The sequence below is a fragment of the Platichthys flesus genome, chromosome 8, assembly GCF_949316205.1.
Source record: "Platichthys flesus chromosome 8, fPlaFle2.1, whole genome shotgun sequence".
In the NCBI taxonomy this organism is placed as follows: domain Eukaryota; kingdom Metazoa; phylum Chordata; class Actinopteri; order Pleuronectiformes; family Pleuronectidae; genus Platichthys; species Platichthys flesus.
This window is the reverse complement of record NC_084952.1, coordinates 7,986,097-8,058,185: the sequence shown is the minus strand read 5'-3', so window position 1 is coordinate 8,058,185 and position 72,089 is coordinate 7,986,097. Positions and strand designations below refer to the sequence as shown.

Sequence of the window (72,089 nt, the reverse complement as noted above, 5' to 3'; positions counted from 1 at the left end):
ATCCAATTACTTATATACTGATATATTAACTGAGTTAAACTAGGTTCAGGTTTGGGGTAAAGAAAGAACACAGGGATGATTTTAGCTTCAATATTAGAATTGATATTTCTAACTGAAGCTTCCTGCTGCCTTAGACATAACAGAGTGATCCCATTATCTTCCACACAATGAGGTACACAACTTATTAATGAAACACTGGTATCAGATCAGTTCTCTGTATTGGCCGATATCCAATCCCAGGAATCAGTATCAAGACTCAAATTGGATCAGTGCAAGAAACACACTTTATTTTTTAGAGAGTACAACTGAATGTTTACAGGGCGAATTTAATGGATATAAAACTGGCCCTTTGCAGGGTTTGCTTTTCTTATATCCCATAAAACCCATCAGTCGAGTCAGAAAATGACAGCAGAAGAAGAGGCACTGCTGCTCTTTACCATATGAAATATCACCTTTTCTTAAATTCAGATTCATACAGTCAGCGCCCGGGTCTTTGTGAGTTTTACCTCCTGTGCTGCCATTCAGAGTTCACTCCCACAGTGCATTGATCCTGAATTACACCTTGGAAAAACGCCAGTGCCCAGGGAGCAAAAAGGAAAACTGTTGAGTAGTGATTCCAGAGATGCCCCCCCTCCTTAAAGAACTGCTGACATCATCTGCATCTCTCGACTTATATGGCTCTCATAAATCCGAATACATGGTTGGGCAAAATACATGAATGAGGAGAAACAACTCAGATGGAATACAAATAGCTTGGCTTTACAAGCAAATCGTGAAGCGGTTTTCAGGGAAGCAGAACACTTGAGTGGTGGATATCTTTCTTGCTATCTCTTCTCTTTCTCTCTCTCTTTGTCTCTATCCATGGCTGCAGCGTGAGGCTAGCTATGGGGAAATTACCCATGAACAACTGTTGACACAAAGGGAATTATTTTTTTGCCCTTGCTCCACTCTACGGGCAGTGGATTATGAAATCCTGTGATCCATCCTCAGTCCCCAGGCCTCTGTAAACATTAGCCGACACATGGGGGAAAGGAATCCCCATAGCCTCAGGGCCAGATTGCCTCCTGCCAAAAGAAGCAGTACTACCCCAGTACATTGTAAGAGAGATAATAAAGACAGTAGGTGCCAGACGGAACAATTATCTTAAATATTCAGGTACGAAGGACCTTGGCATGCCATGAGGTTGTATGGAATAAATGAACAGAAGGAATATCTGGCTACAATTGAAATAGACAGAGAGATGTGTAACCTATAGATATGTCTGTAACCCTGTATGTATATAGAACCTTAGGATGACACTGACAGCCTTCAGTCATGCTAATGCCACAGCTTGCTCATGGCCATGAATATTGGAGAGGCTGCATTGTTAACGAGTTGTTCTATGCTAATGAGGTTGCCCACACTGAAAAGGACGTCATCGATTGTTTGTTCAGATGACAAATACTGACAGGGACCTATTGTTTACATTTATATTAAGACTTTTGTCTTATTGACTTAGCATAACATTGTAGTGGCATAGCAAAATGTATTTTGCTAGCATTTTTGGCGTGAACACAGAGTTTTTGACTTAAACATCAGCGTTGGTTTCTTTTAATCATTATGGGATTTTTTTCAATGTAACTGTCCCTGCCCACATACGTTCATGCATCCTATGCATTTGCATGGCTGAGCAATACATCCACTAGAGGACAGAGTTTCTGATGGTGGAAGACGTTTCTCCTCCGTTGTTGAAATTTCCTCCTTGTTTCCTTTGGTTGTCTCACTTGAACTATAGGCTAAATGCCCCCGTGATTTACAGTGGTACTGCCCAATTTCATCTGTTCCATATCTGTAAAGCTTTCAGAGAATGTGCATAAATAAGGTCAAAATAAACACAGAGTATAGTCGACAGAAGGCCTGGTTCATTTCTTTGTACATATCTAAAGTTTAGCATAGATGAGCCATAAGGGTCTTAAGGTCTTGTTGCTGATTTGGTCCATACCTGAGTGCGAGGTCTGTTCACACCTGCCCAGAACAAACTGCACTAAGGGGGGAAAAAACAAAAAATCCAATTCAACTGCACCAAAATGTGCAGGTGTGAAAACTGGTTTACTTTTACTGTGACCCAGATTCTTAACCCAAATTATATTTTCTTCCTCTGAATAAACCAGGTGGGGTTTATGTCTAAATGTAGGGTAATCAATAAAACCTAAAAAACATAGCACCTAGCATACTGTTAAAATATACAGGAAAATCTCTGTACCATACAGCAGCTGAGGGACCAAGACAGTGTCAATACCAGGTCTCACAATGTTAATACATTACTTCACTTATCCACATTGTCAATATTATTGCAAATAATTTGATAATTTCCTGTTATCGTTACGCTTCACTCACAGCTAAAGATGGTGACATTTGCTGTCATTTCTCTCCCTGTACACCCCTGATCTTAGCTGGAGGAGAGAAGTGGCAGAGTTTACTTTTAAAAATAGCTTAATGTTGTTGCTTAATGCAGCTATGATAATTTATCCTAAGCTGAGACATTTTTTCCTGGGTGTGTGCAGCAACTGACACCATCTGCCCTGAACACTGTCAGGGAGGCTGAAGTCATGAAGCTGTGACTCACTTGACGTTCTACAGTAAAACTACAAGCAACCTGTCAGCTGTTTTCAAGAAATATATAAATATATTCCTGGTTAAAATGCACAAGATTAAAATGAACCATCTGCACCTTTAAAGATCCCATCGTTACTGCAGTGGAGCGTCAGCATGTGGCAGTTTGTCAAAACACCCGGAGGGAGGAGATCAGAAGGAGAACCAGACTCATCTCTCAGGTCCAGGTTCGGTTGCACTGGGCCAGAGTCAAGATTGCAATCTCTCATGTGATTTTTGAAATATTAAGGACCTCCCACTCTCCGGGAATCAGCTTGTGATGTTTAAGTACAATCTGCTTACCCCAGACCACTCAGCACCGGATTCACAATTAGTGTATACTAAACTGCATGATATGCCTTACGCCTTTCATGTGTTATTTCCTTAATCCCACGTTGCACAGAGGGATACGAGTCTCCCGGGAAAATCAATCCTCCGTTTTCTCTTACTCAGATATCTGCAAAGGGAACTGCCACCTTCTCGCAGCACCTTGCCGCACCTTAAACACCAAGGGCTTTGAAGACAGCTAATTTCCATACTAATTTCTTTCTTTGCTCCCTTCCCTCACCATAATTCCAGACCCGGCGCGAGGCGAGAAGACATGTGTCGCTTGATCTAATGGCGGAGGACTAATTGCATTCTGGGATACACGCCTGGAATTCCAAATGTTCAACACAAAAGCATGTTGTGCAGGCAGACCACATACAACATCGGGGCAATTAATAACCCTCCTTCAGGGGAGAGAATTTGGACTGTCCAGCCTCCCGGAGGACGGCACTGCTGCCTTTATTGATATCTGTGGCCAGATAGAGACAGGCCTGCCATCCCCAGGCAGTGTGACTCCACTGGGGCTCCACTGTGACTGGACTGTTATGAGGCCGGCTTAGCAGCCTGCTCCAATCATAGGAGCACAAACAAGCCCCTAACCACACTGAATGCTAAGCCAGATCAGTCTCGGGGGTGGTTTGTCAGGTTTTGCAGGGATAACATAGCATGAGATTATTTTTTCTCTCTCACTGTCTCTCTCTTGCGCTCTCCAGCAGTCTCTTTTCCTCTATTTCTATCTCTGTGTATGTTATTCTGAATTCACTTCTCTCTGAGGAGGAGAATGCCTTTTCGACACATGCTGACACGCATACGCACTCACAGCCATACATAGTGGCGTAGACACAAATACGCCTGTGTGCTTCCGCCCACACACACACTCTCACCTCCTATCTCTGCTCGACACCAGCGTTGAGCGTCTCCGCTTACACGGTTCAGATGTGGTTCAGCGGTGAAATTAAGACGAGGTGTTGACAAGCTAATGTGGAAATAACAAGAGCCACTAATTTGTGGCCCTATAGCCGACACCATCAAATGTTGCTGAGGCCTACTATTAAGGTGATGAAGTGTAACATTTTAAACAGGCACAATCATAGGGCAACGTCCTCATTACCATGAAGCCACTGGTGGCACAATGTGAGGAGACATGAACGAGACACCCCCTCGTGCTACTGCAGCTATCACACAGACAACATATGGGCGCCCGCAGGGGTGGCTGTGCTCCGCCGCCTGGGGTTTGCTAACAACACTGTCATGGTCAATGGAAAAGGAAAAAGGAAATGTCACTTTCTTAACGAAGCCAAATGTTTCACTAGCAGAAAGTCATCACTGGAGTCCAACGCTAAGTCTTAAATGAAAGTGAGCACAGCTGTTTGGCTAGGTGTGTTTGGGAGACAGTGTGCGTTTGTGTGTGTGTCTTTATTTGTTTTTTAGGACAGTTCCTAACACTGAACTTGTCAGGACCAGTTGATCTCATGTGGACCGAAGCCTGGTCCGGATGAGGCAAAACATCATTACTGACTCACCTGGTAAAGGTAGGGGTCAAATGTGTGTTGTTGTTAGGTCAAGGTTAGGGTTAGGCATGGATTGGTCATGGTTAAGGTTAGGGATAATGTTTTGGTTTGGCTGTCCACAATAAAAAGTCAATGCACAGTCCAAAAGAGGAAAGCTGCACAATCCTCTATGTATGTGTGTGTGTGTGTCTGTCTTTGAGGTCAGGGTTAGGCCTTCAGTTGTGATGGCTAAGGTTAGGACAAAGACCAATAGCTCACTAAGATAGAAGTACAAGGAATTGTGTGTGTGTGTGTGTGTGTGTTTGTGTGTGTGTCTGTATCCTCTGCGTACATAACCTTGTTCCCTCATTTTACAGTACACAGCCTAGTCAGCCTAGTCAGGATTTGGAGTATTACCACGGCTAAATCAGCCGCAGCAGATCAAAAAATAAATAAATAACTTGCACATTAGGTTAGATTACAGAGGGAATGAAAACACCCACAATATGTTTCCCTCCTCTTGACTTTACCAGGCTACGCATGCAAAGAACAACTCACACATTTAGTCAAAGCTGACACGTGTCACCGACTTTAAAATACCGCAACGCACAAGCAAGCATGCATTAACCCAGGTGCAAGGTGAGAGGAAGTTGTTTTTTGTTAACCGCTCCATTCTCGGGAGGGGGGGGGGTGGGGGTGAGAGAGGTACACAGTCGCACTAATTTGTCTTGACAAGAGAAACCACCGTAAATACCCCGGGGTGGGCGACCAGATAAGCGTCATGTTGTGGAGATGGTATCAGAGGGCAGCAATGTCCCACCCGGGCCCCATACAACACTTTCAGGTGTTTCATCCACCTTGTTGTGCCTATTAATCAGAGCTGACATTGAATAAACACAGCACACACAGAGCTAATTGACCGTGCGCCAGGTCTAACAGAAACTTGTGTGTCCACGGATCTTGTCTATTGTCTATTCACAGCCGTGGGTTTGTGGGGCTTTCTAACAGCCGGGCCTCCTAACAAAGACATCTGATTTTGTACACCGGAGTAATCAAATCAAAATGAAATCTCTGGCCTGGTTATGTGTCAGTGATTATACCCATTGGGCTTTCATGCTATGGGAAGGAATGTTAAATATCTTGATTTGAAGAATCAGGCTTTCAAAAAACCCGAAGCTCCAAAATCTATAATCAATAAAGTGCACTTGGTCCAAGCCGCCCTGACTCCAGTTGACTTAAGACTTCATAGCTTCAGGAAAACAACTGATTTCCCCATTCAGGGATGTTTTAGCGGAGGCTGCTCGGAGGTCGATCTTTTTCACGGGATGAAATGTGTTTGAAGGAGCACTTTGTTGATTTGGGAGAAATGGCAACTGTCCAGAATGATATGAGGCTCCCAACGATCCATAAAGCATGTCCCCTCTCTTTAAAATGTTGCCCCAGCACACAGGGGAGAGGGAATCAGTGAGGGGACTTTCTCAGTGCCCTGTAGGTTTTTAAAATATATGTTCATTCCATTAATAACATATAATGGCTTTGTGTAGTTTATTTTTTCTCCCTATGAATGAATGTTTTGCTCGGAAGAATTGTATTATCGGCCAGTTTGCTCAGCTACTTCATTTAATTTATAATTTACAGGAAAAAATAAGAAGAACAGTTGATTGGGAAATCTGTTTGGCCAATGTATCACTTACGTTGGACATTTTTATTCTACAGTAATATAAAAATGAGAAAATTACAGTAGCATTGTAAATAATATACAATAAAATAATCTGCTGCTTTTTAAACTGTAATTCCACTTTGAAAAGAGTACTTGAACAAATAGCCATTCAGAGTTGAAATTGTTGTTTATCATACAGACATTGGAAGAGGAGCGGTGAGAGCACGGTTGGCTCTCAACATGAGAGGACTGTACACAAAGACTGTTAATTGCCATCTAACAGCATAAATACCTAAACCAAACACAACAAGCTTCTCTTAAACGTGTTTCATTTCAGAAGCAAACGGGTCTTTGGGTTACTAATTATTAATTGTTTAAACGTCAACAAACTGCATATTAAATCAATGCAGCTTTTGATGATCAGGGGCCCCACCAACCACACAACTTCAAAGAGCCACAACAATTCTTTCATTCATTTGCATCTGTATGCATCAAGGACCCCATCCGCGCTAATACAGCGCCATCTGCATCCATTTCCTGCTCCTGTCAGGCAAAGCAAGGCCGAGGAAGGGGTTTCAATAAACCTGAGGGCAGCAGTCCAGGAAAACCTTTAACATTCACGAGAATACATCAAATCAAATCAAATATGGGAAAATCATAAGTAGCTCTCGTGCGTCATCAGCCCCCATGAGAACATTTAAAGTGTTGTTCCATGGTAACACTCCCGTGCATAATATAGCAAAGCACAGTGTCCGAATTACAAATACTGATTCACAGAGAAGTGACAGAGAGGGAAAGGAAAGGTATCGAGTTGGATTAACACTGACTGAGTGAAACAAAGCCAAACTGTACCAACTGAACTCACAGTTCCTCGATTCTACCACAATGGGGGTCCCAGGCCAGTGCTTGGGGGAAATTAGGATTCAAAACCGGATTGAATTAGAAGCCTCAGAGCAGCAACCACTAGAACAGCAGCTATAGTTGTCTCAGACCAGGAACAGAGCCTGATGTGTGGTTGAGTTGTACTTGTAGCGATGCTGGTATGAGCCCAGGGGCCTGTGTGAATCCTCAGATGGACGGTGAATTGATGCTAATTGATGCATCATGGACAGACATGGTGTGGAATGGAGTAGAGGGCGTATCGTCATTGACGAGAGGCCCATTGATTAAGCCTGTCAGTTCCCCTTCCTTTTTATGCCTCTGGCAAGGGTTACTCTAGACTAATCAATTTTTTGAGAAGCTGTATGGATGGGCACCATAATAATAACGTCATCATCAGCTCCAGCCAAAATAAGCGTGGCCATCTTGGCCATTCAGAATCAATGCGCCACCGTCTGTCTCTACTGTAACGTGCTCACCCCTGTAAGTCTGTCTGTGCCGGGGCCAAGTTCCACTGCCGGGCAAGACATGGGGGTGATAAAGCCAGCATCTGTCAGCAGAGCTTAGAAATTCCTTTCCAGGCAAGAAGCAAGGACCAACTACAAACATGGGCCATTCCTTGGCAGCAGAGGAAAAAAACTGACATGAAATGAAATCAGCCATTCTCTGTGTACTTTCAACTGCACCGGTTCAGGATTTCCACCACAAGTGCTTCGGATATTCTCAAAACCAGGGTGAGGTTTTGAAGTTCCCATGGACTTAAACACCAGAGCTCTGGCTTCTGGTTTCCGAGTTTGAGAATGAAAACTCTTCACAGCCTTCAAGCACACACAGCACAGAGCTTCATGCATGTCCAGGAACACAATTAGACGTCAATATCTTGAAAGTGAAAGAAAGATATCATATTAGATTTATCTTTAAAATATAAACGTTTGCTCATGACCTACGAATAATTACGTCTTGGTCCTTTAATCATTAGCGATTCACATTTTTCATCAACAACGAATGGAGGCTACTTAAATAATAATACAACTTGAATTACAGCCCCTGGGTTGTATGTCTCCACCGACCAGTCAGGTTGCAGGAAATACGGCTGCAATCTCCCCGTCTCTTCCTGAGTTATGAGATTAATTAAGATTAAAAAAGGGATTTTGCAGAACAGTATCATGTCCGGTGAATTTGACCTCGGACCTTTCAGATATAAAGTCGTCCACACATCATTAATTATTGAACTAGACATTTGTTTTAAAAAATATCTGTACATTCATTCTAGAGTTATGGCTACGAATATTTAAAATACGTTACAATGACCCTTGACCTTTGACCTTTCTCCAACGAGCTCATCCTTTAGAATGCTTGTGCCAAATGAGGGCGTCAGTCGGCTGGACAACCCCAAAACCTGTTGGCTCTGGCACAGAGGTGTAAAGAACTGATACAGACTCAGGAGACCTGTGATTCTGACAGCTCGATTTGAAGACATGCCTTCAAACACAAATTTTCAAATTGCACTTGATGAATAATGTGTTAATTTTCTTGAGGTAAATACCTAATTTCTGTGCCACCATCTTCATTGAGGGCGGCAAATGTACAAATGTGAAAACAGGAAACAGCCCACAACATGAAGTGTCGTCAGTCGGTTGAGGAATGACTTACAGTTTAATAACCGACGGCATAAACGTTACATTCTCATGATGAGTTTCCTTCTTTCTCTCGGCAAACCAAACGATGGCGTCGGAAACAAACACTGATGCCAAGCAGTCGACTCGCCGCCGCTCATGACATCAAAACATAAAGATTTTAACATAGTTGTAAAATCAATACAGGACACAGAGGAACGTCAACAGCAGGAAGTGTATCGAGTACACCGAGGTAGATTGTAGCTCATAAATGAAATATGCCACCACTCTCTGAGAGAAAGAAATACATTGTGGCTAAATTACTGCGCTATGGTTTATGATCAACCCCGCAGCTCCAGGCAATGCTGTTGCTGCTGCTGTTTTTTTTTTTTTCTCCACACTGCACTCAACTGCAGCGGCAAGAGCATCTGCAGCATTTCAACCCTCTTAGCCCTCATCATGAGCTGGAGCGCTGCAAAGTGGACCAAAACTTTTAGGCCAAAGGATGTTTAACCCAAACGCTGTCGGGTTAATGTTAGAAACCTAACACTTCCCTCTGGAAATAAACCAAACCACAATTTAAAACCGTACAAAATATATCTTAAGATAATAATAGAATACAAATAAGCTATATGTGAATTTATAGGAAGTAGTGTCTGTTTTAAACCTGCCTGTTTGGACTGTTTGTTTGGCCCTGGGTTGACTTTTCTCTTTGAAACTGTTAAGGTCACCTGCAGCAATTGAACCACAGCAAGTGAAGACCAGTCCACAGAACATGAGGCTGCGCCACCGCTGCTGCACAAAGAGCCTTTCTCACCCGTTCATTCAAAGTTCGGTGAACCCTGAGCTGGAGAGTTAGTTCACCTTCCCGATGTTGCGAATGCGCTGTTGTTGTGATCAACAGTGTCATCTATGTATTATCTATAGAGCGCTGATCGCATGTTTATTAAAAGTTAATTCAAATTCAATGTATCATATATCGAAACTGCACCAAATTCGAATTAACACTTTGTTGAGCCCTTGACAATAATCGGTTAAAGTTTTAAAGTCAGAAAGATGGGCCTTTTTTGAGATGTGCGTTCCACATCCAGACAGACAAGGTTTCTGGAATTAGTAGATAGGTTCTCAAACGGCAAGTTACAATAAAAGCACATTTTAATATCAGCAACTTACACTGTCAGCGGGTAGAAATTAAACCATAACACGACACAAGCATAATCTCAGGCTGATGAAAAAACACTGAAAACATACTTTGCACTATGTTGTACATACAGCCATCAGAAAGCCCTGAGGAAGATGGAGTCCCCAGCCATCGCCTACGGTTGTTTAACTCGATGACATTAAGAATTCATGAGCCCAAAGAATCTTCCGCCGCGCTCCTTGTGCAACGGCAACATGTCTTGAGAAGTGTTGAGGAAGAGCAAACATGTTGCTTTGTTGATACTCGCTTGTTTGTCAAAGACGTGATTGCGTTTTTTACGAGAGAGGAGAAAGTACTTTCATCACATCCAGGGCATTTACCAAAGACTCTGCAGAGGGAGTGCGGCTCCATCATTCTGCTCTGAAGCTGTGTTGTCAGACTGCGTGCTGAGTAATTCTTCACTATTAGGAGGAATTATTTATTTTGCTCTTGCATTTTGTTATATAGAAAAATAATAATTTTCACATATTCTGTTCGGTGTTTTAAATCTACTTAATGTCCTAAAATAAGCCAAGTGGAGCTGCAGCTATTGATCCTAGAGTGTTTATGAGACCAACACAGGTTTGTACTGAATGCAAACATAAATACAATGGGTTAAATGACTCAGCCATATTACACAACAATGACCTTACTCTCCTTTCCTACACACAGTTCAATCACTGCTTATTGATTAACAATGATTGGATATGGCTCACTAGTAATTCACCCCTTGGACAGCATATTAACTGTGGTCAAACTTGCCACTTCCACTGCGATATGAAGAGGAAATTGATTTGTCGGCGTGTTGCATTGTTATTCTAGCGTTCACGCCTGTTGTTTTGCCTTCTTTTCTTTTTTTTAGCTGGTGTGCAACAGTCTCCGGGTAAAATGGGGGAAAAGAAAAGTGGACAGGCCTGAATAACAGGATCGAGCGGCTGCGGACGCTAGGTGTCACCCTTGTGACTTTAAAAGCGGACTGGCCCTGGCGGCAGGATGCGGTGGTGTGTGTGCGCGCCCGTGAGACGCCGTGTGTGTGTATGTGTGTGTCTCTGTGTGTTTGTGTGTGTGTGTGTGTGTGTGTCTGGATCAGAAGAGTGAGATTAAAGTGAGGATTCAAGATGAGAGGCTCTAATACGCGCGGGGTTACTAGAGGAACTTCACTTCCTTTTCATCCCTCCTTTTATTTCCATTGGCACGAGGTCTGCTCCTACTCGTGTTGGCTGACATGTCACTGCGGTGGATTGTTCCCATCACAGGGGCCGCGTCGCTGTGAATTACACGTGGACCCGGGAGAAGGGACGCACTGAATAACATCTCCTAATTGATTTGTTTGTGGCGGTTTTTCCTCGTGAGGATCAGCGACGGCGCGGAGGTCACAGTCCACCCACCTCATCATGAACCCTTCACACACATGGACTCTGCCGCTGACAAACACACAGCACCTCGGTGCACTGACTGAAATTCAGATTATTAATGTTTCGTAGGATTAATTATTCCTCAACGCTCTACATTTATTGGCCGACGTCTGCCGGTGACGTGTTCATCCAGAAATGCTGATTGGCTGCGACCTTAAATAAACTGAAAGCAAGTATTAAACCTTCTGTAGTCGTGTAGTCGTTTTAAGGGATATGATATGAAATTGTTAAGATTTCTAAACCTTTCAGATTTTTATTTTTTTTTTATTTTCTTGACACCGAATAAAAACGTGGGCGATGATGTATTGATTTTTGCCAATGTGAAGATTTCCGCCCAGCATGCTGCTACACGGAAACCATAATGTAAGATGTTTGCAGTGTTGGGAATACTCTCACCAGGGGGCCTGACGCGGTCCAAGCTCACAACGCGCACATTAAAGGCCAGAGAGCCACGGTTTGCTCTGATGCAACAGAATGCGCACAGTTGCAACGGGCCCCATCGCTTTCCTTTAAGAGGAGGTGCTGTTCGGTTTGATGCTAACCGCTTTGGCACGGGGGCTCCACCAAACTGTGCCATGCCACTGAGGATGTAACGGCTCCATAGATATATGAGATAACACCGTGCAGGGTCCCCGGTGAGGAGATGTGTGTGCGTGACACTTGTTATATATAATTGGCCACCGCTGCAGAAGAGAAAACAAGGGGGACATAGGTGAAAAGTTATGCTTAGCATCTCTCCGCTCTGCGTCTGCGTCTGCGTCTGCTGGGGGAGAAATTAATCTACTCCCCCCTCTGCGGCACTGCTGGGAACCCTCTCAAACACACCCATGGGTGCCCTCCCCCAGACCATCTTTTCCTTCTTTACCTCTAACGATCATCAAACTGCAGAACCTCGTGTTTCAACTTGTAACGCAGTAATTGCCCGAGGAGTCGTCCATCTGCAGGGCGAACAGGTAGTTGGCCCGTGTGTCTCTCTGTGCTGCGCGTCGCCCCACCCACCAGCAGCTCCGGCCCTCCCGTGTAACCCCTGATTGGCTGCGGGGATTGCGGGTCCTGAGACTGAGCGCTCGCCTCGGAGCCGCGCGTCCTCCAGTGTGCACCAGTGCAGCGAGAGGAGCGCTCGTCGGAGTCAACTACACAGGCAGCGAGTGGAGATTTCGCTTTTTCACCCAGGCTGGATACAGGCTCCTTCCCCTCCGCTGCAGCCCATCGCGAGAGCCCATCGTTTTGTATATACACGGAGGCTCCTGCATCCTTTTCCTCCCGCTGGCTTTTGGCAACATTTCCATTGGATTTTTTTTTTTGTGTGTGTGTGCGTGTTGCACGGACTAATTACCAGGATGTGTCCTGTCTTTTCCAAGTGAGATACGAGGAGATTACTTAGTAAGTAAAAGCCTCAAGAATAAATCTGCTGGAAATAAAAAAGGTAATCGGGACTTCAGTGATTTCCACCAGATACTCCCGCAGCGGCAGACCTCTCCTTTTACGCAGAGATATCCGGACTTGAGCTGTTTAATAATTGTCTGACTGCAGAGCCTTTTAGATTTTTTTTTTTGTTCTCCTCTTACATCCGATGAGCCGCTTGAAAGCCTATAGCTGCCGTCCGAGGAGGAGATCTCCCCACTGCCTGTGAACATTACGCACAGAGCAAGATGTTCATCCAGAATGCGACTTAAATATATGCTGGCACGAAGGCGGAGAATTTAACACGGACTTTTCAACCTCATCATCTGCAGGGGAGATTTTGTATTTTTGTTGTGTGTGTGTGGACTTGCAGGAATTTTTTCATCTTTGCGTCCATGCTGTTAGATTTAATTCCCCCTCATTTTCAGGCCACTTGAAAATGGACAGTTTGCCACGCGAGTCGTGCGTAAGAGCAGTTTGCCGCTTGATAAGAGTTGCACGGATTTACACGGTGAAATCAGTGTTGTGAGAGGATTCAGCATGTTCTCACACATCCGTCGTCCCCAATGTTTCGCCCGCTGCAGTAGACCGGAGGATGTGCTCCGCCTGAGAAGAGTAAAATAAGCTGAGGCACTTGTTAGAATTACAGCTTCCACATCATGATTTAATTGGCGCACACGAGAGCCATTCGTCGCCCAAACACTTCTGAGGTCGTTTCAATGAGATGATTCATTCGGAACATTTTTTGCTGTTTTCTCTGACGAGCATTCTTTGTGCGTAATTATCAAGATTTTTTTTGATTTTTTTTTTTTTTATTAGACAGAGAGAAAAGAAAGATCAACAGGTACAATGCAAACCAAGGAGATGGATTTAATTCAATCAATCGCCGTGTTCGTTTTACTTTGGGTCGGGGCCGAGGCGGTCATCAACCTGAAGTATGGAATAAACGAGGAGATGAAGCCCGGCTCAGTGATTGGAAACGTGACAAAGGACGCGCTAAAGCAAGGATTTCAGATTGCACCGCAGCCCCCGTACTTGAGGGTTATTTCCAATTCAGAGCCGCGATGGGTGGAACTGAGTCCGGCCGGAATCCTTACAACCCAAATGAAAATAGACCGGGACGTAGTTTGTCGACAGAACCCAAAGTGTGTCATTTCCCTAGAAGTGATGTCAAACTCCATGGAGATCTGTGTCATCAAAGTTGAAATTGAGGATTTGAACGACAACGCGCCCAGATTCCCGACGAGCCACATTGACATTGAGATTTCTGAGAATGCCTCCCCTGGTACGAGGTTTCCCCTAGAGGGGGCAAGTGATCCGGACTCGGGGATCTTCGGCGTGCAATCATATTCCATCACCCCGAATGAGCTGTTCGGACTGGAAATAAAGACCAGAGGGGACGGGTCCAAAATAGCTGAGCTTGTCGTGCAGAAATCATTAGACAGGGAGACACAGGCACACTACCAGTATGAAATCAGCGCGGAAGATGGAGGAGACCCTCCTAAGATAGGCGCGGTCCAGTTAAACATCAAGGTAATTGATTCTAATGACAACAACCCTGTTTTTGACGAGTCCGTGTACACTGTTAATGTGATGGAGAACTCCCCCATCAACACTTTAGTCATAGACTTGAACGCGACGGATCCTGACGAGGGCCCTAATGGAGAGATCGTGTACACCTTCAACAGTTATGTCACAGAGAAGACGAGGGACGCGTTTAAAATTGACCCCAGAACGGGGATCATCACTGTCAACGGCATTTTGGATTACGAGGCGACGCAGATATACGAGATTGACATTCAGGCCAAAGATCTAGGTCCCAACTCCATCCCAGCTCACTGCAAAGTCACAGTGAACGTGATGGATACCAACGATAACCCGCCTGTCATCAATTTGCTCTCACTGAACACCGAGATGGTGGAAGTTAGCGAGAACGCACAGCGTGGATATGTCATCGCGCTGGTGAGGGTGTCAGATAAGGATTCTGGGGCAAACGGGAAAGTGCAGTGCAGGCTTCAGGGCAACGTTCCGTTCCGACTGCAAGAATATGAAAGCTTCTCCACGATACTGGTGGATGGCCGACTGGACAGGGAACAAAAGGACACATACAACCTGACCATCCAGGCCGAGGACAGTGGCACCCCTCCTCTACGCGCCACGAAATCCCTGGTAGTCAAAGTCACGGATGAAAATGACAACCCTCCCCACTTCCTCAAGCCTCACTATCAGGAAATGGTGATGGAAAACAACCTCCCTGGTTCATGTCTGCTCGCAGTATCAGCAGAAGACCCGGACCTGGGGATGAACGGCACAGTTTCATACTCCATAGTCCCTGGTGAGATTAAGCACATGGATGTAAACACATATGTCAGCATAAACCCATCAGGCCGCATTTACTCCATGAGATCCTTCGACCATGAGTACACCAGGACTTTTGATTTCAAAGTTTTGGCCAGGGACAATGGCAACCCCTCTTTGTCAAGCAACGCCACGGTGCGTATTGTGGTGCTGGATGTCAACGACAACACACCCGTGATGACAAACCCCCCTCTGGTTAACGGCACAGCGGAGGTCTCCATCCCCAGAAACGCCGGGGTGGGCTACATGGTCACCCAGGTGAAAGCCGACGACTACGACGAGGGGGAGAACGGGCGGCTGACCTACACCATCTCGGAGGGCGACCGGGCTTTCTTCGAGATCGACCAGGTGAACGGGGAGGTGCGCTCCACCAAGATGTTCGGGGAAAACGCCAAGTCCAACTACGAGATCACGGTGGTGGCCAGGGACCACGGCAAGCCCTCCCTCTCCGCCTCGGCCTACATCGTGGTGTACCTCTCGCCAGACCTGAACGCACAGGAGCCTATTGGACCGGTCAACCTGTCCCTCATCTTCATCATCGCTCTGGGCTCCATCGCTGCCATCCTGTTTGTCACCATGATATTCGTGGCGGTGAAGTGCAAGCGGGATAACAAGGAGATCCGGACGTACAACTGCAGGTACTGACCGACTCTTTTGTGTGTGTGTGTTTGTGTGTGTCTGTGTGTGTGAGAGAGAGAGACAGAGAGAGAGAAACAGACCGTGGTGCTTGTGACCGTGATTGTGCGTAAAAACGGCGAGGTGTCAGTGCATTGCTTTTTGTCATGCAGCATGCAGAGGCCTGACTGTGAGGACTGCAGATTTTTTTTTTTACCGTCAGCTGAGAGTGAAACAGACCTTAATACCCCCCCCCCCCCATCTTCTTAAGATCAGACACGTTCTGCCGAGGCCCACTGTTCCGCGTTAGGCAAACGGGATTGATTGATTTAATCCTTCCATTGTAACCAATTGACTCATAAATATGACGGTTCAACTGTCATGTTCAATTTGCTGGTGTGCTGCCGGACAATTAACGTCCCACCGGTTCAATAGCAGTCCCAGACGTTTATTATTTAACGTCCACCATGGCTGATTGCCTGTTATCAGCTTTAATCTAGTGTGATCATGGACAATCATCCGGGATCATTCACATCTACCTCTGTCTTGGAACGATACGATTATAACAAGATGGGATAATATAGATAATTAAATAATTAATTGCATTTTTTTCGTTTTATAAAATCTGGTAAGGTCACATCATCGTCATTCACTATTTAGCCTTTTTTTTGCAGATTATTATAATCCCGGACCTTTGCACGTCTGTTTTGTTCATTAATCTGAACATCAGCCCTGGCTTTGATTTCCCTGTGCCACATCACCACTGTGAATTTACATATAGATTGGATTTGAGATTTAACCTGAAGCTATAATCATATTTTGCTCCAGACCTAATTTTGTTGATTTGAAGTTAAGTTGGGCCATTTTTCAACATTTAGTGGTGAAACACATATTCTAAAACTCCCCCAATATTACTCAGTATGAATAGAAGACTTACTAGGAGTAATTCACCAGTAATAATATTTGTTTTGAATAATCCCAGATTTTCACATTTTCTTAATAACAGAGCTTGGAAATGGAAATAAATTCTGCTCTGGGTTAAGAGGAACCGTCCCTTCAGATTGTAAACAGTGGGACCTTACATCTCTTCTCAGCCTATACCTACCACCCTATACGTCGTGTTATTGAAGCCTGATTTGATAGAATGGGGAACCAGTGTGCTCACATCTTCATCAAAACAGCCATTTTATCATATTTTTTTTTTTAAAGTCTTTTATACGTGTTTTTTTCTTGAGAAGAAACAGTGATAACAACAACAACAAATTCAAAATTCAAAACTGCTCTCAGAACTTTACTCTCCTAGTGTGAGCCGCTCTGCCTGCTGGGTGCTTTAATCAGCACTGCTGTGTTCAGCTTCTCAGTCACCACCTCGAATACGAGGAGCAGTTATCTCCAATTTATTGCTTGTCCTCTGTCAATCTGTCTGACTCTGAAGATTTCCCCCTCCCAATTTTCAATTTGGGCACAAAGTAGAGAGACAACGTGCTCAAATGATAAATGGAAAAGAAATTGAGTATTTTCCGCACTTGCAGCTGCCCATTTTCCTTCCTCTGAATCAAGGGGGAGCCGAATGGGGGCGGGAGCTGTTTTCAAGATGCAATCTAAAAGAAAAATGAAAAAGACAAACTACAATGGTGCTCCTTAGCCAGTGTGATTTTAGAAGCGACAGAGGATTAGAGCTGCGTTTTAGTGAGGCACAGAGGCCAGTGGGGGTTGGTGGAGCACAGAGCTTCCAGACAAGACAAGAGAGAAAACAGACACATTTCAGATATTGCAATTTCATGGGTAACTATAGTTTCCTTTTGAGCATTAGCAGGAAATAAGCCATATGCTGGAAGCCCTGGGGTTGAAAATGGACTCTTACAGAGTTTGAAGTATGCAGATCATTACCAACATCACAAATTATATAGAATATGTCTATTGAAGATTGTGGTTAGTCATCACTATAAAGCACATAGCATCTGTTGTCCTGTGGAAAACTGCAAGGCTGTGCGAATAATGGATATTTTCCCCAGTCTCAGGCTCCTTTGATAAAACGTGGCTCTGCTGCTCATTTGCTCTTATTAAAGTCAAAATACTCATATCAAGTTTGCAGCAGCCGCTGAGAACAGCTAAATGAATTTGAATCTGCAGCTCTCCTGCACCTCCTTTTGCAAGTAGGCCTGCTTGGTAATGAAAGAAAAAAATGGAATTAGTGTGGGCTGTGTGCTTTGAATATGATCGCATATACCGGTAGTGCTGCTGAGTACCAGTGTGTCCTTTTACTTTGCTTCTGTGGTTTTGGCATGTTTGCATTTTGCCTGCCTGTTCGTGTCGTGTCGTGTGTTGAGCATGCAAATGCAAACAAATAAGGGATGACGGCTCCATCGCAAGCTGAGAGTGGGGGAGTCACCTTAGTGTGCTGTTCCACCCCTGGACACGGGCAATGCGCCTCTGTCTGGCACCCATGGTTGAGCAGTGCCCTAGCTGGCATGGCGGGCAGGCATTTTGACCGTGTGGACAGGGGAGGGGAAGGCAGAGCACTGCTTTATTGAGTCTGTTCAGTTTCTTCTACTTGCGCAGGGTGGCAGAGTACTCATATGGCAGCCAGAAGAAGTCCAGCAAGAAGAAGAAGCTGAGCAAGAACGACATCCGCCTGGTGCCACGAGACGTCGAGGAGACAGACAAGATGAATGTGGTGAGTTGCTCGTCTCTCACCTCCTCGCTCAACTACTTCGACTACCACCAGCAGAGCCTGCCGCTGGGCTGCAGGCGCTCCGAGAGCACCTTCCTCAACGTGGAGAACCAGAACTCACGCAATGCAGCGCCCAACCATGGCTATCAGCACCCGTTCACTGGGCAGAGCCACCAACAGCCAGACCTCATCATCAACGGCATGCCACTGCCAGAGGTGAGATACACTCCCCTGTGCTCTGTTCTAAATCCTCGGCTGGGCAGCCCTCGGTGTTAGGGTTAGAACTAAAGGGAGGGGGGGGGGGGGGGGGGTGCTATGATTTATATGATTATAAGGTTTATGTGACTTAATGTGAGGTTTAATCAAAGACAAGAAATAACCATCTTTGTTAGGTTTCCTTTTCATTACTTCTGACTAATAGGTCTGCTTAATGGTGCTGAATCTCCAGCATGAGTTGTAAAGATGGTGCACGCCACCTTTCAACACATCGCAAGGTCTAGTGACATTTAGCATTCCATCACACCACAGATCATAGTGTCGCTGAGAGACGCCTGACTGTTACTGATTGAGAGCCGAGCGATTTCGAGTGGAGCTCGTGACGTTGTCAATCCGAGCAGAATCCTTCGAGGCGTTTCAGGGTGCAGAGACACTGAGGCCGACCTGCGAGTGAGGGCGCTTTGCCAAGCAGACATTTATTTGGAGGCCTGACAAAGTGGATTATTTGGCCTCTCCCTACTCCATGTGTTTACTTTCTTTATTGTGTGAGCTGAGCTATTGTAGAAGACAAGTCTGAGCACCTGCCAGGTGTATTGACCCAACTGATCTGCTCCACCACCACACGTCATCTCAGGTGCTGGCAGAAAAAAAGAATCATTGCTTTAATGCTTTATCTGTGTGTCGTCCATTTGGCTGCAGCGTTGCCGCATGGCTGCTCTGCACCGACACATTGAATTACCCTGACATACCATGCACGGCTCCAGCAGAGCAGTGAAGGTCTGACTCGAAAAAACTATTCAAGCTGACAGAGTGTATGCCGACAAGTTGATCTTTAGTTTATAGATTTTTGTGTGTATGAACTGGTCTATTGGATTCTTTGGGCAACCTTCCCCTCTCTCTCTCTCTCTCTCTCTTCGTGACCCACTTCTCCTCGATCCCAGGGGAGGGAGGGACATTTATGTTTGTGTGAGTGCAAGAGAAAAATGTGCATCGGTATTTGTGTGTGTGTGTGTGCGCGCGTGTGTTTATTTACGAATGTGTATCACGCTTGCTCCCATAGACGGCAGCAAATAAGCTCCCTGGACACACACACGCGGACACACGCACGCTTGTAATTGATGACTCCAATCTCCGCTTGACATTCAGTGAGGAGCGGGTGGGGGTGCGGGGTTGGGAGCGGGGTCTTAAAACAAGGAACACAAGATGGATATTGATGTATTGACTGGATGATCCAGAGAGATCCAGGCACCGGTGGATCCTGAGGGGTCAATGAGGCCTACTTACAGGCATGCTGATTTACTGGGCCTGTCGGAGCTGGTTCCGACTGAGCGTGTGGGTAAGTAACGCAGGTGGAAAGAATGAGAAATGTTGTCGGGGGGCTGTCTGGTGGTGTTGTCCGGCCGGTGGAAGGAAGAGGTAGGGGATTCAGCCGGTGAATGCAGTGAACCTTTATGCTGTGATTGCATTTGCTGGTAGGTAGAGCTATGCGGGTCGCCACCACCCTTTTCCTCTGCCAAGGAAAAATAAAATGTGGGTCTGGCTCCAGAATGAAATCAAGCACCTTTGTAAAAAAGCCAGAGCAGCATCCTGTCTCTGTGGCTTAACCATCCAATAAAAGCACATTTGCCGCAGGATTACGAGGGCCTTTATTTGTTTCAGCTCATGAAAAAGCGGAGAGGGAGACAAATCGGGTTGAAGATTGATTCTGATGATTCCATATGCAGAGCCAGGAGTTGTCTTGATGGAGCTGTGTGAGGGCAGATCGAGAGATAAGCAGGGAAGATGTGAGCGAGGGCGAGTGAGTCTCGGTGCCAGGTGTCTCAGCCCCGGCTACGTTTTCTCATTTTCTTAGAGGCACTTGATTGGTTTGATAGAGGCCGGGCCTGTTTAGCATGCAGCCTCCATCGCTCTCCGCCTTACACACGATGTTGACAAACATCTCTTTGACCCGGCCTTTGCATTTTTTCCCTGGACTGAGAAGAGAGCGTGTGAGCGAGAAAGTAAGTGAGTGAGAAGGCGAGGAAGTAAGTGAGAAGTAGCAGGAGCCACGGAACACCCTCCACCTTCTGCCCGCCGAGGGCTGTCATCGTGTGCTGTCCTCCCCATTGTGACATTTGCAAGAGAGACACGCTCTACAGTATATTCAAACGTTGCTCTTAACTGGCAAATGTTGTCAGTATAATTACAATACCATTTATAGCACAAACAAACAGCGGTGGAATGACTGATAATTGCTTTGTTACAATGAGCAAGCTTAGGCTTGAAACCACTTGACTCCACAAGTCCTCAACTCATATTCCATTGACTGGCTAGGACACACAAGTGGCTGCACTGTTGTGATTACTGAGGCAGCTTTGTCCCAAAAATTGTGTTTTCATCCTGAGGCCAACCTCGTAATTATCCATGATTCATTTATCCTCGGCGGAAGAGCTTTTTTTGTTTTTACACCAGGGCACGATGATGTCTCCCTGTTTATTTATTTTTCCAAATGTGCAGTTTAGAATTATCACCGCCATCAAAATGTGGACACAGGGTCAGATTCAGTGAGCCAATGGAGGGAAAGAGGATATGGGCTTGTGACCATTTTGTAATTTATGTTTATAATCGATGCGAGGTTCTCCTCCATTGTTAGTTTATGTGGGGCAGCGAGCTTCCTGCTTATGTACGAGCAGCTGGAGTCAAGCTTTTCCTGCTTCAGACAAAGCACCGTGGAACACACAAACACACACAGACACACACACACACACACACAGCAGACTCGGCCAAGATAACAGTGACAGGTCTCCCCGAAGGCCTCATACCTGCAATTGCATTGTGTGTATTGTATTCTCCCTTGTGAGAACGTGCACCCGTATATACCTCCCCCCCCCCCACGAACATCGCTGTCCATTGTTTTGGGACGCATCAGCTGTGAGATGTTTGTTAGACCTGCCCGTGGTAGCACTAATATGAACACTCACAGGAGAATAGAGCTGTCTTCCACAGCTTAATTATCGTGAATCACTTGGTGGGGGAAACAATTATACAGTAAAGGAATGGCCTTTGGCTAGAATGTGTTTTTGAATTTGTAATGTGCACTTAGGCTTCTCACACCTGTGATTCCAGATAATGAGCAGAGCAGAAAAAAAGAACTTACCTACTGTATTGATTAGGCTCATTCGGGCAGATTGCATATTTTGTCCTTTTTACGCTGCGGTGAATGAATCAGAAAAAGGTGATAAATGAGTCAGAAACAAGGTGATGAAGGAGTTAGGATAAAAAAGAGGTAGAGGACTTTGCACTGCACGCTGGAGAACGTTCAGCGTTCAGTATGCAGCGAGGAGTGCGCTTGACAAGTGCAGTTAATTGATAATTGATGCAGTCGGATTCTCTCTGCACTGCCTCCTTGAAGATACTGCGGCTACACAAGTCCCTGTGATACCGAGTCCAAGTGCGCGCCACGGGGTCGGGCTCAGACGCACGTATTTGTGTTTGTTTGTTCGGCTCTCGCAGCCAATCAAAGCGTCTTGGATGAGAAAATGAACAAATCAAGCCACGCGCGTGAGGAGGCATCTGGGTGCACCGGCCTCGCTGCTCCTCCCTGTTAGAGAAGAAGATGTTTTGATGTGGATGTAGGAGAGAGACACAACAGGGAGTGGCTGCAAGTCCCTCGCTATCACTTCACATCAGGGCAATATGCATGGGAGCATCCAGACGTGTCATATTGAGCATGCAAAGTACATGTCATGCTGTCAGCGCACACTGCACATCGGTTGAAATTGCACACACATGCACTCATGAATACACAAATGCAGCCACAATACTTACTATGGAGTGTCACATTTATTTGATGCATGGGCTGTGACATTATCATTTACATCGTTATGACCGACTCAGGAATCTCACAGCAGCGGGAATGAGCGACACAATCTCACACATTCGATAATCAACTCGGTTGTGATCCTGCATTCAAAGTGCTTTGTTAATGTTGTTGTGATATTATCATCATCATCATCATTCCCTGGTGTTTAAGACACGGAGAGTGCTATAAATGCTTCTAATAATATTTCCTTAATAGCATCTGTCATTTAAGTGCTCTGGCGCTAATGAAAAAGTTTGGAGCAGTGCAGACCGGTCTTACAGTAGATTGAATAAATTATATTTCACCAGACGTTCGCAGCTGCTCAACTTTCTGTTGGCACGGAGTTTCTGTGGGGATCCAGCTTTTATTTTTCAGTCCCTCTTCACAGACAGACTGTATCTGGACGAATCATTTAGCTTGTGTGTGTTTGTTGACTTGAACGGACTGGGAGTGACAGAAAGAACGTCAGCTGCTGGTGGGAAGTGTAACTGGGAGAGGACAACGGGCAAAGCAGTGAAGCGCAGAGTGGAAGTGAAACTGTCTCGGTGCCGAATGCTCGCCCCACTGCAGCTGGAGACTCTGTTCCTCACTCGATATTCATTTTTACGCTATGCTCAGTTTTCAATGAAGTTTAGAAAGTGAATAGAAATAAATAATAATCACATTTATAGTTTATAATGATAATATGGACTTAAGAAGTAAGTAATCGAAAGTCAAATTTCTCTGTTATTTTAACTTGAACGTTTTTTGAGCCAGTCCCTTATAACAACAAGGGAAGAAACTCTTTTCACAGATTGATAACAAAATCTTATTCTATTTTCATATAATAAAAAATATAGCCAACCCAATATCTTGTTAAAGGCCAAATAGAAAATATACAGGAGCTGCTTCACCACTGAACAGTTTGTCTTTGACTATTCATTTTGGGAAAGAAAGCAGAGCTATACAGATACTGTGGATTAATGGAAGGTATACATACCTGCTTGATCTGAACGCTCTCGTGTTTCTGAGTATTTTTATTTTCATGTGTTGAAAGAGGAGGCGTACGGAGCATTCTTTAAAGTCTCCTCCTCTCAGAGGATTTCAGAGGGAATTGTTTCATCTACAAAAGCTTCAGCTGCGCTCTGATTGAGTGGCAGACGAACCTGTTAATTATTTAGAGAGGTTATTTGTAAGGCAGCGGCTTCAGAAATACTCTGCTTTTCAAGTGTCACTGCTTATAAGGTGAAATAAAAAAATGTTCTCTGACAGAAATAAATTATCGGTAGGACAGTGATGTATTCAGCGCCCCTCTTATAACATTCCTCAGCCGGCTCCTCCCCATTTGTGTTTTACATGGGAAACTGGTGAAGCTGGGGGCTGATTTAGTGGCATTACTCAACAAGATGGTTTTCACTTCATGCACAACCCCGCGCTAGTTTTACACTCGGCTGGGTTTTTATAGCTTTGACCCCAACCCGCGACACGCCGGCACGTCATTCTCGATGTAGCCGAGGTACAATGAAATGACATAACAACCCCGGGCAGCCAGTCACCAGCATCCAGGCCTCCCGTCGGGATTAGAGCACCCAGCCAAAAGAGCTTAAGAGTCAAAACACATGAGTGACGCCGCCTGATGTACACATGTCAACCGTATGTGTCCATAACCACATGTGACTGGTGCGGAGCGAACAGGCTGAGGAGCGCCGTGGAGAAATGGCAAGGCCGAGAAAAAAACCCAGGAGAGACAGAGACGAGGGGAGAGAGGTCTATTTATAGAGTGCCAATGATTTTCCTCAACCTGTACCGCGGCTGCCTGAAATGTGTTATTTTTCTCTCTAAAAGGTGGTGTTAGGATGACGGAGAGATTTTATTGCAGGGGCCATATCAACCTCCGCGGAAAGCAATAATGTCTCCTCTATTGTTGGCGCAACTTCCCCCCAACGAAAAAGCAAATATTGTGATTATTTCAATGTAACGGCGAACATGGTAAAGTGCATTAGCAGAGGAGAGTGGTTTGAGTTTTGCACCGACTCTGTATTAAATCTCCACATTCCGGCCAGATGTTGTCAAATGGCTGAACTCGTCGAGGACATCTGCAAACAGACACTTAAGGCTGTTTACAACACAAGCACACAAAATACATTCAAATAAAAAAAGTACAAATCGCAAAGTGCTAATCGGCGTAATCGTTTTCATCTTTTGTGATGAATTTATTTGCTAAAAATTGGCAGCCCTGAAAAAAAAAGTACTTGAGAAGCTCTATCATGTGGAAAGAATTCACTTTCTTTTAAAACCTATTAAGCATCAAAGGAACATTTTTTCTTTTTTCATGGCGCCAGAAGTAGTCACATAATAGCATTAGTCGTCCCACAATTTATGTTAAATGTTTAATGGACAAGTACCTAAACGCAAAAAAGGGGGAATAATGGCATTGAACTTCTGGGTTGATGGGTCTAGTCGTAAACGAGCGAAGGCTAAATGGAGTGAAGGAAATGGAGGTAGAGATGATGTTCATCGCCGGAGAAGAGGACGTCATTATGAACCTTGTTACCCGGCGAGCGATGCGGCGTGGACGTACAGTAATTACCCGTTTAATTGAGTTTCCCACCGGGTTGTTCTTTTATTTCTCAAATCAAAACCCTCACACACAAATATGCCGCATTGTGTTTTGTTCCATGGAAATCCCTGGACCATCAAGTCCCAAAGAAATACAAAGTTGGAAATTAACCCGAATTTCATTTGCGGCCGTTCAAACGATTTCAGGCAAAAATTTGTGCATCAAATGCTTAATGTTCAGGGAAACAACCAAGAGTGAATATTAAAAAAATAACCCCGCTCTCATTAACACCTTTTGGTGAAAAATGCCTGTAGTTGCATTAATATAGAAGAAGAGAAAAGGTCAGTCCACATATTTAAAAGAAACACAAAACCCTGAGACTGCTAATGGACAAGAGCATGAAGCTGTGTGCAGTGGAAGCTCATGATAATCTTCAGTGTTTGTCGAGAGGCATGTGCCCACATCTGTCACTCTGACTCATTGAATAATGTGTGCTGACACGCAGTGTAATAAAGCCTTGATATATACACATATACAAAGATTTGTCTCTCCTCGCCGATAACGAGAACAAGGGACTCATAATCAGTCTTTGGGGAAATTAAATGTTCCCTGTCAGATCCGCTCTGGAAAAATAAAAAAATAACTTACGAAAGTATACATAGTGAGAAAAAAAAGTTATTTAAACTCTCCAGTAATGACAGCGATGATTTGAATGAGCCGAAAATGTATTTCATCCCAACGTGCAGAGAAGGAAAAAGTATTAATGACAATCCGTGGATGTCAGCGTCACCCTGTTTTCTGTATTTTCATTGGCTAATATATTTGGGCTAGTAGACATGTCGCCACATTGTTAAGAGAGTTCCCAGGGTTTCACTCCCGAGTGCTGATGCTGTGGTTTTTGAGTGACAGGGAAGTGGATGGGGGGGAGGGGCTCAGTGGAACCTAACAATACTCTCTGTGCATGGGAAACTTTTCCAAGCAGCCGGCTCTGACACCAGGGAAGAATGACCTTTCCAAGTGTCCTGTTTTTTTGTGTCTCAAGCAAAGCAGAAGCAGGAGGATGTTAGTTAGCATTTCCCCCATCAGATTAAATGTCAACTCCTGCATGCATAATTGTGGAGTGGAGAAAGAGGATGACTTGAAGTGAACCAATTTGCAGGGGGGTGTGGGGGGGGGGATAGAGGAATCCTGAGCTTAGTTAGTCACTGCATTGCAGATATTGTCACGGCCCTCTCGGTGTCATCTGCTTTACACTTCTCTGTTTTAATTGTGGTTATATTTGGACCTGTCGGGTTGGCACCTTACCTGGCTTAACAGTAATTGTAACATCAAGTGAAACTTAATTGAGCTGGACACAAAAGAATTCTCCCATTTTTAAAACTGTGGAGAAGGAGAATCTAAGGAAGGCAGAGCTGACTAAAGGGAGCAAACATCATTGTGTCACACACACAAGTGCTGCATTATGCCTCGGTGTTGTTTGCTCTGGCGGTGCCGGAGCCTTTGCCTGCTCCTCCCCTCCTTTCATTTCAGCAAATTCATTCAGTGCTTTTGTTTCAAAGACATAAACCTGGATTTGCATTGGGAAGCCCGTGTATGGGGTGTTTGATGAGCGCCGGGGCTGTTGGCAGGCGAGCCGCTATAGCAGCAGTATCGGCCGCCTCAGAGGCATGCAGCGGTCGGGGTGGAGGAGCAGCAGGGTAGCGTAATTGTGCATTGTTCATCCACAGAACAGAGGCAGAGCATGTAATGAGCTGTAGCATTTTCACCCAGCCGGCCTAATGGGCTATGACCGAGTGTAGGCCCCTCGGAGCCCTCACGTTCCCTCTGCCCTATGTGGCCGTCGTCGTGGGCCTCTTCCTTTTCTTTTCCCCCATTCCTCCCATTTTTCACTGGCCGATCAGCGTCAACCACTCTTTCACCCCTGCTTTCACCCTCCTTTATCTCTGCTCCCCTACCCATTGTGCCCCTGTCTGCGGAGATGGTGGGACCCCTAATGTGTTCAGTGTGTGGCTCCTTTTCTCATTCATGCCGTCTGTAAAGCTCCGAGCTTTCAGCCCGATTCAGGCTGACATAAATCAGAATAGCTCATTGACGGAGCACCGTGTGCTCTGTGATTACATTAAAAACCCCAAACACTGCATGCAAATAAAAGTTCGGCAAAGAGAATATGCTGATGTTAGGTGAAGAGGATTTGCTGTTAGAAGTCGGCTCATTTTTCTATCAAAGGCTGTTTTGCATTTTGATTATCTAGTTCTCCTGAAAGCAATCGCGGTGGCCCTGTTACGCTCAGGTTTGTTTTGCTGGGATTAGGGCTTTTCAGAAAGGTCCCAGGCATATTATTTACGTCCCATATCTGCTTTCTGGGGAGAGGCGGGGAACCATCTCTTCGCTGGAGTGATACCAGGTCATGTTGGGAAGACAAGAATGTGTTCCAGGAGACAGATTAGATATGTACTCTGCGCTGAATGTGGAGGAATAAAAATACAACTAATGATAATTGTTACGATTTCCATGTTAAGGGAGTTGATAACGGCTCCACCTGCCTCTTTGTGCTCCCTCATGGCATCAGAAAACAATATTCGGGGGTTCGGTCGGTGTCTGGCTGCGCCGCACAATGGGACATCAGATTTGACTTTCCCCTCACGTCCACTGTATGACATACCACAGCTCAGGCGGCCAAGTTAATGAATGAAAAGCACTTGGCCTCTGTCAGAATGCTCCGAGTGCAGCACTTTCTCCTGTAACCCCCCCTTAGTTCAAGATTACTCTCCTGTACCTGTTCTATGTCTGAGCGCTGTTCCCAGTCCAGTGTTGCGTGGGGGCTGTTGGGTGAGGAAGGCCCGCATGTCGAAGGCAGCTCATAATCTTTGTGCTTTAATAACAGGGGTTGAGTGCTCCGCTGGGGGGGGGGGGGGGGGGGGGGCACTACGGAGGGGCCTTATCTAGGTTTGGGTATTATAACGTAGGTTGTAAGGACTGCTAATGCATTGACATATATGCTCACACCTGGGAACAAGAATGCACTGCTGAGTTAAAAAAAAATTCCTTCCAAGCTTTTTTCTGTAAGCTATCAATAAAAGTCATAAAAAAGATCCAAGGAGAAAATGTGACATTTGGGAAATTAACCTAGTTGCTTTCCTGAGGAGTGTTAGATGAGATATTTTTTTCTGCCCTGTGATGTTTAGTACTTAACAAGAGCAAGGGGAAGCAGTGAGCGTCCCATCGTGATCTCTAACTGTTTTAAACTACGAGTGGAAACAGTCTAACCTGTGCAGAAATATTTTATTTGATTTCTTTATGAGAGTATCATAACTGTGATGTGTCCACTTGAGGATTACTTGGCTGGGAGCAGTGAGTTACTTAATTACTCACTTAATGAAACATGTTGCAAGAGGGTATGCTGATTCGTATTTTATTTTTTTGCCATTTGGACCGAACCACACCAAGCTTCCTCCAGACGATCCACTTTTATACTCAATATATCAATATCTCAGCCAAAAAAAGGAAACATGTGAAATTCCCAAAATGCCGACAATATTCTTAAAATTAAAGTTACAGAAACAGATGTTTTCCTTGATTAAATTATATTTTCCAGAGATCAAAAGAGAATCTGGTTTCCACTTTGCCTTTTTTTTTAATTATCAGATCAAAATGTCGTCCATCCTAAATGTTAATTTTGTGGCTGCCCCTGCCTTGTGCGTGCGTGTGATAGGACGGCAGACGGAATACCAAGAGTGATGGGGGGGGGGAGTGGTGTTCTGACTTTTCATTCGTTCACGACCCAGTAATGATCATTTTAGCCTCTAAGCCCCAGATTTGGCCTTGTTTTGCTGTGGGAAGCAGCAGCAGTGGGGACCGAGCAGCCCTGCCCCGGCTCAGAAGCTCGTCGGTGGCTAAGCTAGTTGGCAGCAAAAGTCAGCGACACAGCACGGAAAACATTTCGAGTGTGTTCAGAGGAGGTGAGCTGGGAGGTGACCGAGAAGAACCGGAAAATATGCAGTTTAGGTTTAGGTGGGATCAAACCGTGTTGTGCTCACGTGTAAACTGCATTTGTTTGCCTTGTGGCCTGTGAGGGAGAGCATCTTTTCTAATTATAGACCTCCATCGCTCGCTTTGTTAGCAGTGCTGGTAACAAGCCAGTCGCCAGCTTGCATGAGCAACTGCAGAAAGCTGACTTTTGGTTTAATTTGGAGGACTAGCTATAATCCAGACTAAGTCCCTGAAAGCTGAAGCCCCCTCCCTCCTCCCACCGCTGCTGGATTACGGGAGTGTCTTTAAAAGGATAAGGACCTGCTTATCACTGCTTCCCTCAACACTTGTTTGGGACGTCAGATGTGGGGGAGGACAGTTCATCGTCGCCCGACGTGGCCGGTGTGGGTATGAGTCATAGGGATTAGGGCATCTGACGACTGAGATCAATGATAATCACAATTTATGGTTTTTAAATCCTTGCAGGAATATGGATCTTAGCATATGCCTCTGCTCTCACCCCAGTGAATTTCACTATGAAGTCAAATCTGACTGGGGAAGCAGCTGATCAGACGTCCAACATCACATCCTGATGCAGTGCTTGTTTTTGGCTTTTTTTTAAACCTGATATTTTAACTGATTGCAGCCATTCAAGTTTTCCCAATTATCTTTTTTTTTTAATTAGTCTACTACCTCCCAACAGTCCCCTTATTAAACCACATTTAAATTTAGTAGATCCAAAGTTTTATTTGGATCTGCACCAAATTGCACACACTCATAAATATCAATTCTCTAATCAAGATCCATCAAATATTATTGAAAAATGTTGCCCATGCTTCCCTGACCCACTCCACATGCTTCCACCAGCTCTATATAATATACAAGGACAAATACTTAACCTCTTTAATAGAGGTAAGATAAGATAAGATATAACTACTGATCCAAAAACCAGGACAATTCAGTTGTTACAGCAACAGCCAGCTCAGAATGAGGTAAACAAGAGAATCAAAAATAAAAAAAGGCAATCAAATAACAATTAAAAATGTAATAAAAATAAGCTGAGCATGTACATTATATACTCCTTTCACTGAATTGGTTTATATATAAATGTTATAAAGTAAGTGCAGTGGCACAGGGTGATTGTAGTAGCAAGTAGAACATTGTTTGTAAATAAATATTAGGAAATCTTCTCTTAACCTACAACCCGAAGAAATAGGCTCTTCCACATAAACCACAATTTATCAACCTGATTTTTTACAGGTTTGTAAATATAACTTGTTGATTACCTATCAGCTGCTGGTATGTAGGTTACATTGGACTTATTTTACCTATAGCTAGAGCGAGGCTAGCTGCCAAGGTAACCGTGTCATTTCTTCCAGGCTCTGACACAAGTGGTTCAAACCAGTTATGTTCTGAAAAGTGAAAGTTGAAAAGTATTCATCTTAAGCTTTACGGAAAAAGTATATAAACTATGACCTGCCAAAGGCCAAGAAAATTTATAAAATGCTATAATATTTTTTTTTTTTATATATATGACATGGTTTATAGAAAAGGATTGTCCTACAAGTTTTAGGCTGTTTGTCAGTCGCTGCTAATGAAGTGTTGTTAGGAGTTGGTTGGGGTGGGGTGTCAGTGTTGCAAGAGGGAATAGGCACCAATCGAGCACACATAAGCATAAGTGTTGTTTCAGATGCTATATTTGAGCGTGAGGCTGCTGCTTATCTCACCGGGGGTGTGATAGTGGCGAGGTGAGGGAGCTGGTGAAGTCCTGGTGGATCCAGGCTGTGATCCCGAGGTCTCGGCTCAGGAGCAGCATGGGAGTTACAGAGAGAGCCGGGCCTCGAGGGGGGGGAGGAGGAGGAGGAGTTGCAGAAATAGAAGGACCTCGGTGTGACTGCTTGTTTACCTTGTTGTCAACATTTTTGACTCGGCTCATTAACCTGTGCACTTGGGTGGGGCAGCACTCCCTGTCTCTCTCTCTTTATCTCTCTCATGCCGTAAACACACAATTAATAACGATAACTGAGGGCCAAGAGTCAGCACATTGAACTGGAGCTAATGAACACGTGAATGAGACTGTGGTCTGGGCGACGATCACACCTCAGAAGCAGGGAATAGATTTCTGCTGAGGCCAGACAGATCCGCCCGGTAGCACTTTCCTCCAGTCTGATCCGTGGATATATTCATACTCTGCTCGCTGCAAGTCGGCTCGCTATTAAAATTGTTTTCTCATTTTCTATTATTGAGAGAGCATTGGTTGAAGTGAGGAGACAACCGTCTGCCCTCCGCCTCCGAGAGATGGGAGAGGGGAGGAGGCTCCATGTTCATCCCAGCTCCCCCCCTCCTCCTGTCCCTCCCCCATTATCCCCATTACCCATGCAGCCTGCATCCTCGCCAAATTGTTTTGCATGACCTTTGCTACAGTAGCTCTAATTATTACCATCACACAGGCCCTGTAAGGCACACAGCTAATTATGTGGGATTTATCTGAAGGGACATTGGTGCCATTCTTCATAGACATGTCTTGGCTACCATCAGTGCGGGTGATCTAAACCCAGAATAAGGGCAATTTGAGTAATACAGTTAGAGTAATTAGAGTCACAATAATTACATGCATAGTTGTTATAACAATGAGCAGCAGGCTGTTAGTAATAGGGATCCAAATGAACTTGCTGCATGTATGCAATGTCTAATGTAATTGAGAGGAACAGCATTGTCAAAAAAAGAGCAAGGGTGAGAAGTGCCGTGCAATATGCATAATGACGTTATTACAGAGCCAGATTGTTGCTGTTTCCCTTCCCATTGCTCTGAATCGATGTTTGACAGTGGTAGTTGAAAGATATATTTTCAAAGGCATTGTGGGATTACCCGTTAATGTAGGTACCAGGACCTCTAGTCATTGCATCTCATAAAGAGTTGTTACTAGAGGAAGCAATATTTTTCAAAGCTCCGACATGAATGAAGAGGGGCAGTTGGAGCTGTCTTTTGGCTGGCGGGCAACTCGTGTAATGAGCCTAAGAGGTTTCCAATTATTCCACTTGCGATCAAAAAGGAGACGGAGATTACTTCTCTTGCCTCTTTTTTCTTTGACATTTTACACAGTAACATCTTTTGATAGGGGCTGAGGGAGAGAGGAGAGGAGGAGAAAAAAGACTGCGAGCAGCTGATAGTCTTGAACAGGCTCCAGCAGAACAGTCGTCTCTGTCTAGCAGAGACAAAGCAGCGCTTTTGCTGCTCGCACATTTTTTCCCTTTATTTTTTGGGGATATGTGTTTATAATAAAACAACTTTTCCCGGAGCACGGTACATTTGCTTTCTTTCCTATGTCACCTGCACACATCAGAACGGAGGCTTTTATATGACCACAGGCCTACGGCCGACTCGATGGCTGATTGCAGCCATATTTTTTACACAGAGCGATTGTAAATTGTGAGCAGGCATGTTGGGTACTCACTCACTGCAGTTGTTTTCCTCCTCCGCTTAATAGTGTAAGTCATGTTCCACGGAATACAAAGGGTTGTATTTGATTGTGTACAGCTTTTTCTTCTCCTTTTCATTTATTAAATTCCCAGATTACAACTAAAAGCACATTGGATGCCTGGGGGTAACTAAAAGGATTTCTCCACCATAGGATATCAAACTACATCAGCTCACGAGGAATAAATGCTGAAAAAAACAAAAGAGAAATAATATTATGTACCACTGCACTGAGACAAAGACAACTCCTCCAATCTGCATCAGTGCAGATAAACATCCAGCCCTGAGATATGTTCTTGTAGATAAGAGCTTAGTGGGCAACACACATCTACACAAACAATCACAGACACAACAAGTGCACAGAGCAGAGCTCCGATAAGCACCGAAAATTGCGTTGTATGTTGTTTATGGTGGCAGAACAAAAGGATTGAAGGTCTTCACTTCAGGAAATCAAGCTGTGGAAAGGTGGATGCAGGGACTAAGATGCGTTTCAATCGGATAGATTGGACTTCATAATATAGACGTAATTAGGGGGAAATGAGCTCAGTGCTGGAGGGTGTGTGTACGTGTGTGTACGTGTGTGTACGAGTGTGTGTACCTGAGGTCTGAGAATACAGCGCCATGCCTTCCCCTGTGGATCCACTGCGGGGGGAAGGACGCAGAGTTCCTCCGTCTGCTGCTGTTTTCCATGACCCTGTATATCCCCCCGCGGTGAAAAACGATGTTTGCCCCCAAAGATGGCCCTAATACAAATTAAATTAAATGAAGGCAGTGTGGCTAATCCCTGTGTGTTTCAGCCGCTGAAGCCCCCCCCCCCCCCCTTACGAATGAGTGGGTCAAGCCCGCTGCATCTGGCCTCCTCTCCACTGGCTCCGCTCCCAAGCTGCTAGACTCCCAGTGCCTGATGGAGACGACAGCCGGCCCCTCTCCGACTTTCTGCCCTACTGCCACTGTACGTGTGTGTGTGTGTGTGTGTGTGTGTGTGTGTGTGTGTGTGTGTATGTGTGTGTGTGCATGAACATGTGGGCTTCACTGTAAATTTCAGTGGCTATTCGCGTTCTGACTCACACAGTCTTTAGTCCCTATGGCTTGTTTGTAGCTGGTTAATATATTTCAGATGTATTCTTGTCTTTGCTGAGGAGTAGATTTAACCAATGCTTAGTAAAAGCGTCGCACATTTTAACATCTCAGAGACACTGTGCTATAGAGCACAGTAACCGGAAACCAACGTTAGCATCGGAGGTTGTTTTGCTAACAGTCCCGACAGCTGCCTGGAAAGACCAAATTTGAAACGGTAACCCCATAGCCTGGTCACTGATAAGAGAAGCGGCCCTGTGACGTGAAACTAAAAGATCTTATCTGCCCATCTGTTTAATAAAAGGCCCACTCCCCTGATACGCAACCTGGCACCGAGCCCGATCGCTCACCCCTGCTCGGGGCCCCGGCTCCGTTTTGCCAAACAAAGTGTATCAACTTTGTTTTAGCAGCTGGTTGACACAGATATTGTGTTAAGGTGGATGTGGGTGAGACGGGCGGGTGGGTTTTTGATGAGGTGGAGTCTGAAGAACATGTTTGCACGTGTGTGTTTGTGTGTGTGTGGCAAGGGAATGCACATTTGTGTGTGTGTGTGTTGCGGATCTGAGCACCTGCACACATGCCCTTTGAAAAGCTCCATCACCCCTCCATCCAGCCAACACACCGAGTAAACACGGTTTGTTTGAGCGAGTGGCCCGGGGTAGTTGGATTAATGAGCGCTGATGAAGTTCCACTCGTATCTGGGTGCTGCCGCCCTATCTGCTGGAGTGGCTGTGATGTGGTAGTGTGTCTGGAGGCGGTGACTCATTCCCTTTACCCAGTGTCAGATTAAGGCATGTCAATAAACAGACCCACTCAATCCATCTCCGAGTGACTGCATCCGCTCACAGAGCCTCCCAGTCTGTAATGAACTGCTGCAAATCTCCATCCGGCTAAAATGTCTGGAAAGATGCCTTGTCACAGTCTGTGGGAGAAAAAAACAACGAGGGAGGGAGAAAGTGAGGGAGACAGAGAGACTCCGGCTGCACAGACGTGACTGGCAGCCACCTTTAAGCCGCTAAGAGAAAATGTACCGAGCCGTGCTCCACCATGATGTAGAGTGCAAACAAATCAGCTCTCCTCCTCACAGACTCGCACGTCTCCCGCCTCCTGCCGTCCAAGACACTGGGTTAAATACAATTTTTTTTTTTTTTTAAGTTTACTGATTTCAAAAAGTAATGCTGTTTATTCAGTCACTGCTCTCATGCAAGCGTTTAAAGGGGGAAATGTGTTTACATAATCTGCAGTGTTTCTGAATGTTTATTTTTAAGGCCCGGCCCAGGGGAGGTGGGAGAAACCTTTGGGAATTCTGTGTGCGCTAATTTAGCGTGCCCCTCTCCCCCCCCACACGGGCTAATATAGGGCACGAGCAAAGAGGGGAAATGCTATCTAGTAATTCTCTTAGAAAAATTAAATGGCTGCTCAAACCTTGTTTGTTTGTAATGCTTATTCCCAGAGGCCCCTCGACACCACCAAATCTTCCAGGATTAGTTACCCACAATGTTTTCTTGTCTGTCAAAAAACAAAAAGAGTCCCATCTACCTCTCTCATGTGGCGTCGCACACACAGATTTTTGGATGATAGGAGTGTGAAAACTTTTCGGTCTGACATCCAAATTAAAGAAAATCCCTCGAGACTCGCCCAAAGGGGAAGTTCCTGCTTCTCGGTTTGATTGGGCTCCACAGGCTTTAAGAAAACTAAGCCGATTTCTTTAAGGAAACAGCGAACGCAGTGAAGTCTCTTTCCTCCCTCCCCCCTTTTTTACTATGTAAAACCACAAATCCTAATCTCACCGAGGTTCTCAGGTTCTCTTTCTGACTTGCAGATAGAATCAGTCTGAAAACACACACAGGCCTGGACGCTGAACAGGTGTTAAACGAAACCCTACCCAGCCCTAATGGGCCGGGTGACGCTGGAGACCTTATTCATCCCGAGTGGACACTATAACTCCGTCTGAAAGGATTAAAAGCACCAGCCGTGTCTCTAAAGACAAAGACAAAACAAAAACACCGGGCCAGGAAGCCCCACAACCAGTGACAGTTTGAGACATGTTGGGCCTGAGCAGTGATTCCCTGGTTAGACAACAGCTCTGACTTAAGCCTCTTTAGCATCAGCCGACTCCGCTGGAATGCAGGCGTCTGCAGAGGGGGTCTATTATTTAAAATCTTTTCATCATGCTGAAAGGGAGGGAAATAGCTTTGACGTTGAGTAGCTCATGAATAATCAATGTTGTTTCTATCAATGTATGTATAATTAATCACATATCTACTAACTGGACTTCTGTGGAGCCTGTCGGCCTGAGTGACACGGAGACTTGTCTGGACGATTGTCTCCGTTTCAGAATAAAAGACAGCTGCATGATCTGCAGTTTCCTACGCGGGGGTGATTCAGGTGGAGCGATCCGTGGCTGTAGTACGTTGTCTGTGTTCCTCGGCTCCTCTGAGAGCAGGGGGGGGGGGGGGGGGGGATTGTTTTGGGTCAAGTGGACGAGTATTTGTTCGATTCCACACAGGAAGGCAAGAAAAAGGAGGAGGAAATGCAAGCAGGAAGTGGTGGTGTGTTTACGTATCAGCTTCATTGTCTTTCAAAGAAGCTGTTACTTAATTTGTTAGAACAATACTCAACACAAGGACACTCGTGACCTCATAATAGCTCTTAATTCACCCGGTTTATTTTTCTTGTCCGGCCACAGAGACGACAGAAACGCAGGAACCGCAGCGGCGCGTGGACGCTTTTAAAAGCCGTCTCTCCACAGAATCACTCACTTTCATAACATGATTGATTTCCAGATGGGCTACCGGGTTTGGGTTGAATTGATGGGTGATGAAGTGAAATGATGCAGAGAATGTGGCAGGTTATTTGTCACACATGTAGCCCTCTGTCACAATTGATTGTGTATAATTTGAGTTTGCAGGGGAGCCAGTTGATATTAAATGGTAACAAGTCTGTGTATTCATCACGGCGGGCCCCCTTTAGCAGGCAGAAATAGAAAATGTAATCTCATCCACAACCAGGGCTGTGCCTCAGGCACTCTTTCACCCTTTTTACCACTGATCCTCCCTTAGGGGCCGTGCCCTCTCTAAAGGAAGAGGGAAATCTATAATCTAGCAGATGGCAGAGCATCTATGGGAAATTCGATAATCGGGAAGAAGCTGGTGATGATGGTCGCTGAAGTAGAGGGCAGAGAAGTGGAGGTGGAGGAGGGTTATGGCAGCTCAGGGGCCGAAGAGTAGTTTTATTCCTCCTCACATGGTGAACAGAATATAAACCCACTCGGAGGGTGAGCTTTGGTGGTCTATGTCTTCGTCATGGGTGTCATACAGACTGAATGTGAGCTGCTGGGTGTCGACCCGGAGGCGCGGTGGTCGGGCGCCAGCACAGCCGTGCAAGTCGGGGATTGTTGGAGCAGTGCCTTTGTAGGGAAGCAGAAAGAGAGAGTCTGTGTGTGCAAGAATGTAAATGTGCAAGAGGCTCAGAGTGAAGCACTTCTTTTCATAGACACAGTGGATAGGATGAGAAAGTCGCCGCTTCACACACACACACACACACTCATATACTCCTCTGCATCCTCACTGCAAAATCACATGGGAGTTGGGGAGTACGTGGATGTATAAACAGCCATTATCATCCTTCGTCTGTTTAAAAAAAACAAAACATCTCTATTCTTTTCACAACCATACCTTCCCTTTTCATTTTTTAATTGTGTTGATTTGTCCTGTAAACCCACTGCATCCCCCCCCCCCCCCCCCCCCCTTTCAACAATGGGATATCAATAACAAGGCACATTATGTGTAACATTTCCTTCCGGGACCGAGGGGAGTCCATGAGGAAGCTGCTTAACAATAAACTGAGGCACAACCCTCCGACTGCACAAACACAGAACCGGGCAGCAAAATTCGATCCGACAGTTTTAATTGATTCCGTCTCGTCTGTTGCTCTGTACGGTCAAACTTTGCGTTTTCACTGTGGCAGTAAGAGCATTTTGTGTCCACAACAATCACGGGTGGATGTTTTCTGTCAGTTAAATTGATGACTTTAAAGAGCTGCATCCATGACAGACATGAAACACTCACTTGTGTAATCGAGTTTTCATGATGATTCTAGATGCAGTCTTGTGCATCCCGCCCCACCCCCCTGCATGAGTGCATCTTATTTCTGGGCAATTAAGCTCATATTCAGTAGATAGAGTTTATGTAACGAATTTATGTTCATTTCGTTTTTTCATGTCAGTTTAAAATGACATCTTTTGAGGAAGAACAGACCAACTTTTGCATCCTTTTTCTAAATTGCATGTTATTAGTGCATGTGAATGCAACTGTCCATATTTCCCTAACTTGCATCCTTTTTAAAAATGTACTGTGCATTGTCAGCCACGATGATGCATACAGTGGGGCAGCTGTATGACATTTTTTTTCTCTCTCTCTTTCTCTCCTATCTGTGTGACATCTGCTGAACTTGTCGGGTGTTTACTGGTGTAACAACTGGTGTCTTCACTCCCCCCAACCCCTCCTCTCCTCTCTGCCGCTCCCCATGCCCCCACACAATGAATACACTTGCATCCAGACTACAGAACCAATTGTCACGCTGGGAGGAAGGCAAATCAAATCTTACGGCAGCAACTAGGCGAGGAGATTGCTTTTTCCTCTCAGTGGCAGAGAGGCGAGCCCGTCGTCCCCGCGCCTCAGGTTTTACTGAAGAGAAAGGAGCACAGGGTGAAAAGCGGAAAGCCACTGGGCTGCAGCAGCTGGACCGCAAGTCTCCCGCAGGTCAAGTCTCACCCATTTCCTCCCATCTTCGCCCTCTCTCTCGCCACTCTCCTTCCACTTCCCTCCCCACTCATCTCGACACTACCTATCAGTCACCAGGCGGCACCGGGGACTGCATTCCTCCCTCCAGGCCCCCAGATGAAACGGAACAATAATTATGGGGATAGAGTTGCGCCGGCCGCCAAACTGGGGCCACTCAGATCACAACAACACATTGTCCAACCTGATTAAGTAGCCATTTGTGGCATCTTCGCTGTAGTTAAGCAGTCCTCGTCATCTTGCCTGAAACTTGACCTCCCGCAAGATATATTGACATGTCCTCCAATTTGAGGTCAATCCGAAATGTGGGGGAAGACATTACATTTCTTTACAGGAAGCCTGCATACGCTAATGCATCCCATTCTTCAACAGAATAGGCGGTGTTGACTGAATAGTCGGTGCCTCAGGTTATGCCCCGAAGTGTTGGAGTATTTGTTTTATCCCACTGACAATTCCGGAATCTACCAAATATGGTTATCTCCACTGAATCCGTGGATCAATGAAAAGCTGCCGTGTTGAATATGAGCTGGAGGGGAAGAGACGGGTCTGCAGAAACACTGAATGGTGGAATATTAGACTCCTTTGAACGAACCGGCTACACACTTAAGAGGGTTCCATGTGAAACTCCTGAGAGAGAATTGCATTATGGAAAGTTCAGTGCCATTTCAGGACTGGAACAGCTTGAAAGCAGGTTCCTACTGCCGTCCTCTTCTGGCCATGCTCACACGGAATCTACCATCCAAACCAATTACAGGCGGCAGCCAGAGTGACATTCACAAGAAATGTTCTATCTTGTCTTTTAAATGAAGTTTTCCCCTTGTTACTCATGCCTTGCATTTTCATTAGGCTCTCACCGGATGCGTAGCCACTGTAGAAGATGAGGCAGTTGAATTCATGTTCTCTGGAACCAAAGTGGAGCACAGGTGGAACATATAGTATTTGTATTACAGTACATGATGCACTATTCATGCAGACAGACTTATAGATAGAGGGCAGGTGGGCGGGCAGACAAATGGATAGATACAAAATAGATTATTTCATAAAATCACAGATTTCTTTCTGAAATAAGGAATATAAAATAAGAGTGAAATAATGTATGTTCTATATTAATATCTAAATAATAAATTCCATATTTTTAATTCATGATTAAACTGAGTGTCAGTGGGTTGCCGCTGCCTTTACCTTTGATATTTAATGGAGTCAAGCTGAACAGGAACAAAAGGAGTCAGGGGTAATACAAGAGAACAAACATGTGCTCCAAATTAAGGGCTAATAATAAAATGTTAATTAAATCCTTTTTTATAAATGATCTTCTCTGTAGTAATGAGTGAAAGTTTAATTAGGGGTAAATGATAAAAAAAAAGGAGATGGAATAATGCTAACCTTCGGCACAAAGACATTGCATCATAATTCAGCAAAACCCCAATCAGAGGCCTGGCCTTGCATTGTTGCATATCATTACATAATCGTCCTGCGAAAACATAATTAAGAGTAAATGAGGTGAGATGGAGAAAAGCAGCTTCTGCACTTTGCAGAATATTGAAAGATAAATGCACCTCTGACAGACACGATGTTCCCTGCAACAGAGGAGACAAGAACGGCGTCAGCAGCAGTCAGATAATAATGCTGCACAGCGTATATGTTGTCTTAGGAGCCAAGAGATAATGGCATCAATACCAAGAATCCAGACAAACAAGGACATGCATTTAGTAGCATTAACAAGCTTTTACATTTTTCATAGACTGCAAACAGGTCAGGGGCGCTATTTGCCAAAGGTAAACACCAGACACTGGCAGCTGTAATACGCCAGCATGATTCTTATTTATTTATGTATTTATTTCAGCAGCGATCCAAGACGACCGGGACTAATGTTTGACATTTCTACCGCGGCTGCATCCACGCTGTTTAGGCTCTTTGGCTATGCGGAAAAAGTTCAAAATATTCAACCCAGTTAAAGTCCAATAAGGACGGGGAGCGCACAGTCGCGCCGTGAGTTCTAATCCCGCTCTGTTTGTGTGACGGTGCTGTGCGGGACCACCGCTCCCCTGAATATGGAGCCCACTTGATAATCAGCCACTGCTCTCTTTTGTGCCTGCATTAACCTTTCTTATCTCGGTGGTGACTTTTCCCACATTGTTTGGATGTCTGTACTGTAGACTTCCCTCGGAGGGTAAACCAGCGACTCGCGGCCGATATCAGGACTCACTATCTGCACCGTGGAATTCAAAGTGAAGGCTCTGCTTTCCTTCTGCCGAAAACACCTGCATCTTATCAAACTCTGTGGAAAGGGTCGTATCCTGTCTTTTCACAGGAGTGGGAGAGTCCTTTGAGAGGCCCTGATACCCTTTGGCCTTCTGACATCTTACCTAGTGCGACTTGATGCTTGGCAGATGCAGGAGGCGGCGACCTGCTCGGTGTACACTGCCTCCTCTGTCCGCGCGCTGTTACTCATCAGACATCCCCCCCCCCACCCCGCTAAATAAATGTTTTAAATAAATGAATGTAGGATGCCTTTGAACTGTGTTCTCTAATGTGGGTCAGAGATCTATCGTATGCATATTCCGAAAAAGCCTTTTCATCTGCAATTGCGGAGTTAAGATTCCCCCGGTACACACTCTTAATTTCATCTACTTCTCTCGCAGTTATTTATTTAATATTTCTACATGAATGTCTTCTCCAACATGGTCAAAGTGAAGAGTTCAGAGAAGAAAAAAAGGGAAACTTTTCTTCTCCCCCTGTCTGCAAGATGGTCTGGCCTCCCTAATGACGACATTTTGAAAGATGGTGGGCTGAGGTGGAGTGGGGGTGGGGGTGGGGGGGGGGGCAAGGGGTGTAGAGCGGGGCGGCTGAGGAGGAGGAGGAGAGAGGCTGCGCTCACTGCAGCACTCTCCACAGCTCTTAGCTCCCAGTCAGCCTCTCTGTGTGTGTGTGTGCTTTGAGAGAGAATAGGATACAGCTGTATTAAATCCGAGGCTGCTCACCGGGGCCTTTGTGTAAAATAACATTTCTACTGAAAGCCAATTACTGGTAACATTATTTTGCTTGCTTCCATTATTAAAAGTACCTCTCTCTCTCTCTCTCTCTCTCTCTGTTGCACCCCATCATCCCTCAACCACAACCCTCCCACCCCCATGCCACCCATTTACCCCCCCACCCCCAACCCCTGCATCGCTCTCTTACAGACGGAGAATTATTCCATTGACGCCAGTTACGTGAACAGCAGAGCCCACCTCATTAAAAGGTATGTCTTGATTAGGAATTGTTACCAGCACCTCGTTACCATTGTTATCTGTAATTGCTTTATCTAATGAGTGCACAGCTACCGTTGCAGCTAAGTGTCTTCCCGCGTGTTTTTTCATTCAGTGTAATTGCAATGGGGAGGATAAGATTTGGGGATAAATATTATTCTGCACAATACGTTTAGGAGACACTTGTTGAAAAGAGCCACAAACTCATACTTTCAGATTATGAGATTACACAGAGCGGTGGAATCTGCGAGCAGCGGTTACAGATAACCCTATTACACTCCTCATTGGCAACTTAATGATTCAATTCAATTCAATGCATTTCTCCACTGTTTGCCAAGACATTATGTCCTTTCTCTTCCTTGGGTGAGTAGTGAAGAACAAACATCTCCATTGTGCATTGTTATTCAGTCCACCTGGACAAAGATATGAGAACGGTTTGCAGGAATGCAGGACTGGGGGGGGGGGGGGGGGGGGGTCGGGATAGGGGGGTCATACAATAATACCCTGCAGCCGTGGAGGTTTTCGTCAGCAGGCTGTCTTCAAAAACTACAATTCTCCCATTTTACCCGCAGCCACGGAACATTCCTGGCTTCCTTTTGTTTGAGGCCATCCCGGTCTTTTGAAAAGCCATTATGGCAATTTCCCACCCAAAAGATTCCCTTGCATTAATGTAAACAAAGAGCATTCAAGTGTGGGCCTCCGCAGCCCACTACAAAGAAATCCCCTCAGGAGCCAGTAAGCCTATGGTCTGGGACAGGTGCAATTACAGTGATAACATCAGAGAGCCAGCATTACCTCCACTGCACTCCTCTCTCCCAGGCTGGGGACTGTGAGGCTGGGGCTGGGGGAATGCAGCCTCCTTGTCCTGTCCCTCTCCTCCTCCTCCTCAACCTTCCCTTTTTCTTTGCACACATTTGTTTCCCGCCTATTCTTCTCTTACCTCCCTCGCTCCCCTCTCACAAACGCATTCATATATTTTTTCCTCACGCAAGAACACATGCTCATATATTCACCCCTATTTAGTGTTGTTTGTAAAGCAGAATTTGTTCCAGTGTGATAGAAATCAAATGAAGGGAAATCATGCTGTTAGTGTGCAGCTGTTGATCGTGCACCACGCCACCCCACCCTCTTTATTGACTGTGAGCCCCAAACAAGACAGATGCTCAGTTTGTATGCTCCCAGCGTTTCCTGCATCCATCTTCCTTCCAGGAATTCCCGAATACTGCAGTATTTGTTTGATTCTAGTGAGTGAGTGAGGGCCTCCTGTTTGTTCAGTCCGACGTCCTTGAAGTCAGAGCATCCATCCAAAATGTCCCCGTCTGAAAGGGGCTGTAACTGCTGTGCTAGTATCTGTGAAGGTAAAAAAAAAGAGAAAAAAACTCCCTGTAATCCCCCAAAAAAGCCTCTCAACAGATTTAAACCTTCCTCTTATTTCATGGTTACCTCAAACGAGGCTGGAGTGGGGCTTTTTGATCTTTGCAAAGCACCACACGCTTTTGCAAAGATTTACCCTAAAATAAATTACCATTCATCTGTTTGGAATTCACGGAACTGACTCGCGTAAAAGGGCACGGAATTCAGAGGAAGGACGTAAAAAGGGGACGGACGTCGAGACGGACAGCTCGTCACAAACCATCAGAGACAAGGGGACGGAGGAGAGCATGTGAGACAAGGCGACGTGACAGTTAATCAACATCTTCCCTCTCCCCCCTCCTGGCCCCCATGTAGCACGTCGACATTCAAGGACCTGGAGGGGAACAGTCTGAAGGACAGCGGTCATGAGGAGAGCGACCAGACCGACAGTGAACACGATGTCCAGAGAGGACACTACGTGGACACCGCTGTCAATGACGTGCTGAACATGACTGTCCCCCCCAACGTTTGCCAGCTGCCAGACCAAGGTAAGAACCTCCGTACCTCAGTGTATGTGAGTCTGTCTGTTTGTGAGTGTGTGTTTGTGTTTGTGCGTGCACTGTGGGGGTTTAGAGTTTTGCAAAAAGCCTTTGGAGTATGTTTTTGCCAATTTCCAGATAAGACCAATGTGTATTTTTGTGTGCACTTGAGTCTGTTTCCAAGCCTCCAGAGCATCTTTAAAGGTGCATTATGCCCATCGCCGTCTTCAGAAGTGCACGTATGAATAACAACACACTTTCCCTTTTCATCTTTGATGTCCTACTAGAGCAGCAAATGTGAGGGATCTCTGACAGCAAAGGCTACCCTTTGATACAGGCTCAGGCAAATATTATTGACTGATAGCAGCCATGTCAGCTCGTGAAGCCGGGCCTGACTTCAGATCTGCTTGAATGGCAGCAATTAGGCTCACAAAGGTAGAAGGTGGAAATCTACATATTCCACGTGGCCTCATCCATTATTCAGAGGGATCATTTAGCAGGGAATTAATGTTGATGTTTCATTTCTGACTCACCGTTTAAAAAGACATCCACTCGGTTGGCAGAAGTCAGTGTGAGGGTCATGTTCATTCTTAACTACTGCCACTCAGACGCAGGGAGACAGTGGGTCAGTAAGAGGCAGAGCGGAGGACGCAGGATAGAGCTGTCTGGAGCAGAGCAGGATGTTACTATATGCACCTGAGGGTATTTACTGAGCTCAAAGGAAACACCGCATGCACAGGTGCAGCGGCTCAGCCGAGCACGAGAGCCAGCGTGTGGGAAAATTGCATTTTTTTTGAAAGGATGACTCACATTCATTTTAATCTGGGTGAGCAGGAAACACCGGACATTTTATTTTTAAAGCACACACTCTCGAGGACAGCACGTACAGATCCGACTCGCTGTGTCGGAACTATACGTTGTTTTTTTTTGGTTGTGCTCCAGTTTTGTAACTTGTGCCAAATTTAGTTTTTCCTTCCCTCAGTTCACATCCACTCTATTCGGCTTCCTTCCCTTTTCTACTAGCACTGCCCCAGTGAGCCAGTCTGCTCCTCCTCAGCACGTATAGACAATCCATTTTAATGAGCGAGAGAGATAACGAAAAGGAACCCTACTTTATGAAAATGCATAAAGGAATGAACATTATGTGATTTTTTTTTTTTCCCCACTAAATTATTTATCTATCTATTTTTATCAGTGGGCTGTGAAGTGTGTGGGTGCGGTTGAAGAATCAGTAATAGTCAAGTGTCGGCTCATCCTGGTCTCGGTTGTATTTAACTGAGCAAACGCTTCCCTTGGAGCAGGTTTGCTGTTTATGTTGTTGGAGCGAGAAGCAATAACATTAGACAACGTGCACTTCTCAGGATGGAGTCATGCATACTTCCTGCATGGCCGATAACAATTGGCCGATATGAGACTTCCACAAGCATGCGCATTGCAGATATCAAAACCTTATTTATGTTTACATTGTACGCATGAGAACAAATCGTATCGGTACATTTCTTCCTCCCCTATATTTGTATCGGTATTGTGACACAAACAAATCTCTATTTCCTGGGCTTTACCCAATACAGAGAGAAATACAGATATCACATGAGCTATTTTTTTCCTTTTACATGTAAAGAACGCTGCAGGTGTCTCTGGGTCAGACACGTTCACACTACCAGGGATAATCTCCATGGATTCAGGCAAGCGGTGGGATCGAGATAGAGCGCAGACTTTACATATAGATTCCGCTGCAGTGTGTTTGTTAACAGCACATCAACACCCGCGTCTGGCCTTTAATGGCTTCCTCTATGTGAATGGTTTCTCTTCTCAACCTGAGACATTTGTATTCTTCCTTCATTCTGTGCCTGTCGCGTGTTACCCACTCACTTACGGTGAATTCTCAGGACACGACCCCCCCCCCCCCCCCCCCCCCCCGTGTTCTCACATGGCAGGGAAACCCCTCTGGAACATGTGAGGAACTGACTGTGACATGTGCGTTCTCACACGTTACCCTTTCAGGAGCTAATCTGGAGTCCAGTGCACGTCTGAAAGCAGCCGTATATATATATGTATACAGGACCCTGGAGTATGGTGACACTTAGAATCAGGTTGCACTGGTTGTTTTCCCTCGGTGGCACCGGACGGTAATGAAGAGTGAATCTGCTGACTATCGGTTTGCCAGCCGTAATTACTTCACAAACTGCAAAAGTTCCTCTTACAAAAAGAAAGATGCACGCCGACAGGTCGTCTGGTTGTGAGATCTCATTATTGGAGACAATTAGAAATGATGTACATGGAGAATATTACAAGTGGGGAGAGCTCTCTCCGGCAGCTCCTTTTTTTCATTAGCACCACCGATGATTGTATCTGTTTCAGCAAAATGGATGCATGCCTCCTGAATGTGTAATGCGGCTCCACACTGCTGGTAAACACAACAAGAGGCTATTACACAGCGCTGCCCATTGTTTTGACCAGAACAGGAAGGATGATAACAAAGTATCTGTTCGGAATTACAATTAGACGGTTTGTTATTGGCTTTCCCTTTCTCTTCTTCTATTTTTCATATCGGGGTCAGCTGCACCGGCCACTCTCTCTCTCTCACTCCCGACTTCACAAAATGGCTTCGGCCGAAACCTTTCCTCCCGTTGTTTTGAAAGTCAGTCATCAGCAGTGGTCACACCAGAGAGTAATGAGGGTTTATAATTATTAAATGAATTGACCAAAGATCCTTACACGGGCAGAAATGTAATGACAGAGCTAAATGAAATCGGCCCTCTATTACCGTCTCAACGGTCTAATTACATGGTTAGAAGGCACGGTGGGCCGGCGGAGTCCGTCTCTCCTGCCGTAGGAGGATTTTTAACATCGTCAGATTTGCGTTCTGTGTCTCCTCAAGAGAACAGTAGCCTCCTCCTCATTTCCCTCAGTGGAAGCTGACTCGAGTGCAGCGGCAGAAATAGAACAGTTTCGGGGGTTGTGAGATATGAGAACCGCGGCGGTTGCGGTCATGCAACGGTGCGGCTCTTACTTTGAGCTCATCTGTCTTAATTGGAGGAAATGGACACTATCGGCTACTTGTGAGTGAACGGAGGCGATTGTCAGGAAACAAAGAGGCTTGTTCACTCAACCCCCCCGCTGCTCAGATGCCTTCTGGGACTCACTCCGGTGTACAGCGCGTCCCTCCTGCCAGAGACGGCAGAAAACAAGTTGAGAGACTGCAACTGCCAAAGGACGACGGCACACACGAGCCGAGTATGTATGTGTGTGTGTGTGTGTGTGTCATTAGTGTTCTGTCCGGTTGTGTTTATAAGTGCTGAGTACAAAGGGCAGCTGGAAGGGGGAAGGAGGAAGGAGGGAGGTTTATGCTCTCAGGCTTTTTACAGTGCAAATGTTTACAGTTCCCAGTGCCACGTACCAGTGTTGTTTGCCCTGGAGACGAGTCGTTACCTCCACACAAAGACCCCGCGTCCACGTCATCACTGTGGGCTTTCATGTGGGAATCCATTCAGCTGCTAACTCACCCGCCGCCGTCCTCTCTGTGTCAGTACAGGACTTTGATATTTGGCTGTCGTCCACTACGCTTATGCTTTCTTTTCCCCTTGACTGATGCGGTTTCAACAGCGCTATTCATTATTCCTGCACCAGCCACGACCAAGGTAACTTTCAGCGAAGTGTCCGTGAAGAGATTTCAGAGTTAAATCTGAGCGAAGGCCTCTTTGTTGAATCCCCTCCAAGAATCTAAAGAGCCGCGTGTGCTCTTTTTGAAAGCCTGACCTGAAACATCCTCACCCGGTGGATTAGATTAGGGATGTATCTGAAGAACAAATTACATTAAATCTCTTAAGATCTATAAAGGCCCATCTTTAACATGTAATGGCACCCTCGCACTGTAGCCGCCATAAGAATAAAGAACGGATGATATCGCCCATGACTATGTACTGAGAAGAAGAGCTGTATAAAAATGATTCCTCCTTTATCTTTATAGGCATGTCTGTGAAGTTAGGGGGATTTGTCTGAAATGTGCGACATGCTAGCTTTGGCTCCGTAGAACCATTAGTGTCAAGGGAGAAGCAAGGGAACAGACTCTGAGGGGGCTGGTGACAAAGAGAAGCTAAATCTATTTTTTTTTTTCCCCGACTTCCTTTGATTGTCATAGCTCACACTTTAATTCCTCCTGGATATGGATGAGCCGTGGCTTTTAAGGATTAAGATTCATGTCGTTGTTAAATCTCTCGGGTTATCTCTGCGGGAGGGAAAGGGAGAGCATGATGTGGTTGCACACTGTCCGATTTGTGGGTTTAGAGGTTTTGTGGTCTTGGGTTTGGAATGATTTCCCGGTCAATGTGTGAGTGTTCATCAGAAAAAAAACTGAATCTCGTTCTCCTGGCGTATTCCACTCGAAGGGATCCAAGACTGCTCAATTAGCCAGAGCAGGCCTCTTTTATTTCATATTCCTTGGCCTCCACCTCTGGAGAATATCTCTCATCTATCTCTTAGCTCCCTGTGGGCGTGTGCCTAAAGCTGGAGTCTAGGAATGGAAGCCCCCACTCTGGGCCGCACACTTCTCCATATTCCCTTCTTCCATCCGCAGATCCAGAGGGTTTCACTGCTCCTAATTGATTTCAGCCCCCCCCCCCCAATTTCGCTCTCTTTTTCTCTCTCTCTCTCTCCTTCCCTCTCCTCCTGTCTTTCTGTCTGTCTCTTCTGTTTCCATCCACTGACAACAAACATCTCCAACCCCCAGCTCCCAACTTTGTGCCAGTCAAGCAGTACCCTTCCCCTGTTGAATTAGAGAGAGAGAAAAGGCACCTCACACGCTCCTGCTGCAAAAACTTGCCCTAAATTCAACACGGGAACATTTCTAGTTTGCAGCTCTGTGATCTACTGAGGAAAATGCTGACAGGTGTCAGAATCAGGAAGGCAACAGGAACAGGGCTGTGCTGACAACACAAGAGGGGGAGTGTGTGCATGTGTGTGTGTGTGTGTGCATGTGTGTGTGAGGGAGACAGAGATGGAGAGATGAGCTGAGAATCTAGTAAGCAGTCTGAGCGAGGGGAAATAAAAAGAGGGAAAGAGGAAACAATCCCTCTGACAGGTAGGAGGGATTTTTTCCCCCTCTCACTCCCAGATAACTGTGGATGTGCCAGAGGATTTGACTGATTCTCAAACAACATTTGATTGAATTAAGTATCAAAACTCTTCCCGCGATTCGAACTGGCAACAACATGTGTCGGGATATGATATTTTTATGATTAGATCAACATACAAACTCTATAGTGGGATCATCCATTTTGATTTGGATTTGCCTAATCTAATGTGGAACCCGTGGTGGAGGTAAAATGGCTGACAGTGACAAAGAGCTCAGTGCAATACAAGCATTAAGGAAGATAGAGTGCACACACACACACACACACACACACACACAGTATGCTCAAACATACCAGAGAATGCGAGCAGGTGTAGTGAAGTCTGTGATGAAGAAACCAGGATGCAGATTTTGCCTTTGAGATGTCGAGTTGTGGAAAGAGAAAGACACAAAATGCCATTTCAAGCTGTGTCCATCTGGACTCATCTTTTTTTTTTTTACCTTCATTAATGTGTTTTTGCTCTAACTACAGTTTGGTCGAAATTTCAGAATTGGCAGAGGCCGCACTTCCATAAGTTGTTGTTGTCTTCTGGGTTCTCCCGTGAGGTGTAGCCACATGGATCAACAATTTAATATTTGATTTAGCATTTCTTAAACAGTCTGCTCCTGTTTGTCAGATCTGGGCAACAAGTAAACCATAGTTATAGCGCATGTCAACTAAATGTGCAAAAGGTGGCCCAGTTTAGTTTTGTGATGTTCGGGGCCATATTCACCATTTAGGGTCACTTCAGCTTCACAGTGAGAGCGAACCATTATTGTCAATTGTATTCTTTTTATTTGTGGGCAACTTAAAGCTCAGCTCCATTTTGTTTGAGCTTGAAGAAGTGCTGCCCCATTACCTGAAGTGGCCCACATCTGTACGCTCTCTGAGCAGGGACCAGCAGTCAACCCTCCTCCGGCACCTGAGCCCCGTGGAGCACTTCCACAAGTAAACTAACAACACTCCTCCAAAATCCTGCGCCAGCCTTCCTCTTTAGTTCTGCAGTTAACTCCGAGAGGGAATAAGTTAGGAGATGTGAGGAAAGACTTAAACCAACTTGACATGTTTTGATTCTCTGCTAAGTTTTTACAAGCATTGCCTCTAGCTGATCTTCTTGAACTGCACAACACAAACAAAAAAATGCTTTGCACAAGATCTTCATCTGCAGCCCAGACTGAAAACATATAGCAGTGTTATAATAGTGCAATGGCATCCCCTGAACCCTCATTCTGCCAAAGCCCTCCTGAATATAGCCAGTGTATTTAATCAGCTCAAGAGGGGACTTCTTATCTCTCTGCACTTGTCATGGAAAGCGTATTGAACATATCAGAGGGAGAAATGGGAATAGTTCATTATTTTCTAGGACTCACAATGAGCCTGATGTATCTCATTGCAGGCCCTCCACTGACAGCTCATTTTCTAGACAATCCTGGCATTCAGTTCACAACGCGGCAGGGCGAGGGAGAGACAGAGAGAGAGAGAGAGAGAGAGGGAGAGGGAGGAAACACAGAGACAGCGAGAAACTAGGGCTCCGGCTCTCCATTGCTTATTCATGATGCTGTGGCATGCTAGGTGTGTTAATAATCTCCGCAGAATCCAAGTGAATCACATTTGTTTGTTGAAGACCTAGCCAAACTGGGCCCCGGTCGGCGGCAGATGGGAAAACAGGGGGATCAGGATGATCCCAGGCAGAGGGAGGGAGATTAAGAACAGGTAATATGCTGAAGTTGATGGGGGCTGAGTGTGTATTAAACAGAGGAGGTAGAGGCGAGAGTACCTGAATTTGAAATGTGCCTGAATGTGTGAACAGTGTATTGGGTGTGTGTGTGTGTGTGTGTGTGGCTGCAGCCGTGTCTGTAAAGGTTAAACAGAGGAGGAGAGGAAAAAGAGAGGGAGGAAGATAAAGAGAGAAATCCTATGGGTCCGGGTCCTTTTGTGGCCTCGATTGATTCCAGCTCTTGTGTGAGGAACCGAGGCTGCAGCCATATTTCTTTACCGCACCATTGTCTTTTTAATTCTTTGAGGTCATTGCGTGGGCACAACCTCTTCTCCTCTGCAACACAAAGCAAGCAGTGCTACGAATGGGGGTTAAAGAGAGGGCTGCATCAGAGGAGGGACTGTGGCCCCTTTATGCTGAAATCACATGCACCTAATGGGCCTGTTGGAGAAACGTTAGTCAGCCAAAGTAAGTCAGTGACAGTCCCCTTATGAAACTACACCTAAACATGCCTGATATTTTTCATAAAGATCCCTGAATTAAGACTTCATGCGTTCTTCCCCAACCCAGTCCACATCCCTCTCCTTATTTTTGTGTTAACCAATCTGGTACTTTTTGCTTACTTACAAACACACAAACCAACAAACAGTGGAAGTAAATACTTATTGAATTTTAGATATTTGAAATCTGATTTGTTCTCACGTCACCTATATCATCTCCCAGTGTTTAATATTCCATGGACGTTTTTCTAGCTCCAAGTGGATTTGCTGACATGGATTCATATTTGAACAGGAATTACATTTAAAAACAGTTATTTTTATCAACACATAAATGTGTAAACCACCTACGCACGCAAGGGGACAGTGAACAGAGGCAAATTATTTATTTTTTCTTGAAACAAACGGATACAATCCCTCGCTCACTGGGTTGTTGCACATCTGTTGCCAGTGCTCCCTGTGACTTTAAAGAAGTACACCTGAGAAAAAGCAGAACATCAGTCGTCTCAGGTCGAGCCACAGGAAGACGAGCTGAGAAGGAGGAAGTTATGTCATCACAGGGGGACGGTGAAGGTCAGAGGAACAACTGCCAGACTTACTGCAGCCTGTTGTTGAGACGTCAGGACTATAGACTGATACCGTGTGGAGTAAACAACCTGATGAGGACACACTTTACACAGAGACTAATTCAAAGGACCCTCAGTGTGTGTGGCTGGAAGTGGGCAGGATAGTCACCGAGGTTCTGCCAAAGCAAGGCTTGTATTACAGGGATCCCAGGATATCAGACACCAGGCGGCCTGCGCTCCCTCCAGGCAGGCCAGTCTGGCAGCTGGCCCGTAGCCCAGATAGCTATAATCAGCTCCATTACCTGTAGCACTGACTCCATTTAGGAGCCCTCGTAGTGGAACCATGGCTTTGCTGCAGGGATTAAGGATGCTGTGAAATTTAGCAAAAAAAGTACAAACAGCATGCGGTTGCACATTCTGCATCTACACCTGCTGCAGATATATATATAATAATATATAACCTGGTGTACACAGGGGTGGATGGGTAGCTGCGCGCCACACAAATGCGCAGTGACTAGAAGGAGAGATTTTCTCGCCTCTATGTGTCTTGGCATGAGGCATTTGTTTTATCTGCTGCCTCCGTGAAAGGAAAGATTAAGAATATACTCGACTCTGTTTAAGGGGAGAATCAGCTGTCTTCTGACAAGTATATTGTAGCCCGCAGTTTTCTGTCCGGAATACAAAGAGACATTTATCACTGCAGCTGGGGTACGGGAGGAAGAGGGAGAGGAGGGGAGGGGGGATCTCCTGTGTTGCAGCAATGTGCATTTTTTTTTTTTAACCCTTATGACTTCCTCTCTGTGGGAAAACACGGCACCTCCATCCGCTCTAATCCATCTGAGACTCCCTATGTTCTACTTTTCTTTCATTTCTCCGTGTCCCCCCCGATGCCTTTGCCATCTCCATCCTGGGTTTTTATCTCAGTCCTCATCACCTTTTTCCTGACAACACTGTAACTCAGATGGAATATGTAACTGAAATATGTAAAGTTATGTCGTCCTCCTCAGTTGTGGCAACAAAAGGTTACTACCTCAGGCTTACTGCTGTAATATTTCCATATTCTGCTCCGCTCATGTATATTCAGCGGGAATGATTTATTCTGCAACATTTTATCGCCGTTGGAATGCAGGAGTTCTCTTGCTGCGCATACAGTGAAACAGTTTCTCGGGCAAAATGTGCTCTCTGGATTTGTGCTCGGCAGAAGTTAAACCGAGGTTAAGGAGAAGTCATCCCGACCCCGTCTATCATTACTATCTCTCATTCACCAATTAGTGTCAGTGCTCCTCGCTGTCCCCTGGATGACCTTGCAGGGGATGAGCACACTGTGTTGTAATTCAGCATTTTGAGAAGGTCTCAATAGTGGGAGGCACGTTGTGGCTGCTTGGTGACCCAGATTATAAAATATTGATGAGCATGGAAGCGGGGTAACAGAGAGAAGGGACCTGCTGAGGTTTGTGTGGACCCAGGGAGCCTCTTCCTGACCTTCTCCTGGCCACCGAGCTCCAACAGACCCCGCTGGCATTTTGTCTTCCAACGTCTTCATATTGGACATCCTGTCGGTCTGCGAAAACCTCTGCATTCTGTTCATTCCTTATTCGATGAATTAACACGCTCACAAGTTCAGATTATAAAAGCAAATGTTGTTAGTTGTGTTAATAGGGTCATCTTGCTCTGTCGTATGCCTGCGTCGAGGCCGCTCATGTGAGACAAAGGTCAAGAGCTGGACAGGATGCAGTGTCTACATTGTGGCGGATAATCAAATTAAACTTAATTCATCAACAATGAAAACGTTATTCACAAATGCCCTCTATTTAGTAGGTCAGAGCTAATAACATCTTTTCTGTAGGTTAATGTGAGCCATGTAAACACAACGTAAAACCGTGACTTTACTCTACTTGTTCTCTGAAATAGTCTGCAAAATACTCCAGGAGGCTTCACCCTTGTTCCTTCTATGTATAATTAACTGAGGGACAGAACTCGCTCAGTGGGTGGATCCCTCCAACCAAATGTCACCTTTCAAACACCTCTGTCTCCCACGTCCTTAAAGTTAAAGAAGAAAGTAACGAGAGAGCCCGGATGCTGAGTTTAATGTCAGACAGGAAAAGTCCCGGAATGGCTCCTTTTAATGATGTGCCTTGTTCCCATGCAATCCTCATTAAATATGACGCCGGCATGCACGCAGAGGACGGGGAGGGAACTTTGGCCAGGCACTGCACCCCCCCACCCACCCACCCACCCCCCAACCCCCCAATCGTCTATTAAGGTCTGCAGGGGGGGTCTCAAACTCCTTTGTGTGGTCTCCAGCACGTCTTAGAAACCCTGTGCTCCTTCTGTATTCAGCTCGCGTTAGCATCAGAAAATAAATAAAGCAAGCAATCAGGTCACGACCTCCTCTATCCACATTAATGCCAGCCCCCCCCCCCCCCCCCCCCCCCCCACACCCCCACCCTAACCCCCCGCTGCCTGCGTCCTCCTGCAGCACTCTTGGTACGTTTAACTGGCTCGGATTTGCAACTGAATGTCAAGCTCGGTGTTTGGCTAAACCACAGGGCACGTTGTTCTTCGGCTGCCTCCAGAGAGAAGTAACTCGGGGATCGAGAGGAGCGATGGAATTGGATCTTTGACAACTGTCACTTCCACTCTGCTGCACCTTGCTCCCTCGCCACACATAAGGACTTTTTTATGTCACAGCTCAGCATGTTATCATGAGTGGGCACCCGGCCTGAGAAATCCAATTACTACCACTGTGTCAGACCCCTGCCATCCTCCTTATGTATGCTGTAGTCATGTAGTCCTCAAATCAGAAAAGATGTGGCTATTAGTTCCTTCTCTTTTCTTTAGTCCGGGCTCCCACCTCCATCTCAGTGTGTCTTTGGTTCAAGCTGCAGCTCTTCTCATGGACTGACTCACTGCTGACAGTCTTCCACACAGCCTAGCGCTGGATGGCGGGTGGCGGGTGCCGCGCGGACACCGGGACTTTCTGTGAGATTAAGTGGCGTCGCGGTGCAGACCTCGCTGTGGTTAAGAAAGGAGAACCTGGGTAAGAGTCGGCGGGCCTCTGCGATGCCAACCAGAAGGGCCTTTGTGACAGAGAAATAGAAAGTGTCGGGAAAGGCCTCCCTCTTGTTATTTTCCTCAGCCCAGCAGGTGTAAATCTAATGCATCACTACGCGGCAGGGCCCTCGCTGCGTTTCCCTTATTTCGTTTATTTGCCGCTTGTCCCCGAGTGACGCCGTCAATCCGGTTCAGCGGGGACCAGGGAGGCCGTCTCTCCTGCTATCCCAGGGTGGCCCTCCCACTCATACTGTATGTGTTTCTTCACGCTGAAGTAAACCTGCCTTTCACGCTACATACTACCACACTCAGCATGTGACACTGTCCTACTTTCACAGGTTGTTAAAACGGTCGGGAAAGGGGACAAGTGGATTTTTGATTTTTTTTTTCTTCTTTTTAAGAAAAGAAGAAAAAAGCCTGAAAAAGGAGACGAGAGTGTGAACCATGCTGTTGCTTCTGCAGTAAGATAAAATAGAATATAAAACACATGGTCCTGGCTGACACAAAGTGAACATGACTCGATGAGAAGCCACATTATATTAATAATGTAGGGCCACTCTTTTGAGGCAAAGCAGACACTCGCAGTGAGAAAGGAAAATCCTGAGAGATTTGTATATTCTCCCTGTGAGCTGTCCCCGGTTTCTGGGACCTTGACCGTTGACAGGCGCTGCAATAATGTGTTTACATAAAACATTGTACAAATCCAGTAAATCATTAATCTATTTCCCCAACACTTAATTAGTTGAGACAAATATGTGGATTCACTAGTAGAAAATCTCTTTATTTGATGTGGATGTCTTGTTTACCAAGGAAAAGCTCGGTGCTGTATTTGCCAGACATTTGTAGTTTGTATTTTCTCCCAATGCGCATTTGAATATCTAAAAACCCTTATACTTGTTTAATAGGGATTCATTGCCTCAGATGAAGTACAAATAGATTCAGTTTGGGAATATATAATTGTCAGAAAGAGATGACCTGAGGGACTCAGCAGATATAACCTCTGTTTTTTCGCCTCGCTTGTGAAATCAATGATCAGAGTGCGTATCGCTGCTATCCCCCTGCCAGCGCTCATCCGCTCCATCATACAGCTTTCATCTATCCCCCCAACCCCGTTCACAGATGTAATTTAAGTGTCTGTCCCCCCTTGCTTCTCCCAGACTCGAGGGTTTCCGAGCAAATTAGCTTGCTAGCTCGGTCAAGCTTAAACACAGAAATACGGCACTTGTTCCAGTGTGTTTAAAGATGTCCTCTGCCGATGCATTGTGGGGGAAACGAGCCAAGTAGACGGCGGCAGGCGAGCGGGCGGGTTTGGCAGAGTGGGCAGATCTGCAACCAGGGCAGCAGCGGCGTGCTGTGATGATATCTGGGAGTGCATTGTACTGGTGCCGCGGGCCTGGAGCGCCAGAACACAGGTTAATTTGAGGCCCATCATTAGAAGGGTAATTTGGATGCTGAGAATTGACAAGGGTGGCATTTGCTTTGTCATTATATTGAAGTGCATCTCATCACCGGGCTACACGACACTATGACCGACGTGCACAAACACCATGCCGGGTTGTACCTGTGCCAAATTTGATGTAATTGAATTAGTTTGTGTTCACTCATTTAATCTTCCTCACTCATACGGACATTTTCTTAAGGGCTTAGCTAATTAACTCTTATTTACACTGGTCATTAAGTACAGGGTATGTATCTGTAAACTTTACTTACTTCAAATCCTTTTTTTTTTTTACTTCACACATCAATAGACTTTTGCCTCGAGGCACTCTTTATTATTGTATTATATCAAATCTCTATTATCTGTTACCTAATTCCAGCCTGAGGATTTCTGGGAAATGCTCTGAAGGCCAAGATTTACTGTACGACTGCTTTTTACCCAAAAAAACAAAAGGTTTAAAAAATATTTGTGTGTACAAGTGTGTTGCACCAAATACCCATCCAAACAAATGAGTTTACCATTCTCTCTCATTTGCCTTTGGTCACTTCTGAATTATTTATCTCTGCACGATGTTTCACCACAGTTTCCCTTTTAACTGGAAATATATATCAAATTATGAAGAAATATAAGTCAGAGCTGCAGTTTAATTTCCTCTTTAATTGCGTTTTTTCCCCATCCTCTGTATCCTTCATATTTTAAAACAATTATCACTTTGCTACTAACCCAAATTTTCCTCTGATGAATTTCATCTCTGAATTACACCCCTGATTAGTTTTTCTTGGAAACGTTATATGTGGCCACGTTTTTATCTAATGTATTATCACAAAGTTATTAAGATGATTTCTTGTTCGTATGACAGCGATACGTTTGGCACCATTATCTCGCCGCAGAGGGAAGCACAGACATGAAACGACTTCCTTTGCAATCTGCGGTTATTAGATGCATGTGCATGTTGGTGGTTTATGCATGTGTGACATGTTATAGCCCGTTTTTCTACAGGCAGATAAATAACTTTAAGTACAGTGACCAAAACCCGTCCTGCGGTTTTTCTTCTGTCAAGCATTTCAAGGTCCAGTATGACGGCAAATGAAGGACGCCTTCTCTCCACCACGTCTCTGCATGTCGCTGGATTGACAGTGTGGTTAAACAGTCGGGTACTGTTCTGTCTGACACGACACCTCCTCAGCCCCGGAGGCGGTGTGGTTTTTCGCGGACACATTTGTACATGTGTTGTTTTGGTCGCTGTTTGTCTTGGAAACCAGTGCGCAACCTCCACTTTTCTGTTTAGCCGAGTTCAGCCACATGCAGCAAGGCTTAGGTGTGGGTTAAATCCGGTTTAGAGCGGCTGCTTCGAGACTTAAACAGCCCCTGGCTCATGTGATGTATGAATCGTGATTTTGGCTCATCTAAAAACCCCACAGATCTCAGTCGATCCGACCAGTGTAAATCCTGCCCTGCTAAGCGTTGTACAATTCACAATGGGGGCCGAGGGTAATGTTGTGGAGCCTTCGCAAAGCGTTCCTCACACAGTGCAACCTCCAGGAGCCTGTGATGGAGGGAGCAGGGCACAGTGAGGTGAGACCATCCTCTCAGCTAAACAGGCATTTGTTGTCGGGGCCTTGAAACCAGCCCACCCACGTGTGTCATCACGACGAGCAGCCCAGATGATTTCCACCACATCAAGCAGTCCATTGGCTACTGGTCCTGCTTTTGAACACAAACATTGCTCTGCGATGACACCGTGATTTAGAAAAACGGCAATGCAATTGCTGCTTTTTTTCTGCTCTCCACCCGCTGCTGTAACACAGCTGTTAAACAGATGTTGTTTGTACCAATTTAGAAGCCGCTGCATTGTTTGTCAACACCAGTTTGGAAATTCATTCTTTAAACCGGGACCCGCTGCAGACTGCACAGGCTGGGACTGGGTGGGGGAGCAGTGTGGGAGGGAGCGGACACGGTGGAAGCAAACATTTTCATGATTTGGTTTGTTAGCTTTGGAACAATTATTGAGAAGTGCTTATAGATCAGCGAGTGTGAGACGGTTCACATTTTGTATGAGCTTTCAGGAGGATACTGGGACAGGTGACACACCAGCAGGCGCTCTCTGTGGAGCTGGGCGGATTAGACAGTGAGTTTGTTCTCGATGAATTGACTGGCACTAATGCTCAGAAACAGAACCGGGGCTACGTGAACCCCCGGCTCCACCACCCGTAGGACAGCGCTAACAAGGCGGCCCAGCGTCTCTCATTTTTCCTCGACAATTAATATTTGACGGTGGGAGTCGAAGGAATTCCGGTCAGATCGGCAGAAATGAGAGCAGGAGATTTTCAGAGCGGAGGATTTATTTAATTACGCCAATGTACGCGAGACGGCGGTGCTGATGAGATGAAAGAGGAGGACAGAAGGAGGAGAAGCATAAAGGACGGGCTTGTGTGGGGAGCTGCGAGGGATGGATCTGGCTGCGTCGGGGGGGCAAAGCTTGATGTGACTGAACCAGATGCTGTGGGGAGAAGGCGAGGACTCGGTGCCGGGCAGAGAATGATGGCTTGCGTGGTGCAGCAAGGGTGCCCCTCTACTGTTTGTAAAAACAAGACCATCACACTCCATCTTGCTGCTCCCGCAGGAGCCAGGCCTCCGGGCTGATTTATGGCCCGTGGACTGAATTGGCTGGCTGGGATGACAGCCGGGCTCGGACTCTCCCCGGCGAGTGGTGTAGGAGGCCGCTTGGCCAGACCTCAGCCTCAGCTGGCCGTGCAGACCCCTCCTCGGTAGTAGTTAGGGCAGACTAGATGTTAAGCGCCATCCCCAGTGTTGGGGTCAGGCAGGTCCTAGGCCGCGCTTCGGACTCCACCAACAGCAACCACTGACAGTCACCCCTCTTTTCTGCCGCCGCCATATTTCCACTTCCCCTCCCCTGTGATACTTCCATTAGCTTCTGCATCACAGGCTCCATCCCGACTCTGTAGTAACAATTTAAATTTAATCAATCTTTGTCATGTGACTGCCAGGATGGAAAATTAATATGGAGAGCAATTAGAAAACAGCCATCTCACCGTCATAGATGCACTGGAATACCAAGATGAGAGCAGAGAAATGGACGACGTCTAAGCAGCGAATGAAAAGCTCCCGTGCAGCACTCAGACGTGTTAGCGGGCGTCGGCTCCCGGCCCTGTCCTCAGGAAGGGTCGGCAGCCATATTGATTTAACTTTCTGTTGATTGAATTCTTTTGCATTTTTATTCTCGCCCTCTCGCGCAAAAACTGAAAAGAGACACGATGACAGAGTCGGTGTGGGGGTTTTCAATCACCGCGGAAGAATAATTATCTCTTCAGACCGCAGACAGGCGATATTATATAGCTTTGTCAGAGCATTTTAATATCAGAGATGAACAAAACAGGAAAGCAAGGGAAATCAAAGCAGAGCGGTAAAGTGTATGCGGGCCACAAATAAAATATATCCCCCCCGATTAAATTGCTTTAAATTATTTTCTTTGAAAACAGCCACATCACAGTATTGTCTGCTTTAAGCTGCCTGGATGGGTGTTCAGGAGTATCTATTTTCATATGACAAGCAGAATCAGGACATGTATTGTTACCGCGACAAAGCAAATGTCAGCGCACGGAAGGAAATACAAAAAAAGTTGTTTAAGCCGAAAGTGGCAGACATTCTTCGTAAAATGATTTATCATGCCAGGCTGTTGTTCCAAATTCTTTTAGGGTTCATCACGCCGTAAAACCAAGCTGACTGAATTGTGTCATGCCGCAACTCCCAGTCGCCTCGTGGCTCCAGCTAGACGATGAAATACACAATGAAGATGTTGTCACCAGAACGTGGGTTCACATTGACTCAACCCCGTCTCTGGTCCTCCAATCTGGCCTTCTGTTCCCTGTTGCTGCTTCCGCCGACTTTACAGGCTTACATCATTGTTTTCAACCTTGAGGCTGTGTGCACTAGTTTTGGAGGGAGAGGCGTCTGTGCTCTCCAAGCCAGACTGCGTCGCCAAACCGGACGCAAAAAAAAAAAAGAACTGGCAAAAGCTCAGGGAGTTTTTTTTGGGGGGGGAGTTGCCTCTTGCAGTGAACACATCGCTTCCCTTTAGTGTCGGGAGAGTTTAGTCTTCTGCTGATTCTTCTTTTTCTGCAACATTTGCACCAAACAAATCGCACACTGCGGCTGTATGACATGAAGGGATCATTATGCGCAGTGCACGGGGGTGAGATGAGCAATGAGCTTGTCAGGTGGCAGGATCCCCGCGCTGGAGCCGGACAGATCTGTCTGCTGTAACTGGATGTAAAGATGCCTTGGTGTGATTGAGAGAAACAGACAGGGATTGAATTGGCTGCTGGCAGGCTGCAGATGTGTGATGAAATGGCAGCGAGCGGGAGGGTCTTCTCCCCGCGTTGATGCAAAGTGATGCTATTCCAGGTAACTACAAACAGAAAAACATGGGCAGCACTATCAGGAGAGTTAAGCCTTTGTATTTGAAATGGCTATATTTAATATTTTCCAATGCCGTGCACATCAGTACATAGATATTTGGAGTGCTCTCTAGTGCCTTTGCCAGTGTTTGAACCTAGATTCAGTATTAAAGTGCTGGATGTCTGATTTGAAAGCAGCACTGATACTTGATAGGTGGATTTGCTGCCTCCTCTGCCATGAGGCTGTTTGTATTTTAAATGTGGAATGAAAAAAAAAAAACTACACACAGGCAGCCTCCACCTCCCGATGGAGCTCCCTCAGTAATTAATAGGTATTCAATTCTAGATAGGAAGTGTTCCCAGTGACATCCTGCTCTATACTGTACTTCAAGTCTGTTAATAGATGATTGGCAAGCTAAGTTTCCTGAGGACTTTGAACACACATTCAAGGCAGGAGGCGCCTTCACTGTATTTCATTCTCCAGTTGTTGACTCCAAACCGCGCTGCTGCTGGAAAAGCCATTGATTCATCTCTCACCCTCATTGCAGTTTGCTGGTTCTTCAGAATAGGGCGAGATTGTGTTTTGTCATAGGTCGATGGCCTGTCACTTTTTTGCCTTCTCCATTTTTTGTGGGTCTTTTTGACTAACATCTGCGTTTTATGAAGCTCAGAGCAGCGGCAGGATGTGTGAGGGTTAATGGCACTTGGCTTTCATGACAATGTCATTTACAACCCAGTTGCTCTTCCATTTACCCCTAAAGGAAAGGAGAGAAAATGGCATTCACTGCATATGCATGCACTGCTGAGCAGCGAGCATGCGACTTGTGTATATTTCTTTGTGCCTGGAGGCTTTTCACGCTTTAGAAAGGGCTTCAGGCGATAGCAAAAAGCCAAAGTATTTAGAGGAAATGGCATTCATTACCAAGCTGCTGGTAAATCTTTAATCAGGAGAGAAAAATATCTACTTTGTCAAACATGTCAGACAAGATTTGGGGAGAAATTTCAGATTATTAAATGCACGTTTGAATTTTATGCTACAGCTTTCATGTCACATATCAAAGACACGTTTTTCCAATGGAAGAAAGTAGTAAAATATAAGCTCTCTGAAAAAAGACTTTACATGGCTGCTAAGACTAAAATATTGACTCTCATAAAGCGCCATCATCTATCAAAGAACAGGCATCAGAAATGGTTAGATTCAAAAACACAGACGATGAGAAATCCATTACATAGGATTAGGCAAGGAACATGGGATTTTAAAAGAGCTTTAAAAATACCATTGCAGTGGACAATCTAATCCAGCGTGTGGGCATGTTTTTGCCTTTTTATGTTCCTGGTACCTGGTAAGGACTTGCTGTTGTGATTACATTATTACACTGTGATTGGATCCCTTCTGTTTAAGCTTCGTGCCTTTTGTCTGCTTGATTGCTGCCAGTGCAGTTCCTCAGACCAATCAGCTTTCATGGAAATGTACATTCATGCACAAGTGCAGCTAATGGCAAAAGTCCTCAGTTGGCTCCTCCTTGATTTTTTTTGTCACATCACGTGATTTAAACTGTATATTGATTATATAAAAAATCCCTGGATATGTGTAAAGTGGCTAATATTATAAAATAGTGTAAGATGCTACCTTGCTTAAGCATCGACTACGATTTGAGACACAATTATATCAATGCTGTCCATTGTGAGCTAGAGAGTGTCTCCTGAAGCTGCATCTGTTAGATAGAGAATGCCTAGTGTGTGTCAGCGTGTGCATTTAGACACACGTGATGAAAGGAGGTCTGTTTCCGCCTCCGTGTCACTGTGAGACATTCACATGGACACCGGATATCCATCGGCGGCGGCGGCGGTGCTGTGGTTAATGTCGCCTGCCTTCCAGCGCGATGATTCCCCCACAACTCCACTTCCCTCGTTTGGGTTCAGACAGCCCATGATACCCTTTACTCACTCGTTCAGTCATTTAGTCACCATGTTATCTGTCAGCCTCATCAGATTATACTTTATGAGAGACAGCTCTGGCATATCTGGTCCTGAAAAGCCTGTCGCCAATCTTTAAATATCGATCCCCTGGGCCCGAGCAGAGGTGCCTCTCACGAGTGCAGGAAAAGAAGAGAGAAAAACAGATCATTAGTGATTTTAATTAGGTGATCTGTCAAGCTGCGATTGCCAGATGTAAGCGTATGCATTTGGGTCGATGGCAATCCCTCTCACAATCCTCTCTTGTCACCTTGGGCGTGCGGAATGGAGGATGACTCTCGCTAGAAGTGAAAACAACCAGTAGGGGAACACAAAAATTGTGTCACTGCGTATGTGTGTGTGTGTGTGTGTGTGTGACAAGATCTTTCTCAAGACTGGAGCTGGTGGGAAAACGGCACAGTGGCATAGAGAGACTTTGGAAAACAAGTTACGTTTTCCAGGGCTGAGTTTTTTTTAAAAGGGTGTTTTATAAATCGTTATAAATTGTTGTTGTTATCCACATTTTTTTAATACCAGTGGAATACAAGTGAAATCATGTTTTTAACGATTTGAGAGATATCTAAAGCTGGAATTAAATGGCATTGGTGAATTAATAGGAATCAGGAAAACATTTTTTGACAGTGAGAAATTGTCTTGACTGTCCTCCCTCCTCCGACACAACTAAGAGACTCAGACAAATCTCTTTTTCAGTTCAGCATTAAACATCATTACTTATTTATAACTCAGTGCCAGATGACGGGGTGGGGGGGGGGGGGGGGGGGACGCAGCAGGCAGACAACACCGCAACTCGCCTGGTGTCTCTCTGTGAGATATCTGATTGCTCTGTTTAAACCTGTCTTTCATCTAGTGCTGCTACAGAAAACCCAATTATACAAGAGCTGCAAATGGACTTTTGATTTAACAATACATCATTTAATTGGCATATTAGAAGTGCCCCCAAACATCCGGCTCTAGCTCTCAGCGCAAGGACTGCAGTCTCCAGCAGAATGCATTTCAAGCGAGAGCGAATCCTTCAGTAATGTTTAAATTGAGCTGTTTTTAATTAACTCTAAATGCTGCATTGTTTTCTCTTCCTAATTTCAGGACAGATTTGGCACACTGAATTCAAGTGAACACCATGTGGGAGAATTAGCATCGTGAGATCTGTGTGCAAATGAGTTTTCGTAAAAAGTTGAAAATCAGACCGAGCTAACACTCATGTGCTCTCTTTGTCCCCCCCCCCCCCCCCCACAGATCCCAGCGAGGGCTTCCACTGCCAGGACGAGTGTCGCATCCTAGGCCACTCTGACCGCTGCTGGATGCCCCGTGCACAAATCCCACCGCGAGCCAAATCACCCGAGCACGGCCGCAATGTCATCGCTCTGTCCATCGAGGCCACGACGGTGGACGTGCCCCACTACGAAGACGGCACCGCCAAGAGGACTTTTGCCACCTTCGGCAAGGATGGACCCGAGGACGTGGAGCGGGGAGAGATAAAGGGAAAGCGGACTCAGGAGTCTCAGGTGTGCAGCCCCAAGGCGAATGGAGGGGCTGTCCGCGAAGCTGGCAACGGGCGCGAGGCGGCCAGCCCCATCACCTCCCCCGTGCACCTGAAGAGCCCCCTGTCCAAACCGTCATCTGGCTACAACACGCTCAAATGCCGCGACGTAGAGCGAATCGCCAACCACAGCTTTCTGCGGCAGCCGGAGGGGAAGGACAGTGAGCCGGCGGTCAGGGAGATCAACACGCTTCTCCACGACGGCCGGGACAAGGAGTCCCCCAGCAGCAAGCGCCTGAAGGACATAGTGCTTTAGCGAGCTTCTCTATGACGCACACCGACACGCATACACACATACAGTGTAAACTCACATATATATACCCCGCAATAGCTGTGTGTACACAGGAGGACGTCCGGCCGTGGCAGTAGAGAGACACACCCGTTTGCAGTATACAATAATGAAGAACCAGCTCGGGCTGCCGATGATGGACTGTAGTGTGCTGCAGCTTGATGTGTGCTCAAGCTGAGGTAGTGGATGTGGCTTTGTTGTAGTCGCAGTACGTTTTCCTTGTTTGCTTTCTGTTCAGTTTTCTTTCTATCAGTCTGCAATGAGTGGACAGGCAGGTTACTGTTGACTGCATGGACATGGCCCGGCGGAGCTCTCCAGCCACTTGCGCCAAAGCAGGACAGGACACGCGTTTTGGACACCCGAGGTGCCGCCTCACACGTACAGTTATGCCTTTTGAACTACTTTTGTATCACAAACTGATATTTGCCTTCTTTGGTTTTGCAGTTTGTTCTAGCTGCCAAAATCGCTCTTTGTTCCTTTGTATAGTGAGCGCCGTCAGTGTAATAAGCAACAACAGACCAACACAGGATTCAGCTCAAAATATTCTCAGTGCATTCAGGAGCAGGGGAGCGAGGCCTTTCCGTTTCATTCGCCCCTCTCCCCGACTAATAAGAGAAACCTTCTCGCCGTATCCCTGAGGACATCCTAGTGTCATCAGACTGTGAGGTCTTTACAGTATTTATATTTGATCATGGATGGAGCTCAATGAACTCTCACTATCTGCCCCGTCGCTCTGAACACTGGAAGTTGGACCGACCGATCCTTGTGTTCAAATTGAGTTGTGTGAAAAAAAGACTTACTGCTTTTGAAATCTCCTGTGCCCAACCTTGATTGTAGCCAGTGGAGCACAAATTAGAACTTTGTGCTCTGGTCTTGTACTTTTTTTGACTTTTGATTATGGGGCTAGGATAGAAGGGATCGTCACTCATGTCTTGCTATGTGAAACTCTGTATAGGGTTTACTATTATCATTTTTAATAACCTGTTGTTATGTGACAATCCCTTTAATGTTTTGTTTCAAGAGAAAAAACAAATAAACATTGGTGTTCAACTGAAGCTACAGTAGCGTTTGTTACACAAACACAAAAATGAAAAAAAACATATATGCCAAAATATATTTTATAAATAATTTAAAAATGTATAATGAGAATATTTAATGCTGTGTAGTTATTTTATGAGTAAGTTATACTTGGAAAATTAACTTGCTTTTGTTCATTTGTCTTTTGCTTTTTTATTGAATCTGATTTTATTTTTCATTTTCAAATGAACTTTTTTTTGTTTATTGTGTGACCCCTGGCAACTGTTGACTTGCAGTCTACCTTGTTGTAAAGAGTTTCTTATTGGTCAGTTCTTGTGCCATCAAGTTTCTGTGTGGGCTACTAGAAAATGTTTAAAAAAAAGACAAAAAAAAATTCAACAAAAAAAGCGATTTCAGCACCAACATTAGTGTGTCAGTTCAATGAGCTTAGAGTGAGATAGCAAAAGAAACCAAAAAAGATGCAAACAAAACCTTAAAGATTGCAGGATGTTGCATAATCTTAGTATCTAAGGAGGAGAAAGAACGGCTCCCAGTGTTCTCCAAGCTGGTAAACAGGTGTCTACCTATGGTAAGAGTCGGCTTTCCCATTGGGCCCAATCCAGTTTAAATAAGACTTTTTCAGCTTCGACTGAGGGCATTCTGATGTGCAGAATAGCTTTGCCCAGCACTGCTGTCACCCTTCGCCATCTGTGTTCACATGAACTCAAAGATAAGGTTACGACCAGAGTGGTACAAACATGGCTCTCCCCTCCAACAGGCACCACACAACAGACTGGGTGGAATCGTGTTCCAATGAACTAAGGTCCCTTGAGAACCGTGTTGCACATCAGCAATGTGGTTTTTGTTGCTTTGCAGTAAACTATGTACAATGTCGAAAAATATGAATGAAAATGGACAAATTGCATACAACAAACTAGATCTTGTAGCTGAATGTTTTGCTGGTCTCACCCATGGCTTCTGGCAACATGAAAATCGGAATAATCACTGAATGTATACAGCAGCTTATAATTAAACTATTAAATGTTCTCTGCTTTGATTCCTTGTCTTTACTCAGCTGATTTTGATTTGAAAATTGTGATGTGGAAATTGACTGTTTGTAACACTCCTGCAGCTATCGAGCAAACTGATGATAAAACCAATTAGGACTTATTCGTGGAAACAGTATCTAAGATTCAGGGTTCCAGGGGAGCACCTCCGATGACAGCGCTGGCCAGGAGATGCCTTGGATATATGCCCCAGTGGCCAACTCTGGTATTGTAATTAAAAAATAAAGACAGATATTATTAATATAACTATTTTGTACAGACCAGGAAAACTCTATTTGCGTTGTGCCTTACGTTGGCACATGTCCAATTCGTGCTTACTGCAATTCAAATTATCACTTTTGACCTTTTTTAAAGCCAGATTTCACATGTATTTGTATCTTAGCTGCACAGATTTGTACAAAGTGGGAGTTAGCAAGCTCAGCTAACTAGCATTCATATGTTGTCTTGTTACTTCCACACCTGCTGAGTCCTGTAAAGCTCTTGCACACCTGGGTGTATTTGAACAACAGTGCACAAAGAAGAGGGTTAGCTGTCACTCATGGGTCCAAACGGTAAATGACCAGACTGTCACTGACTGTGACAGGTGTCCTGTAACCTCAGTCCATTGAGTGAGTTGAATCAAAACACATAGAAACTATCAAATGGAGTCATGGAGTAGTGTCCAAATCACAGATGGGGCTATATGAGCCAAGAGAACAAAAACTGCCAGTTGGATCACTGGGCTCAGTTCGGGTTTGGACACAAAACAGATAGAATGCCTGTGGGGTTCAGGTTGGGCTTTATCTCTCAGGCACTGTCGGGTTGGGACAGAACATTTCAGCTGAGACTGTGGATGCATATAGAGTCTGTAATAAGTCACTTGACAAAAAATGCACCTGCTGAGGTAAAACAGAAGAATAGTCTCTCTGGTTGCTCACCTGTAGAACCAGTTCACATATCAAGGCTAGGTCCTCTTGCAGGTTTGAATCAGACGCTTGTGTCCCTTCTGTTTCCTTTCTTTCCCGACTGTCGCTGTAAATAGAGCAGAAATGGAAACAAAAAAAAACAATAATGAATTCAAGTGACCATTAATTAACTTGAATAATGTGAAAGCCAGCATCAGTCATGAGAAACTCCTCCTCGCCATAATACATTTATCATCTTGAAAATGATGTGCGTGTCTGAGGACTGTTCTCGAAAACAGCATGATAACACATGGAGTGATGTCTATTCAATTTGTCATGATATAATGGATATAAACAGTTTGAGTCAGGGCTGGCTTCAACTCTGCATTAATATTCCATGCATCTGTTGTTGCTCTCCCCCATTATTTCCCAAGCAGACCTTGGAGAATCTTTCAACATGTGGGGCGAGAGCATCTTAGAGTTGGTCACACGTTGCATTGGTGAGATATTTAACGTTGCAAAATTCTCCTTAAAAAGACTAGAGCTAAATGCTACATGTAGCCTGTCAGAGATTTGAGACCTACATAATGGTTAATGCTGTTTTACAGGCAACCGTGTGATGTCATTGCAACAGATTCCGCCTGAAATATTGATCGATTATTCAACTTTGAGTGGAAGCTGAGAAACACGTTGAAAGGGAATATAGGGCCTGCTTCTCTCTCGGCTCGTCTGCAACAATTTCTATGACATTTTCACTCGATAACAGCTCCACTTTCCAACTCCCCCGTACACAGGAGATCTTTCTCCTGAGTACGTTTGTATGGATTGATGAGGGGCAGCAGTGGATAGATGTAGAACAGGATACATTCCAGCACTGTAGACACAGAAGAAGAAGAAGAAGAAGAAGAAGAAGAAGAAGAAGAAGTGAAAAAGACACACCACCGCTGCCACACAGCTGCCCTCCATGATAAGAAAAGGAGGTTGGCTTCATTTCTATAATTAATTTGACATTCCTTCTTTACCCTCTGGTAGAGCCAACATGAAAGCTGGGCTTAAAGCACACTTGCTAACACATCCATTAGTCTATAAGGAGGATCTGGTTTCTTCCAGCTAAGTTCTCTTCTCTTGGGCAATACCGCTATTCCAGCTCTGCCCCACTCTTATGAATTACTCATGCCCTTTCAGTAGTGTTTAGACCCCTGGGTCTCCATAACAAACTTGCCTGAGCCAATGGTACTGGCCTACCTCCATCTGAAGGGCAAAGTAAGCATTTAAAGAGCAGTTTCATTATCATTAACCTGAAAAACTGACTTGGTGGCGGATTATTCCAGTTATTCTCTCAAACTCATATGTTCAAAAACGTTGTCTTCCCAAGCAGCAGCTTCCCCCGGAGTCAAACCCAACTTGGAATTCACGAGCCGCATTTGTTAATCCCCGGGACTGTTGCTTGCCCACGCATGTGTGATTACTCCTGATTCACAATAGTCATGGAGAATATTCTTCATTACAGCAAGATTTATAGCAAAGGTTACCAGGACACACTTCCTATTAACAGCCTATTAATGTTTCAATTATCATTTTGCAAAATGGTGAGGGGGGGGATTCAGAGAGAACAATTAAAATGATTTATTTCTGACACAGATGTGCTTTGAAGAAGAGCAGGAGGGCCTGCAGCCGTGCATTCCTTCAATACCAAATAGTCCATTGCCTGTTCTTTTGAGGGAGCCCCCCCCCCCCCCCCCCCAGCCAGCCCCCAATCACACGCACTGATCTTTGTCGCTCTAGTGACCTCATTCTCTCAGAAGGACCTGCAGCTGCTCCTTCCTCATTATGACCAACTACTCCATTCAAGAACCTCTGGTGGAGGATCACCACTGGATTACGTGACAGCCAAGATGTCTTGGAAATAAAGCAAGGTTTTGTTTCCTTGAAAAGATGAAAATAATTTCAATTTCAATTCAGTTTTGACTGTTATTTGGTGTAGCTGGAAAGTCCAATGGTTGCTTATTTCAATGACTGCACCCACAAATACACTATCTCAGCCCTCTTCACGCATTCACTTTGCCAAATCATTTTTATTTCAGGCTTGCAAGTTATAATGAATCTAGCATATTTGGTTCACACCTCTTCTCCAATTTTTCTCCACAAATGAGCAAGTGCGGTGATCAACACATGAGATTCACAAGGTCGGGAAGTAGATTTTTATTTTTTTTACTTTTGCTGTTTCCCAAAATCTCACTTAAACTCAATCTCAATTCAAAGAATCTTCAAAGAATGGAGCTCTTATTTTGGGCCTGCAGGGCAGATTCCTCTATCATGCGCAGTTTCTCTGTTCTCTTTAAAACCAGTTACCATAAAGATAATGCTTTGTTCCACAGACTCACACCTATAAGCAAAACGATTAACATCTCTGCTGGAGAGAAATCCAACAAAGCCCAGAGCTGGTTTCACCTCAGCCTGTCCTCACCATACACTGAATATTTAACGCTCCTCGCACCACATCTGTCCTGGTCCCTTGTGTCCCGTGGATGACAGGTTCAGACTCTGCCACTCGTAAAGCTTTGCCACAGTCCTAGTGGTTTGATAGAGTTGAGGGCTTCGATTGGGATATTAGCTTCCCCCGGCCACAGGAAGTTTGTAGAAATTATTAATTCTCTCAGGGACGCATTTGTCTTGGCCAGAAGGCAAGTCTATCTAAACAAGAAGAATAACCTTTTGTTACAGCTTGATATTGTATTGAAGAGGTTAGTCCTTGTCACAATGAGAAGCGGGCTGGTCATTGCTATCAGCAAGAAGACTGATCACCCTCTCTATCTCCCCACCACAACTACTTATCTAATAGGCCTGGCCAGTGGCCACTTCTCTTTGTGGTAGTCACAATGGAACTTTGATCACTGCTGAAATGAGCGGCACAAACAATAGTCTGCATTCACAGAACACCACAGAGTCCCGAGTGAGATGGGAAGCAGCGGCTGCCACATTCCCCCAGCTAGCTTTAATTGGAAGTGATGCTAGACAGATCATATCATAACCATTAGTGATGCCCTGATAAAACTGACCTGGGAGCTGCTCTGTGAAGCCTCTTTGTCTGAGAGGGGTCCAAAGAGCCCCCAGGACCCTTCTCCCTGCCATCTCCAGCAGCAATCATAGGGTGACCTCTGCCACCTCTCTCAGCCCTGAATGCCCAGGATGCTGGCTCTGGGGCTGGGGAACAGGGGCAGTTGACCTCCCCCTCTCTGGAGGATAAGAACGCTGATAGCAGGGACTAGGAATTAAAGACTGTGGCCTTTGAAAGCCTCCATTATTGTCAGCGGCAGCACAGCAATGAATCCCACTGGCTCTCTCTATAGACGTGCATTATCGGCGGGGTGATTATTTGACCCAAAGTCTCTGTTTGCCAATGATTTATTTCACCCTGGCACAGGTACTATGCCTGACCTCTCTGACCTTTTGTAAGAAAAACAGTGACAGAAAACACCTGAATAGTGCTGGACTGTGGGTTGAATAAGTCATACAAATGTCTTGGGAGTTTTAGGAGCCATTTTTAATCTATTTTTGAATCCATTTCAAATATAATTCCCTGTCTCAGAGGAAAGAAGCCCTTTGCAGGAATACACAGGGAACTAAAAAGATTGGGTCAATTGTTCCTCCGCTACAGTAATTCAGAGAGATGGATCGTAGTCCAAAGTGAGACCAAAATGTGCTGTGAAAAGCTAAAACCAAAGGAGCATGTCAATTCAAATGTCAGTTCTCGAGGTACGCTCGCAGACAAGAGAGTAGGACTCTAAAATATGCAATATCTTCAAAAACCTTTGAGGCAGTCAGGGGTCTTTGTTTTCTGAAGTGTTTCTCGCTGTTCTGCTTCGTGTGATTTTTCTCATCTACAAACGTTTCTTGTAGTTTGAAGATATTTTTTGGCAAAATATGACTCAAGTTTTTCCGACACTGAGACACATTTTCTTCTTTGCAACTGCAACTCTGATGAATTGATAATCTACAATGCATTTAATGACACATTGATTTTAACCTTTTTTGCTTTTCAGCTTCCATTTATCACAGTGGTTTAGGCAAGCAGCAGTTTATAGGGTTCAGTTTCCCCGGCCCTCTGTTTTGATAAGGGGTGAAAAGAGAGAATAATGTTTTTTGGGGGTTTGTGTAACAAGGAATTCAGCTGCGAAAGAAAGTTTGTGGTAGAACTCAGCCGATGGTGAATAAAGACGAACACTTTAAAACCATCATACACTAGTTTCTTCAAGTTTTCTCTCATCAGCAGTCGCTCGGCTAAATCAACATGCTGAACTGCATAGTTCATATCATGGCATCTTACATATTTGACATATCACAGGTTTTAGATCTCTAATAACACAAAGAGTGTATATCGTAATGTGTCCTTGCTCAGATTAGGCAAAAAACACACTTTAAATACGATCAGGGAAGGACACTGTTTTTATTAAATATTAATAAACTTAAAAAAATGAAATTAACTTCTTTGTACTTATGTTTGACCAAGGCCACAAACTTACCCTTAAAAAGGCTTTTAAAAATGTATTTAGTCTTTTGCTTTTATTGCATTGCACAAGCTGCTTTTATAGGTAAGCAAATTAAATATTTTGTCAGTGAACTATTTGCATTTAACTAAATTTATATAAAACATAATTTGAATATATATATTTCTTTCAGAATAAATGTTCTGCTTCAAATTCCAGTTCTACTTTAAAGCCCTTTCTCCACATTAAGTTGTCCAATAGGTCCCAACCAGCCAGTTTGATTTATAATACCAATACTGATCAATTAAAATGAATTTTTCCCTCCAGCAAGTATTCATCTCCACATGTTTACAAAAAGTGGAGATGAGGGAGCATCTTAAATTCTATGTGTTAAACTTACTATACATGTATGCTAACATATATTATTCATAACAATATCAAACCAATTCAGTTAAATTAGGATCGCAATTTAAATATGAATGACGTACAAATAAGATGTCACCCGATAAACACATGCATAATGTTCACACAATGCTGTCGTAAATAGGTGCCTTTGTTGTCCTTGTAAAAGCCTGTGACAAAGAAGGGGTTGAATGGTTCTCACTATTCTGCAAGAAGAATACGAGATTACTGAGAGAGCTGAAATTGGAACGTTGTGTAGAGTGCACGCTACTTATTGTTCCTTATGTTATTTAAATCTCTGGACAAAAGTGAATGGAT

General features: G+C 45.1%; 1 protein-coding gene across 2 annotated transcripts; it reads left to right on the top strand.

Moving 5' to 3' along the window:
• Positions 1–12,339: 12,339 nt before the first annotated feature.
• On the top strand, positions 12,340–65,977 carry pcdh19 (protocadherin 19). Of its 2 annotated transcripts, none has more exons than XM_062394425.1 (5): positions 12,340–15,598; positions 18,138–18,465; positions 41,353–41,411; positions 43,147–43,319; positions 63,322–65,977. In XM_062394425.1, exons 1-5 carry the CDS (start codon positions 13,452–13,454, stop codon positions 63,879–63,881), a joined length of 3,267 nt encoding a protein of 1,088 aa, XP_062250409.1. In that variant the 5' UTR covers positions 12,340–13,451; the 3' UTR covers positions 63,882–65,977. The 2 variants fall into 2 exon arrangements, with proteins under 2 accessions (XP_062250409.1, XP_062250408.1); XM_062394424.1 differs by having other exon boundaries at positions 18,120–18,465.
• The last annotated feature ends 6,112 nt before the right edge of the window (positions 65,978–72,089 follow it).

What these genes read in the sequence shown, in the direction of transcription:
- pcdh19 (XM_062394424.1), top strand. Translation starts at nt 13,452, where the DNA reads ATGCAAACCAAGGAGATGGATTTAATTCAATCAATCGCCGTGTTCGTT. An exon ending in ACGGCATGCCACTGCCAGAG is followed by an intron (nt 18,466 to 41,352) that starts GTGAGATACACT and finishes GCTCTCTTACAG; the next exon opens with ACGGAGAATTATTCCATTGA. An exon ending in AGAGCCCACCTCATTAAAAG is followed by an intron (nt 41,412 to 43,146) that starts GTATGTCTTGAT and finishes GCCCCCATGTAG; the next exon opens with CACGTCGACATTCAAGGACC.